The sequence below is a fragment of the Schistocerca gregaria genome, chromosome 11, assembly GCF_023897955.1.
Source record: "Schistocerca gregaria isolate iqSchGreg1 chromosome 11, iqSchGreg1.2, whole genome shotgun sequence".
Taxonomy (NCBI): domain Eukaryota; kingdom Metazoa; phylum Arthropoda; class Insecta; order Orthoptera; family Acrididae; genus Schistocerca; species Schistocerca gregaria.
In genome coordinates, this window is record NC_064930.1 from 45,582,732 (window position 1) to 45,654,820 (window position 72,089).

Consider the following 72,089-nt stretch of genomic DNA (forward strand, 5'->3'; position numbering starts at 1 on the left):
TTAAATGTGGACAGGAGAATATTGTGATGAACACTATTTAGTATATGAAGGTAAGGTCTGTACTTTATACAATAGCAATAAACATGTTGTTATTTTAATACATTATGACATAGAAGTACAGCTTAAATCCAGGAATCTGACTAAGAGCAAGGAGGGTAGCAGTAAATAGGTCTCATATAGCATATAAGAATAGATGTGTAAAGATTTGGAAACAAACTTTTATAATGTAATTCCTGGCAGCCAAGCAACTGCTTGTTGGTTGCAATTGCTGATCTCAGATAGAATTAGAATTAGGACACTGTGAAAGGAAGTTTGGGCAGGCGAACCTGACACCCAAAGGAGTGGTAGCTCCTGCAATGTTAAACACGCTACATTAGATGTTGAATGTGGTCAGTAGAATATTTCTGACGAACACTATTTAGTATAAAAGGCTAAGGTCTGTACTTTATACGATAGCAACAAACATGTTGATATTTTAATACATTATGGCATAGAAGTACAGCTTATGGCCAGGAAACTGACTAAAAGCAAGGAGGGTAGCAGTAAATAGGTCTCACATAGCATATAAGAATAGATGAGAAAAGTTTTAGAATCAAACTTTTATAATGTAATTCATGGCAGGCAAGCACCTGATGGCTGTTTGCAATTGTTGAGCTCAGATATAATTAGAATTAGGAACTCGTGAAAGGAAGTTTGGGCAGGCGAACGTGACACCCAGAAAGAGTGGTAGCACCTGCAGTGATAAACAGGCTACGTAAGATCTTAAATGTGGACAGGAGAATATTGTGATGAACACTATTTAGTATATGAAGTTAAAGTCTGTACTTTATACAATAGCAATATTCATGTTGATATTTTAATACATTATGGCATAGAAGTACAGCTTAAGGCCAGGAAAATGACTAAGAGCAACGAAGATAGCAGTAAATAGGTCTCACACAGTGTTTAAGAGTAGATGAGTAAAGTTTTAGAAACAAACTTTTATAATGTAATTCATGGCTGGCAAGCACCTGCTGGCTGGTTCCAATTGCTGAGCTCAGATAGAATTAGAATTAGGACCCCCTGAAATGAAGTTTGGGCAGGCGAACATGACACTCAGAAGGATAGGCAACACCTGCTATGATAAACAGGCTACGTAAGATCTAAAATGTGGACAGGAGAATATTGTGATGAACACTATTTAGTATATGAAGCTAAAGTCTATAATTTATATAATAGCAATTAACATGTTGATATTGTAATACATTATGGCATACAAGTACAGCTTAAGTCCAGAAAACTGACTAAGTGCAAGGTGAGTAGCAGTATATAGGTCTCACATAGCATATAGAAATAGATGAGTAAAGTTTTAGAAACAAACTTTTATTATGTAATTCATGGCACTCAAGCACCTGCTGGCTGGTTGCAATTGCTGAGCTCCGATATAATTAGAATTAGGTCCCTGTGAAAGGAAGTTTGGGCAGGTGAACCTGACACCCAGGAGGCCTGTTAGCACCTGCAATGATAAACAGGCTACGTAAGATCTTACATGTGGACAGGAGAGTATCGTGATGAATACTATTTAGTATATGAAGCTAAAGTCTGCACTTTATACAATAGCAATAAACATGTTTATATTTTAATACGTTATGGCAAAGAAGTACAGCTTAAGGCCAGGAAACTGACTAAGAACAAGGAGGGTAGCAGTAAATAGGTCTCACATAGCATATAAGAATAGATGAGTAATGTTTTAGAAATAACCTTTTATAATGTAATTCATGGCAGCAAGCAGCTGCTGGCTGGTTGCAATTGCTGAGCTCAGATGTAATTAGAATTAGGAGACTGTGGAAAGAAGTTGAGAGCAGGTGAACATGACACCCAGAACCCTGGCAACACCTGCAATTATAAACAGGCTATGTATTGTTGTAAATAAGGACAGGAGAATATTGTGATGAACCCTGTTTTGTATATAAAGAGAAAGTCTCTATTTTATACAATAACAATAAACATGGTAATTTTTTTATTACACTATGGCATAGAAGTACAGCTTAAGGCCAGGAAACTGTCTAAGAGCAAGGAGGGTAGCAGTAAATAGTTCTCACATAGCATATAAGAATAGATGAGTAAAGTTTTGGTAACAAACATTTATAATGTAATTCATGGCAGGCAAGCACCTGCTGGCTGGTTGCAGTTGCTGAGCTCAGATATAATTAGAATTAGGGCCCCGTGAAAGGAAGTTTGGGCAGGCGTACATGTCTCCCAGAAGGACTGGTAGCACCTGCAATGGTAAACAGGCTATGTAAGATTTTGTATGTGGAGGGGAGAATATTGTGATGAACACTATTTGGTATATGAAGTGAAAGTCTGTGTTTCATACAATAGCAATAAATATTGTGATATTTTTAATACATAATGGCATAGACGTAGAGCTTAAGGCAAGGAAACTGACTTAGAACAAGGAGTGTAAAAGTAAATAGGTCTCACATAAGATATATGAATAGAGGTGTTAAGTCTTAGAAACAAACTTTTATAATGGAATTCATGGCAGGCAAACACCTGTTGGCTGGTAGCAATTGCTGAGCTCAAACTAAATTAGAATTGGGACCCCATAAAACGTAGTTTGGGCAGGTTGAACATGGCACCCAGAAGGCCTGGCAGCACCTGCAATGATAAGCAGTCTCCCTAAGATCTTAAATGTGGACAGGAGAATATTATGATGAACATTATTTAGTATATGAAGCTAATGTCTGTATTTTACATAATAGCTTTAAATATGGTTATATTTTTAATATATTATGGCATAGAAGTACAGCTTAAGGCCAGGAAACTGACTAAGTGCATGGAGGGTAACACTAAATAGGTCTCACATAAAGTATAAGATTAGAGGTGTAAAGTTTTAGAAACAAATTTTTATAATGGAGTGCATGGTAGGCAATCAACTGATAGCTGGTAGCAATTGCAGAGCTCAGATGTAATTAGAATTATGACACTGTGAAAGGAAGTTAGGTGCATGTGAACATGACACCCAGAACCCAGGCCACACCTGCAATGATAAACAGGTTACGTAAGATCTTAAATGTGGACAGGAGGATAGTGTGATGAACACTATTTAGTATATGAAGTTAAATTTTGTATTTTATAGAATAGCATAAAAACATGGCGATTTTTTAATACTTTGTGGAGTAGAAGTACAGCGTATGGCCACGAAACTGAATAAGAGCGAGGAGGGTAACTGTAAATAGGTGTCACATAAAAAATAAGAGTAGAGGTGTAAGCTTTTAGAATCAAATTTTTATAATGGAATTCATGGCAGGCAAGCACCTGATGGCTGGTTGCAATTGCTGAGCTCAGATATAATGAGAATTAGGACCCCCTGAGAGGTAGTTTGGGTAGGTTTTTCTACATTGTCCCAGAGAACTACTGCTTACAGCCAGGAAACTGACCAAGAGTATTTATGGTAACAGTAATTAGTTATCACATGAAATGTAAGAATCAAGGTGTAACATTTTAGACAGAAATATTTATAATGTAATGCATGGCAGGAAAGCACCTGTTGGCAGGTCGTAATTGATCCTAATTCAAAATACAAAGATACACTTGTAAACCATTATTTAAGAAGCTAAATATTTTGTCCCTCCCATGCCAATTTATACTAGAATTATTATTCTTTACCAAAAATGTGTAGCAAAACTATGAATTGCCACGATTATGATTCAAGATCAAAATCCTCCTAAAGAATACTACCTCACTCAACAAACTGCCCATTGATGGTGCCAAGTGCATGCGAATAAAATTTTATAACCATCTTCCAACTTTTATACAAGAATTCCACGAAATAAAGAAATTCAAACAGTCAGTGTAATCTCTATTATTAGAAGATTGCTTTTATAACAACCAGGAATATTTAGAATCAAACTTGTCTTAGTGCATGATAATGTATCAAAGCTGAATTTCAATTTTGTCACATTATGTAACAATTCTCTGTAACACTGTAACTTTAAGTACCATAATTGGTAGGTATTGTAAAATAATCATTCTTCTGTGTTCTTGTTTACTGTTTTAGACTCCTGTAAACTGTATATTTGTATGGACTTATCCCATATCAGTTGTATAAGCCATTGTACTGATTTGATCTATGGGAAAAATAAATAATAAATAAATAGGAGAATATTTTGATGAACACTATTTAGTATATGAAGCAAAAGTCTGTAATTTCTACGATAGGAGCAAACATGGTGAGATCTTTTCAACATTATGGCATATAAGTATGTCTTAAAGCCATGAAATTGACTAAGAGTAAGGAGGGAAACAGTAATTAGGTGTCACATAAAGTATAAGAATTAAGGTTTAAAGTTTAGACACAAAGTTTTATAATGGAAGCATGGCAGGAAAGCACCTGTTAGCTGGTCGTAATTACTGAGGTACAGATTTCATCACAATTAGCACCTCGTGAAAGGAACTGTGTGCAAGTGAACCTGACACCCAGAAGGCCAGGCAGCACCTGCAATGACAATCTGGCTATTTAGCATCTTAAATGTAGACAGGAGAGTAATGTGATGAACACTATTTAGTATATGAAGCAAACGTCTGTAATTAAAGGATGGCAGCAAACATGGTGACATCTTTTCAACATTATGGCATAGAAGTATATCTTAAAGCCAGGAAACTGACTAAGAATAAGGAGGGTAACAGTAATTAGATCTCATATAAAATATGAGAATCAAGGTGTAAAGTTTTATACACAAAGTTTTATAATGGAATGCTTGGCACGAAAGCACCTGTTGGCTGGTCACAATTTTTTTATTTATTTCTTTATTTATTTATTCTTTGCCCATGGACTCCAGCTGAATATCCAGCTGAGAGTATTGTGTGTATACAATAGGCTATTAGCATCAAACTTGATTTCATTATATATAAATGAAACAAATAATTAAACAGGAATAGTCCATCATCATACAAAGGTGTTACATGTTTCACATTATATGTACACACATATCCAAACAACAAGCAGAAATGATAATTTTTAAAGGTACTTTTCAGTAATGATATAACATACTTAAACACCATCTTAGTTTTCACTTAAACTGTATATACATTTCTCAACGAGGTATAGCTTCAAAGGATTTTTAAATCATTTTAGGTCTGTTTCTTTTTTAATTATTTTGGGGAGGTTATTAAAAAACCTTTTGCCTGCTTCTTATGGGGCAGTCATAGACAGTTTTAGATGTCTGATTATCATGTAGTAATTTTCGTTTCCTCTTGTACCGTGTTTGTGTACATCTTTATTTGGGAGGTGTTTATCGCTTGACTTTACTGCCATTATGCTTTGGTATATGTACAGTGAATCTACTGTCATAATATTATAGTGTACAAAAGCTTGCCTACAGGTCTGTCTTGCTGATATTTTTGCAATGCATCTCACTGCCCTTTTCTGAATTATGAATATTCTTTTTATCATCCACAGTCTTAGCTGTTTTATGCATGATGAAGATCTGTTTGTTTATCTTTTTACACAGTGCATCTATGTGCTCCCCCCATGTCAAATGTTTGTCTATTATAGTTCCTAGAAAATTTGTGCTAGTTACTTCTTTAATAGTCTTTCCATTTATATTAATGTTTATATTATAATTTTCACTATGCTTGCTCTGAAATACTACATTCATTGCTTTAGACTGATTCATAAACAGGTTGTTTTGTGTTAAGTACTTATTTGCATTTTCGATAGTCAAGAGTGCTCCCTTCTCAAGCTCCTCCTTTGTGTTAGCTGTGCAAATGATTGTTGTGTCATCACCATACATTATAAGTTTCTGATTTATATAGCTAGGGAAGTCATTTATGTAGAGCATAAATAGTATTGGCCCAAGCACAGACCCTTGCAGCACACCGTGTTTAACTGTTTGTAATTCTGATCTGTAGTTCGTTATATTTCCCCCACTAGTATGTCTGATTTCTCTGCATTGTTTCCTATTTGTAATGTATGATTTAAGTATGTCATAGCATTTTCCTCTAATTCCATACTGATATAATTTCATCATTAATTTTGAGTGGTTCACACAATCAAATGGCTTAGATAGGTCCATAAAAATCCTAAAAGTCTTTTGTTGCCTGTCAAGTAAATTAACAATGTGTTGAATTATATCTGTTGATGCTGTTTTTGTTGACTTCCCTTCTCTGAAACCATGTTGTGGTGTATGCAGTATACTGTACTTTATTATAAAACTTACAATTCTATTCTTTATTATCATTTCATAAATTTTAGCAAATGTTGAGATCAATGATATTGGCCTGTAATCTCCTAATTCATCCCTGTTCCCTTTCTTAAATATTGGCTTAACTTTACTTACTTTCAGTGAATCTGGAAATATACCTTCTTCTATTGCAGCATTCAGCATGTGTGTCAATGGTTTTAACATACATTCACTGCATTCCTTTATGAGGTGTGATGTGACACCATCCAAGCCAGATGAATGTTTAATTTTAAGTTGTTTTATTATGTTTCACACTTCTGTATCTGTTGTAGGTATGAAAACCATAGTATGGTTTGTATGTGGGGGTTTAACAATTTACTTACTGGATTTGTTTTATTTTGTCTTATTAATTCATCTGCTACAGTAATATAATATATGTTAAAAGTATTGTCTATTTCTATAGGGTTTGCGTTGCTTTTCCAACTCATCAGTGGGCACATGTCCTCTGCCCAATTTGTTACTTTTCCTCTCTCTTCATTAATGAACGACCATAATCCTTTTGAGTAGTTCTTTCCCTTATCTATAGACATCTTTAATGATGCTTTAGTTTCTCTGATAAAACTACAGTACTCCTTCTTTTTTATTTTATACAGTGTGTTGTAGGCCTCAGTATTTTTTTGTTTGGTTAGGTTATAATACACTCTCAGATTATTTCTGGCATGGATTACTTCTCCTGACACCTAGCTTTTTTTTTTTGTTGCTGTCTGACAAGCCTTTTACTAACAGGACATGGAACATCATAATAATAATTGAATAAAGAAAAAAAACTGGTTCCATTTGGTGTTCAAATCTTTAGCTGCATATATTGTTTCCCAGCTTCCTGCCTCTAACATCTTTTTTAGCAGATTTATGTTATGTGGGTAGTTCTGTTTTCTCATCTCCCATATCTTCTGCACTGAGTCACTAGTCTTTATATTTATGTCTATCATGATTGAAAAATGGTCTGCTGATGTGGAGTTTATTACCTGTGTGTCACAATAGCATGTAGGAGTATTTGTTATTACATGATTAATTATAGTTCCACTATGCTTTGTTACTCTAGTTGGTTTATCTATTTTTATTTTTAGATTGTATATGCACAATAAGTCCAGGTAGGGTCTTAGTATTGTCTGTAGTTTTACTCGTGTCTATGTTCAGATCACCTATAATGATCAAATAAGCATATGTTTTTGAGAGGTGTTGGATTATATCTTCCAGCTGTTCGAAGAAGGTTTTAATTACACTATTTGGTGATTGATACAAACCTAATACACAACATAAATTCCCAGCAATTTTAGTTTCCAGTGCTGTAGCTTCAAACCTCAATTCTATAGCATACTTTATTATATTAATGGCTTTAGTTGATCTATACTTAGAAAAAATGGCAACCCCACCACCTTTATAGGACGTTCAGTAAAAACTGGCTACTTTCACATAATTCTTCAAGTTGTACATTCCTTTGTGATTTTCTTTTAGCCCATGTTCTGTAACTACTAGAAGGTTTGGCCTATACTCCTGTAATATTACCTCTAGTTCCTCTGTTTTATTGTTTATGTATTGAACATTTTGGTGAAGTATTCTAACAGTTGGCTTTAAATGTAATAGCTCCACTTCCTGTGATATACTAAGCACTACACTTGCTCCCTTTGCTTCAGGCACCATGCAGTGATTTTGTTCAGTTTGTGTCATTAAACCTGGATCGTATCTTTGTCCGGAGTTTATATTCCTCTCACTATTGTCACACTGGTATTTAAGATGGACAGTTTTACTTACACCTTTTCCATGTTCTCCTTCTGCTTACTCGGTACCATAAAAAATCCTCACTTAATGTAGCAGGTCTCCTCATTCTCAGGCATCTGTCTTGATTGGAAGCTGCTTCTGCTGTTGATTTCCCAGGCCTCGGGTACCTCTTCTGTGTGGCTGCTGATGCTGGTGGCTGCTGTGCTCCCCGACTTGGTGACTGCCCTTCTCTGTTGGCTGCTGCATCTAATGACCTTTGACGACAGCTCTGCTGATGATTGTGGTGATTCTACTGCTATTGGTTTATCTGACACTGCTGCTGAGAATATCTGAACCTTTGCTGCTGCTACTGCTGTTAGTTGCAGCTCTACTGCAGATAATGATTGTTCCACTGTTACAGACAACTCTTGTTTATTTGGCACTAATAATCCTTTCTCCTTTTACGTTCATGTGGAGACCATGTCTTGTGAATTGCTCTCTATGAACACAGTTTATCTCTATGAAAGATGTATTCTGGAAACCTCTACATATTTTCTCAAGTAGCCTCTTTGTTGTAACAATTTCCATGTTTATTCACAAGTTTTCCATCAGATCATCTCTCCTGGGGATACTAACAATGTAGAAATGTTGCTGAGCAACAGATATCATCAGAATCAAGACCCCATGAAAGGAAGTCATGGTAGGTGAAAAAGACACCCAGAAGGCCGGACAGCACCCGCAATTGTAAACAGGCTAGTTAACATCTTAAATGTAGACAGGAGTATATTGTGATAAACACTGTTTAGTATATGAAGCAAAACTCTGTAGTTTATATGATAGCACCAAATTTGGTGACATATTTTCAACATTATGGCATAGAAGTACATCTTAAGGCCAGGAAACTAAGAGTAAGGAGGGTAACAATAAATAGGTCTCACATAAAATATAAGAATCAAGGTGTTAAGTTTTAGACATAAAGTTTTATAATGGTATGCATGGCAGAAAAGCACATGTTAGGTGGTTACAATTGCTGAGCTACAGAAATCATCAGAATGAAGACCCCGTTAAAAGAAGTGTGGGCAGGCGAACATGACACCCAGAAATCCAGGCAATAACAGAAATGATAAACAGGCTAATTAACATCTTCAATATAGACAGGAGAATATTGTGATGAACACTATTTAGTATATGAAGCAAAAATCTGTAATTTATTCAATAGCAGCAGACATGGTGACATCTTTCCAACATTATGGCAAAGAAGTAAATCTTAAAGCAAACAGGCTACTTAACAACTTAAGTGTAGACAGCAGGATATTGTGATGAACATTATTTAGTATATGAAGCAAAAGTCTCTATTTTATACGATTGCATCAAACATAGTGACATCTTCCTACATTATGGCTTAGAGGTACATCTTTAAGCCAGAAAACTTAATAAGACTAAGGAGGGTAACATAAATTAGGTCTAATATTAAATGTAAGAATCAATGTATCAAGTTTTGGACCAAAGTTTTATAATGGAATGCATGGCATAGCAGCTCACAATTGCTTAGCTACAGATAGCAACATACAGAGAATCCCATGACAGGAACTGTGGGCAGGTGAACATGTCAGCAAGAATAACATCCAGCAACCACAATTAAAAAGAGGCCATGTAAAATTACAAATGTGGACAGGAGATTATTTGAATGAAGACTATTTAGTATATTAAGTAAAAGAATTATTTTGTCCATTAGCAGCAGAAAAGGTGACATTTTGTCTGCATAACTTCCCCACACGTTCTGGCACAAGGTCCTCATTAAACAAACATTATCCTTCCATGCATTCCAATATGTGACTTTGTATCTAAAACTTTTTCCATGGTACTTATATTTTATGTGTTGCTTAAGTATAGCTGCTTACTTTTGTCAGCACCCTGCATTTAACCAATACTTCTGTGTCCATATATAGACAAAATGTTGTCATGTTGACTGCTAATGGATAAAATAATGCCTTTTACTTCACGCACTAAATAGTGTTCATCACAATATTCTCTTATCTAATTTAAAATTTTAAGTAGCCTGTTTATCATTGCAGGTGCTGCCCGGCCTTCTGGGTGTCATGTTCACCTGCACAAACTTCCTTTCACAGGGTCCTAAGTCTAATTATATCTGTAGCTCAGCAATTGCGAATATCAGCAGGTGCTTTCCTACCAAGCATTGCATTATAATACTTTGTGTCTAAAACTTTATATATTATTTCTTATATTTTACGTGAGACCTAATTACCATTACCCTCCTTACTCTTAGTGAGATGTTCTTCTATGCCATAATGTTGGAAAGGTGTTACCATTTTTGCTGCTATCATATAAAATACAGCCTTCTGCTTCTTATATTAAAGGATGTTCATCACAATTTTCTCATGTCTACTTTTAAAATGTTATGTAGCCTGTTTATCATTGCAGGTGCTGCCTGGAATTCTGGATGTCTTGTTCACCTGCCCACACTTCCTTTCACAGGTCTTCATTCTGATGATATCTGTAGCTCACCAATTGTGACCAACCAGCAGGTGCTTTCCCACCATGCATTCCATTATAAAACTTTGTGTCTAAAACATTACACCTTGATTCTTGTACTTTATGTGAGAGCTAATTGCTGTTACCCTCCTTACCCTTAGTCAGTTTCCTGGCTATGAGATGTACTTCTATGCCATAGTGTTGAAAAGATGTTACCGTTTGTTGCTATCATATAAATTACAGACTTTTGCTTCATATACTAAATAGTGTTCATCACAATATTCTCCTGTCTACATATAAGATGTTATGTAGCCTGTTTATCATTGCAGGTACTGCCAGGCCTTCGGGGTGTCTTGTTCACCTGCCCACACTTCCTTTCACAGGGTCCTAATTCTGATAGTATCTGTAGCTTAGCATTTCTGACCAACCATCAGGTGCTTTCCTGAATGCATTCCATACAGTGAGAAGTCATAGTCATAGAAATATACAGACCACCTACTGATGATGCAGACATATTTTTTTTAACCAGTTAGAAATATTGCTTAACACTCTGTTCACCGATAGAGCCACTGTAGTAGTCCTTGGGGACTTCAATATTAATCTTATTTGTGAAAGTGGGCTAAAAGACCAGTTCCTAATTCTGTCATGTAGTTTCAACCTGCTTCCACACGTACACACACCCACAAGAATAACAAAAAATACAGTCAGTCTTATTGATAATATATTTTGAAATGTAGGATGCACAGAAGTTGAAGTAACAAATACTGATTTGGGATTATCAAACCACAATGCTCTTGTGCTCAAAATCCCTTCAAGGCTACAGAAAGAGAAAAAAATACACTTCCAGTATAAAAGAAATTTTTCTACAGAGAACTGTGTAGAATTCATAAATATGCTAAACAATGAGGCTTGGGCAGAAGTACTATCCCTAACAATTCCAAATGATGCATATAACACATTTTCTTCCATTTTCATGGGATATTTTGAAACGTGTTTTCCAAAAAAGCTGTCAAAAATCAGGTTACATGGCAACAGAAAGCCAAGTTCTTGGATCACAGCTGGCATCAAAACTTCCTGTGGAACTCTAAAGACACTAATTTCTAAAATGAAAACTTCCACACACAATTAATAGAATATGTCAGGAATTACAAGAGGGTATATAGAAAAGTAATTGCTAAAGCAAAATTCATGAGTAATGATAGTATTATAAGAGAGTCTGAAAACAAATCAAAAGCCATATTAGGTATTGTGAAGACTAAAATGGGGAAGAGTTGTGAAAACCAAGACATTAGCTTCAAAAATTTAAAAAGTTTCAATATTAATAAACAAGATTTCCCAAATTATGTTAACAATTATTTCATAAATGCAACAACTCCATTAAGCTTAAAATTTACAAATGAAGAAAAACCTGAAAGTCCAAAAACAGCTTGTAGGATGAGGGTAGTGCCAACAAATGAGAGTGAAGTGTTGAAAGTGATACAAAGCTTGAAACCCAAAATGTCGGCTGGCATAGATGAGGTGCCTGTGTCAATCATAACAAGGACAGCACCACAAATTGCAAAGCCCTTTGCACACATAACCAGTTTATCATTCAGTGAAGGAGCTTTTCCAGAAAGGCTGAAAATTTCAAAAGTGAACCCATTATTTAAAAATGGCGCCAGGTATAAGGTAGAAAACTATCACCCAATATCTCTCCTCCCAGCATATTAGAAAAACTGATGAAGCACCGAATCAACAAATATCTAAATGACCATAATTTAGTAAACAGAAATCAGCATGGCTTCCAAGCATGTAAAAATACCGAAACAGCAGTAATGTGCTACACTGAACAAATAATCAAACATCTAGAAAAAGATTATAGTGTTGTAGGAGTAAATTTAGACCTCTCCAAAGCTTTTGACGCTGTGAACGAGGACATTCTCTTAGAAAAATTGGAATCATTGGGTATACATGGGATAGGAGAAAAATGGTTTGAATCATACCTAAAAAACAGAACACAGGTTGTAGGACTGACATCAACTTACTCCAACCACAAAATAAATTCAGTATCAGAGGCAAAAAATGTAGAAATAGGAGTACCACAAGGCAGCATCCTAGGGTCCATATTGTTTCTTATCTATATAAATGATTTTCACACCTCAGATGATGCAGCCAAAGCAATAATATTTGCAGATGATATTAGTGTGATAATAAGTGCACCAAAGCAATTGCTACCAACAACTGCTGATAAAGTACTAAATTACATCCACTCTTGGTTCAATGCAAACAGGTTGATATTGAATGTAAATAAAAAAAATTATATGCAGTTTGGGAAAAGATGTCAAAATGTAAATCTCGATCTGGTGTGTGGTGACAAAGCCCTAGACAGAGTGACATCCACAAAATTGTTGGGGATTCATGTGGATGAAAACTAAAATTTTAATGACCATGTAATAAAACCTGCACAGAAACTTATTTCAGCCTGTTCTGCCCTCAGAATTATTGCAAGTGTTTGTACCTCAGAGGGTGCCAGAATGGCATATTTCAGCTATTTTCAATCTGTTGCCACATACGGAATAATATTTTGCGGTTTCACAACGGGGCGCCTAAAACAAATTTTTTTGTTGCAGAAGAGGGCCATCTGAATAATAACTCACCGTCATCCACAGACACACTGCAAACCCATATTCAAAAAGCTTAGAATACTTACTGTACCATCATTATACATATACAATAGTGTATTGTATGTCAGCACCCACATTGTAGATTTTCAGACAAATGCCGACTTTCATAACTACAATACCCGTAATAGCGCAGCACTCCATACTCAGCGAACAAAAAGACTGAATACACAAAGGCATGTGAGCCATATCATTATAGATTGTACTGCAAAATTATAAAGTAATACAGAAGTCAAAAGCCCTTTTCTATAAGGAGAAAATAGATAAATCTAATAATAAAATAAAAACAATTTGGAACATTATAAAAAGTGAGACAAAGACGAAAACAAGAAACACAGATGACCTAAAAATGAGGCATGGGGGTAACTTAATAGAAAATTAAAAAAAGTGTGGCTGAAATTTTTAACAAACATTTCCTGTCAGTAACCCAACAAATTGGCTGTAGGCCCTCTGTCGAGGAAGCTACGACTTTATGTCAGGATGCATACTCCAACAAATACCAGACATGTACATTAATCCTGTCACTGTAGAGGAAATTCAAACAGTCATCTGGTCTTTAAAGTGTAAGAACTCTGCAGGAGTAGATATTGTATCCAATAATTTATTGAATTTTCATGTATATGGATTAGTGATATTCTGTGCCAAATTTTTGATGCTTCATTTCAACAAAGCATTTTTCCTGAAAGACTCAAGTATGCCATTGTGAAGCCCCTACAAAAGAAGGGTGATAGAGCTGAGCTCATTAACTACTGCCCTATTTCACTGTTAACAACCTTCTCTAAAATTCTAGAAAAATTAATGCACAATAAAATTACTGAACATGTCATAATGAACAGACTTATCAAGTGCCAGTTTGGCTTTCAAAGGGGCTGTTCAACTGAGGATGCATTGTATGCACTTACAAATGAAGTACTTGACTGTCTAAATAAAAAAGATAGGATTTAGTATTTTCTATGACTTATCAAAGGCATTTGATTGCGAAGATAATCACATTCTCATGCAGAAAGCCAAACTACTTAGAATAAGGGATGTCACAGCTAACTAGCTGCAATCTTATCTTCAGGAAAGATAACAGAAAGTAATTTTAAACAGCTCAGAGAGTCAAGGGATACCTCCGCTCAGTCTGAATTGACTTCTGTTAGTGGTGGTGTGCCTCAAGGCTCAATTCTGGGGCCACTGTTGTTTCTGATGCTTATAAATGATTTATCATTGGGTGCAAGCCTGCCTTGCAAATGTACTCTTTTTGCTGACGATACCACCATCTTCATGAATGGAAAATCAGATGATAATTTCGAGGAGTCATTTAACAACATACTGTCTGAAGTGATTAACTGGTTTGGTGTTAATGGTCTCTCTCTAAACTCAAGTAAGACAAATTTTATCTAGTTCCATACGAAAACAAAAAAAGTGATCAAAATAAATGTAACATGTGGAAATAAACCAATAAAAAGAATGGATGTGTCTTAATTTCTTGGAGTACATATTGATATCAAAATGAACTGGTCCTTCCATATACAACAGAAACTAAAAAAATTGTGCTCGGCTATGTATGCTATCAGAATGATGTCTTCAATTGGAGATTTAACCACTATGAGGTCCGCATACTATGGGTATTTTCACTCCATTATGTGTTACGGAATTATCTTCTGGGGAAATTTAGCTTTGGCAAAGAAACTTATTGTGGCGCAGAAAAGGGCTATTTGAATTATGTGCAGAGTACTCCCTATGACATCATGCCGTAACCTTTTCAAAAAGCTGCAAATAATGACCACTGTATCCCAGTACATATATTCACTGATGTGTTTTGTAATTAAGAACCATGCACAATTTCCATCAAATAAGAACTATCAAAATATAATACAAGAGGGACATAAAGTCCTCATTGTGAACTTAAGAACCAGAGAGTTGTTCATAGAGGTGTCAAATGGTCAGGAACAAAAATGTTTAACCATCTCCCTGACCAGATAAAATGTTTAAGAGAAAATGAATCTCTTTTTAAACCAAAATTAAAGGAATATTTGTTAAATATGTTTGTTTATAGATTAGACAAGTTTTATGATGCAAAAAGGGAAACAGCATATAGATAGAATTATCCATCTTGGTAAGAAAGAAATGTGCTTGCAATTTTTCTCCAAATTAAAACATGAAATTTTGTAACAACACTCAAAGAAATCTGCTGTTATAGGTACAATATCTGTTTTTCCTTTAAACTTTGTACTAACTATATGCAGTTTTGTGGATAATTTTTTATATATTTAATGAAGACTGTTTCGTATCTCTTTGTATGTTTGTTGTTTTGTATGTTTGACTTGTTCCACATCTCATGTGATGTGCTCACAATACAAGATCTACAGAACATGAAATAAATAAATAAATAAAAAATAAATAAAACTGTACAATGCACTGCCAGTCAGCATCAGGCAGTTAGAAGATGATAACAAATTTAAAACAGATTTTAAAAAAATTCTAGTAGAACAATGTTTCTATTCTGTAAATGACTATGTAGGTCAATAAATTTTTCTGATGATATTTGTTGTTGTTGTTGTCTTCAGTCCTGAGACTGGTTTGATGCAGCTCTCCATGCTACTCTATCCTGTGCAAGCTGCTTCATCTCCCAGTACCTACTGCAACCTACATCCTTCTGAATCTGCTTAGTGTACTCATCTCTCGGTCTCCCTCTACGATTTTTACCCTCCACGCTGCCCTCCAATGCTAAATTTGTGATCCCTTGATGCCTCAAAACATGTCCTACCAACCGATCCCTTCTTCTAGTCAAGTTGTGCCACAAACTCCTCTTCTCCCCAATCCTATTCAATACCTCCTCATTAGTTACGTGATCTATCCACCTTATCTTCAGTATTCTTCTGTAGCACCACATTTCAAAAGCTTCTATTCTCTTCTTGTCCAAACTACTTATCGTCCATGTTTCACTTCCATACATGGCTACACTCCAAACAAATACTTTTATAAACGACTTCCTGATACATAAATCTATATTCGATGTTAACAAATTTCTCTTCTTCAGAAACGCTTTCCTTGCCATTGCCAGTCTACATTTTATATCCTCTCTACTTCGACCATCATCAGTTATTTTACTTCCTAAATAGCAAAACTCCTTTACTACTTTAAGTGTCTCATTTACTAATCTAATTCCCTCAGCATCACCCGATTTAATTTGACTACATTCCATTATCCTCGTTTTGCTTTTGTTAATGTTCATCTTATATCCTCCTTTCAAGACACTGTCCATTCCGTTCAACTGCTCTTCCAAGTCCTTTGCCGTCTCTGACAGAATTACAATGTCATCGGCGAACCTCAAAGTTTTTACTTCGTCTCCATGAATTTTAATACCTACTCCAAATTTTTCTTTTGTTTCCTTTACTGCTTGCTCAATATACAGATTGAATAACATCGGGGAGAGGCTACAACCCTGTCTCACTCCCTTCCCAACCACTGCTTCCCTTTATTTCCCTCGACTCTTATAACTGCCATCTGGTTTCTGTACAAATTGTAAATAGCCTTTCGCTCCCTGTATTTTACCCCTGCCACCTTCAGAATTTGAAAGAGAGTATTCCAGTCAACATTGTCAAAAGCTTTCTCTAAGTCTACAAATGCTAGAAACGTAGGTTTGCCTTTTCTTAATCTTTCTTCTAAGATAAGTCGTAAGGTCAGTATTGCCTCACGTGTTCCAACATTTCGACGGAATCCAAACTGATCCTCCCCGAGGTCTGCATCTACCAGTTTTTCCATTCGTCTGTAAAGAATTCGTGTTAGTATTTTGCAGCCGTGGCTTATTAAACTGATAGTTCGGTAATTTTCACATCTGTCAGCACCTGCTTTCTTTGGGATTGGAATTATTATATTATTCTTGAAGTCTGAGGGTATTTCGCCTGTCTCATACATCTTGCTCACCAGCTGGTAGAGTTTTGTCATGACTGGCTCTCCCAAGGCCGTCAGTAGTTCTAATGGAATGTTGTCTACTCCGGGGGCCTTGTTTCGACTCAGGTCTTTCAGTGCTCTGTCAAACTCTTCACGCAGTATCGTATCTCCCATTTCGTCTTCATCTACATCCTCTTCTATTTCCATAATATTGTCCTCAAGTACATCGCCCTTGTATAAACCTTCTATATACTCCTTCCACCTTTCTGCCTTCCCTTCTTTGCTTAGACCTGGGCTGCCATCTGAGCTCTTGATATTCATACACGTGGTTCTCTTCTCTCCAAAGGTCTCTTTAATTTTCCTGTAGGCAGTATCTATCTTACCCCTAGTGAGATAAGCTTCTACATCCTTACATTTGTCCTCTAGCCATCCCTGTTTAGCCATTTTGCACTTCCTGTTGATCTCTTTTTTGAGACGTTTGTATTCCTTTTTTCCTGCTTCATTTACTGCATTTTTATATTTTCTCCTTTCATCAATTAAATTCAATATTTCTTCTGTTACCCAAGGATTTCTAGCAGCCCTGGTCTTTGTACCTACTTTATCCTCTGCTGCCTTCACTACTACATCCCTCAGAGCTACCCATTCTTCTTCTACTGTATTTCTTTCCCCTATTCCTGTCAATTGTTCCCTTATGCTCTCTCTGAAACTCTGTACAACCTCTGGTTCTTTCAGTTTATCCAGGTCCCATCTCCTTAATTTCCCACATTTTTGAAGTTTCTTCAGTTTTAATCTACAGGTCATAACCAATAGATTGTGGTCAGAGTCCACATCTGCCCCTGGAAATGTCTTACAACTTAAAACCTGGTTCCTAAATCTCTGTCTTACTATTATATAATCTATCTGATACCTTTTAGTATCTCCAGGGTTCTTCCACGTATACAACCTTCTTTCATGATTCTTAAACCAAGTGTTAGCAATGATTAAGTTGTGCTCTGTGCAAAATTCTATTAGGCGACTTCCTCTTTCATTTCTTAGCCCCAAATCCATATTCACCTACTATGTTTCCTTCTCTCCCTTTTCCTACACTCGAATTCCAGTCACCCATTACTATTAAATTTTCGTCTCCCTTCACTATCTGAATAATTTCTTTTATTTCATCGTACATTTCTTCAATTTCTTCATCATCTGCAGAGCTAGTTGGCATATAAACTTGTACTACTGTAGTAGGTGTGGGCTTCGTATCTATCTTGGCCACAATAATGCGTTCACTATGCTGTTTGTAGTAGCTTACCCACATTCCTATTTTCCTATTCATTATTAAACCTACTCCTGCATTACCCCTATTTGATTTTGTGTTTATAACCCTGTAGTCACCTGACCAGAAGTCTTGTTCCTCCTGCCACCGAACTTCACTAATTCCCACTATATCTAACTTTAACCTATCCATTTCCCTTTTTAAATTTTCTAACCTACCTGCCCGATTAAGGGATCTGACATTCCACGCTCCGATCCATAGAACGTCCGTTTTCTTTCTCCTGATAACGACATCCTCCTGAGTAGTCCCCGCCCGGAGATCCGAATGGGGGACTATTTTACCTCCGGAATATTTTACCCAAGAGGATGCCATCATCATTTAATCATACAGTAAAGCTGCATGTCCTCGGGAAAAATTACGGCTGTAGTTTCCCCTTGCTTTCAGCCGTTCGCAGTACCAGCACAGCAAGGCCGTTTTGGTTAATGTTGCAAGGCCAGATCTGTCAATCATCCAGACTGTTGCCCCTGCAACTACTGAAAAGGCTGCTGCCCCTCTTCAGGAACCACACGTTTGTCTGGCCTCTCAACAGATACCCCTCCGTTGTGGTTGCACCTACGGTACGGCCATCTGTATCGCTGAGGCACGCAAGCCTCCCCACCAACGGCAAGGTCCATGGTTCATGGGGGGGTGATGATATTTATAAAGGCAAAATGGAAAATACTATATCTGTACTGAATCGTTAATTACCTAATCATTCGTTACATTTACATACTTAAAGGGCAGCTGTTGTGTGATGTCAATATATACTTAATCAGTCTTGTGTATATAAAAACTTCCCCTTTAGGGAGGACAAAACTAAAGCTTTATGAAAAACAGACTATGCATTTAAAATAACAAGCAGGGATGTATGTAGGCTATATTAATTTCATTGTATTATTATTAACTTCATTGTATAATTTTGTTTTGTACTTTTTTACGTAAATATTGTTTTTATTCCATTTCTTTGAAATGGCTAACGTGTACCCTTGACAACATCCATACAATATTTATTGTCAACGGATGGATACATAAAATAAATAAATAAATGCTTTATTTTATACAATAGCAGCAAACATGGTGAAATTTTTTTATACGTTATGGCACAGACGTACAGCTGAAAGCCAGGAAACTGACTAAGAGTAAGGGAGGCAACAGTAATTAGGTCTCACATAAAATATGAGTCCAGATATATAGCTTTACTCACAAAGTTTTATAATGGGATGCACTGAAGGAAAGCAAGACTCAGTGGCAATTACTGAGCCGACAGACATCAACAGACAAAGGACCCTGTAAAAAGAAGTGTGGGCAGGTGAACATGTCATCAAAAAGGTCTTAGAGCACCTACAATTAAAAACAGGCTACTTAACAATATAATTGTAGAGATTTGAATATTGTGATGAACAATATTTAGTAAATCAGTTAAAATGCGTGAATCTATCATGTTAGCAGCAAACATTGTGACATTGTGACTACATAATTGCATAGAAGTACAGCTTTAAAACAAGAAACTGACATACAGTAAGGAACTCAAGAGTACTTAAAGCATCACATAGTATATAAGAATGATTGGATAAAGCTTTAGACATGAAGCTTTATAATGGAATACAGGGAAGGAAAGCAAGTGTTTAGTGGTCAAAATGGCTTGGCTACAGATAGCATCAGACAGGGGACCCTGTGAAAGGAAATGTGGGCTGGTGAACATGTCTTCAAGAAGGCCATTCAGCAACCTCAATTTAAAAAAAGGTTACTTAATATTATAAATGTAGACATAAGAATATTGTGATGATCACCATTTTGTATATGGAGTAAAATGCATTATTTTATCTGTTAGTGGCAAACATTGTGACATTCTGTCTACATAAGGGCATAGAAGTACAGCTTAAAGCCAGGTATGTAACAAACAATAAGGAAAAATACATTAAAAACAAAGATTCGAATACTTGCCAAGTGGAAAAGCGCTGGTGGACAGGCACAATAAAAAAACACACAAACACACACACAAAATTTCGAGCTTTCACAGCTGGTGGTTGCTTCATCAGGAAAGAGGGAAGGAAAAGGAAAGATGAAAAGATATGGGTTTTAAGGGAGAGGGTAAGGAGACATTCCAATACCTGGAGCGGAAAGACTTACCTTAGGGGGAAAAAGGATAGGTATATACTCGCGCGCGTGCGCACACACACACACCCACACACACACACACACACACACACACACACACACACACACATATCCATCCATACATATACAGACACAAGCAGACATACGTAAAGGCAAAGAGTTTGGGCTCAAAGATACAATATATATGAGCCACACTAAAAATAAGAATTAAGAGATAAAGCTTTAGACACAATGTTCTATAATGGAGTGCATGGAAGGAAAGCAACTGTTGGCTGGTCACAATTGCTGAGCTAGAAATAGCATTAAACAGAGGGCCCTGTGAAGGGAAGTGTGGACAGGTGAACATGTCATTAGAAACGCCATTCAGCACCCATAATTAATAAAATGCTGCTTGAAATTATCAATGTAGACAGGAGAATATTGTGATGAACATGATATAGTATATGAAGTAAAAGGCATTACTTTATCCGTTACCAGTCACATGATGACATTTTGTGTACATATGGACACAGAAGTATTGGTTAAAGACAGGATGCTGACAAAAGTAAGGAAAGCAACAGTACTTATGTGGCACATAAAATATAAGTACCACGGAATAAAGCTTTAGATACAAAGTTTTATAATGGAATGCATGGAAGGATATCATTTGTTTAATGATGAACCCATGACAGGAAGTGCGGGGAACATATGTGGACAAAATGTCACCTTTTTTGCTGCTAATGGACAAAATAATTCTTTTACTTAATATACTAAATAGTCTTCATTCAAATAATCTCCAATCCACATTTGTAATTTTACATGGCCTCTTTTTAATTGTGGTTGCTGGACGTTATTCTTGCTGACATGTTCACCTGCCCACAGTTCCTTTCATTGGGTTCTCTGTCTGATGCTATCTGTAGCTCAGCAATAGTGAACAGCTAACAATTGCCTTCTTCCCATGCATTCCATTGTAAAACTTTCTGTCTAAAGCTTTATACCTTGATTCTTATCATCTATGTGACACTTAAGAACTGTTGCTTTAATTACTGATCAGCTATCTGCTTTTATGTTGTTCTTCTACATAATTTTGTTGACAATATATCACCATGTTTGATGCTAATGGGTAAAATAATGCATTTTACTTACTATACTAAATAGTGTTCATCAATATATTCTCCTGTCTACATTTATAATGTTAAGTTGCCTGTTTTTCATTGCGGGTGCTGCCTATCCTTCTGGGTGTCATGTTCACCTGTGCAATCTTCCTGTCACGGGGTCCTCTATCTGATGCCATATGTAGCTCAGAAATAGAGACCAGCAAACAGTTGCTTTCATTTCATGCATTACATTATAAAACTTTGTGTATAATGCTCTATCACTTGATTCTTATATTTTATGGAACTCATATGCTCTATAGCTTTCCTTACGCTTTATCAGATTCCTGCCTTTAAGCTGTACTTCTCTGCTCTTATGTTTACAATATGTCACCATATTTGTTGCTAATGGATAAAAGTATGACTATAACTAGATAGACAAAAATGTGCTCATCACAACATTCTCCTGGTTACATTTATAATATTAAGTATCTTCTTTTTAATTGTGCGTGATGGATGGCCTTCTCGTTGACATGTTCACCTGCCCACATTTCCTTTCACAATGTCCTGTGTCTTATGCTATCTGTAGCTCAGAAATTGTGACCAACCAAGTTTTACCTTCCTTCCATGCATTCCATTATAAAACTTTGTGTCTAAATCTTTATCCCTTGTTTCTTATATTTTATGTGACACATACATTCTATTGCTTTCCTTACTGTTTTTCATTTTATAACACTAACTTTCAGCTTGTTATACCATACCCTTAAGATAGAATGCAGATTGTATAATGAAACCATGTTGTTAATGCAATTATGGTATAAAGCAACAATGTTACACTTTGAAAGGATTTTAGCTGTGTTGATATTGGTATACCTAACAGAGTTGTGTTATCAAAAGCGGAAGTCAGAATATTTAAACAGTAACAAACAACAATTTACCTATCCACAATGTTCAAAGAATAAAGAAAACAGTTGCCAGCCTAATTAGGCATGAGAATGATTAAGATTCTAGTTTAAGAAAATAGATATGAGTCACTTTACTGGGCAGACATGTCCTATACTTTATCACATGAAAATGTAATGATCTCTGTCACTAGCAGATGTTATTATTAAAGAAAGTGCTAATAGTTATAGAAGGACAAGGCTATTAGCATAAGTTCAACAGATAATGACATCCACTTTTTCCTCTGAAGGCTTGGTCAAACTTAGTGGTTTCAATAATATTACTATTATAGTGCACTTTAGAATCATAAATTGGACACATATTTCATATCAATTTTCAAACACTTTCCTATATGACATGAGATATGGATAAAGTTTACTTCCAAATAATAAGTGGACATTGGTTTACCCTTACTTTTACCAATTACTTTTCTAAATGAAATGAAAAAAAAAAAATCACTAGCAACTATTTCTCACTGTCCTCTGAATAACAGAAGATGCTGTTTTCATAGAAAGTGGTCTTCCTATTAATCGTTATTTAGCTTAGCACAATTCACAAACTGTGGGTCCTGTAACATTATTAATAAGCACTTTCAATACACAAGAGGAACCCAGTTCTGTACAGAACTTGACAGGAGTTGCAGGAGCAAATGAAACTTACTACAATTAAGTAACTTTGTGCATTTGGACAACTTTCAATGGAGGGGGGGGGGGGGGGGAGCTCTTACTCTTGACCACTGTAGTACAACAAAATAAACCCACTTTCACTACATTGTTGAAACAAGCACTTTGAAAGCAGCTCTGAAGTTTTACTGCAGTAAAACACAAAATTGAGATATTTGTAAGATCCTTTCAACATACAATATTAATTTTAGCACACCTATTGCCATATTAAATTTATTACGCTTTCAATAAAGGACACTTGGTAAACACCTTCGTATGGGAGGGACCCTAAGTGGTATTAATTTTAGCACACTCTATTGCCATATTAACTTTAGTTGGCTTTCAATAAAGGACACTTGGTAAACACTTTAGCAAGGGAGGAATCCTAAGTGTTTATGTGACTGAGGATAAATCACAGTAGGTACAAGAGTTCAATTACAATTTACTTTATAATTGAATACACTATAATATCCTATGAGCTGATCCTTCACTGTACATTAATATAGCTCTTCTGTTCCATTAGTGTGATGTGGTTCAAGTGCATGTTGGTAGGTGGATTTGCAAGTAGAATAGCTGGACTCTATTATTTCTTGGTGGCAATGATAGATACCAATTCCAACATAGTTCCACCTATTTATCCATTCATCCGAGGCATTGACACATTGGAAAATGGCACGAAAAGACTCTCTCAGCACCAGCACAATTCACAAGTTTTAGATGTTTATTTATTTATTTATTATTTGTCCTGTAGATCTTAGTCAATTTCTTGGCTTTAAGACGTACGTCTATGCCATAATGTTGAAAAGATCTCACCATGTTTGCTCCTATCGTAGAAATTACAGACTTTTGCTTCTCATACTAAATAGTGTTCATCAAAATATTCTCCTATTTATTTATTTATTTATTATCTATTTTTTCCATAGATCAAATCAGTACAATGGCTTCTACAAGTGATATGGGATAAGTCAATACAAATATACAGTTTACAGGAGTCTAAAACAGTAAACAAGAACACAGAAGAATGATTATTTTACATTACCTACAAAATTATCTTACTTAAAGTTACAGCTTTACAGAGAATTGTTACATGATGTGACAAAATTGACTTAACAACATTCCACTTTGATACATTATCATGCACTAAGACAATTTAGATTCTAAATATTCCTGGATGGTATAAAAGCAGTCTTTTATTAAAAGAGATTTCACTATCTGTTTGAATTTATTTATTTCTTGGATTTCTTGTATAAAAGCTGGAAGATGATTATATAATTTTATTCCCATGCCCTTGACACCATTACTGTACAGTTTTGTTGAGTGGGTAAGTATTCTTAGAGAGGTTTTTGATCTTGTGTCATAATCGTGGTAATCCATATTTTTCTAATTTTGTTGATACTTTTTTTGGTAAAGAATAATAATTCTAGTATGTATTGGCATGGGAGGGGCAAAATATTTAGTTTCTTTAATAATGATTTACAAGTGTCTCTTTGTTTTATGAACATAATTGTTCTGAATATCTTCTTCTGCAGTTTGAATATCTTAATTGATTCAGGATTTTTGCCCCAGAAGATGATTCCGCAGTTAAGTACAGAGTGAAAGAGTGCATGGTACATTGTGGTTAGGGTACTTGTGTTAGTGACATTCCTTATTGGTCTAATCATGAAGCATAATTTATTAAGTTTTGTGCTGGTAACATCAATGTGCCTTTTCCATGTGCGCATCAGTAATAGTGACCCCCAAAAATTTAATTTCATTTTCAAGTTTAACATTACTTTTTTCCAGTGATATAGTTGGTAGTAATGGATTTCTGTTTTGGGCCATGTGGAAGGTTATTCCAATTGTCTTTTTTGCATTAAGCAGCAGCCTGTTACTTTGAAGCCATCGACTTATTTGATCTGTGGTCCTATCTATATTAGATTGGAGAATTTGTTCAGGCGCAGATATGAGTATAGAGGTGTCATCAGCAAACAAAAGGGTTTTTGCGTCTGGTAGGCTGTGAGGAAGGTCATTTATGCAAAGTAAGAACAGCAAGGGGCCCAGGACGGAGCCTTGGGGAACGCTTTGATTTATGGTATGTATGGAGGAATGTACAGTGCTAGCTGTATCTGAGAGCTTAGTTTCATTTAATTCTACATACTGCTGTCAATCTTCCAGATAGCTTTTAAACCAGTAATAGGCATTTCCTCTTATTCCATAGGATGCATCTTTTGCAAAAGTATACTATGATTAACCATGTCAAATGCCTTTGTTAGATCAAGGAAGATACCTATGTCTGGGAGTTTTTTGTCCAGAAGCTCCAGTGCATGATCTAGAAATTCTTGTATTACATCAGTTGTAGCTTTCTTACTTTGGAAGCTGAACTGAGCAGGTGACAGGATATTTCCTTTGTCTAGGAAGGACATGATCCTTGTGGCCATTATATATTCAAATACTTTACTAAAAGTTGAAAGCAGTGCAATGGGTCGATAATTACTGGGATCCTCTTTGCTTTCTTTTTTTGTGGACAGGTATAATTTTTTGCAATTTTGAGCATACCAGGAAATGCACCATTCAGGAATGAGAAGTTTATTATGTGGGCTAGGGGTTTACTGATAAAGTTACTGCAATTATGAAGGAAGAAGCATGGAATTTGATCTTGTCCAGCAGGTTTTAATTTGGCTGTGAAATGTCTTTTCTATTTCAATTTCAGATGCAGGCCTTAAAAATAGAGTCTCAGAGCATACGTTTGGTTTTAGTTGTAAGAGACAGCTATTCTTAAGATGGTTAGCCAGATTTTCTACTGTTTCTGTAAAGTAGTTATTGAATTCCTCTGCTGTTTCTTTCCCACTGGAGACTAATTTTCCGTTTATTTTTAAGCTAATATCACTTTGTAGTTGTTTTCCTCTATTAGTATTCATATTAATAAGTTGCCATATGCTTTTGCTCTTGTTTGATGACAATTTGAGATAGTTATCATTCTGTAACTTTTTGGCTGCATTTACTACATTCTTTAATATCTTTTTATATAGAGTAAAGTATGACTTAAATTCTTCACTACTGCCTTGTTTGGATTTGCTAATGTAAAAAAGTTCTCTTTTTCTTTGTGGTGATCTAATGATTCCTGGGGTGATCCAGCTGGAAAATTTCCTATCTTCGTTGATACATTATGTTTGCAAGGGAAAGTGGCAATTAAAATAATAACAGAAAATATCCAAGAATGCTTCATTTTTGCTGTCTACTGTTTGAGCCTCATATACATTTTGCGTTTTCATTTTGTATATCAAAGAGGAAAGTATGCATGTTGGTTTTATTGAAGTTTCTCCTCTGTACAGTGATTTTATTGTGTTCGCGACTGTTATTTTGCAACCAGGCCTGCATAATTAATGCATTGTGGTCTGAAATTCCTAGTTTGATGGAGGATACAGTACAATTTATATTGCTAGCTACTTGATCCAGACAAGTGGTACTGTGATTTGTTATCCTGGTTGGAGTGTTAACCATTAGGTCTAGGTTGTAGCTGTTCATAAAATTTGTAATGTTTAGATCGCTAGAGTTTTCTGAGAGAAAATCTATATTATAGTCACCACATATTGGATTTTCTTTTACTTAGATTTTCTATTACTGGTGCTAGATTTTTGTAGAAAGTCCCTATGTTACCAGAGGGTGACCTGTAAAGTGCTATTATATAAACATTTAGATCTGTAAGAGCAGTTGACAGCTTGGTAGCTCATCCTCAACTGATTCTTTATCCACCTCTTTTACCTATGCCAACCACACTTTGCGTGCATTATTAAGTTCTGTTCCAGAGGGGAACCACACCACCTTTTACATACAAAATAAAATAAGAACCGTAAGTTAAAGGTCAGCAGTTTACATAACAGTAAACAATCACTTTAAACAAAACATATTATTTGCACACATTGGTAGTTTTACATAAAATTATTCAATTATAAGATAACCAAAGTGATTTTATGAGAAAGACAAAACTTATAATTTGCTCATATTGCACATATTATGGAGATTACACTCCCTATACTCTAAAAGACATTAAAGTTTTTAATGGAGGAAAGAATAAACACTCACATGGTATCGATTTAGTACAACAACATTTCCAGAAACTCAAAGTTATCACATTAAACAAAACAAAAGCAAAATATATTAGTACAGCATTTTAGCTATGGTGCTACACATGCCCCTTGTTTCATTGAGGTTTCCCATAAGGCATACTTCAAGGACACATCTATAACACTTAAGTGATGTTGGCTACAAGTAAATTATACCATCCAACTTCAGTTGAGAGAAAAAACACATATTACAAACATACAGTATATACATCATACATTTCTTACAAAACATTTTAAAAATAAGATATTTACAGTAATCTCCATTTTCACTGGTTTAAAGAAACAAAATTTCATCATTACACAAGGAATACATTAAAATTTTGTGTCTCAACCACATATATACTATATCACTGACAGACAAGGAGTATACAAAATAATTTGAACATTAGTACAACAGCTATAGTATTAAAAAAAATATTAATATCCAAATTCATACATAAGGAAAAGCACAAATATTTTTCCAATATTATCAATTTTAAAGCTGCTCTTTGTTTATAGCAGTCCAAAATGTTTGTTGTGAATAAACACATTACCATATTCAGACTCTAGCTTTAATTGTCTCTGCTGTGTTTTACGAGACAATCCAAAATTTTAAGTTACACCAGAAAAACCTAGTCTCAAAACATCTACAACTATCTGAACAAGATTCCATATATATTTTATAGTAACTTTTCACTGACTTTTATATGAATAGTCAGTCCATGACACATTGATCAAAATCTAACTTACTTCACTGGCTGCCTCAGCACTAGCAGTTCATGTTATAAATAAATAAACACCTTTTTTGGGTTCAAATTAATGATAAATAAAACAGAAAGAAACTTCCACATGGGAAAAATATATTAAAAACAAAGATTCCAAGACTTACCAAGCGGGAAAGCGCCGGCAGAAACAGGCACATGAACAAAACACACAAACACACACAGAATTACAAGCTTTCGCAACTGGCAGTTGCTTCGTCAGGAAAGAGGGAAGGAGAGGGAAAAATGAAAGGATGTGGGTTTTAAGGGAGAGGGTAAGGAGTCATTCCAATCCCGGGAGCGGAAAGACTTCCCTTAGGGGAAAAAAAGGACAGGTGTACACACGCACACACACACACATATATCCATCGGCACATGGTCTGTGTATGTGCGGATGGATATATGTGTGTGTGTGTGTGTGTGCGAGTGTACACCTGTCCTTTTTTTCCCCTAAGGGAAGTCTTTCCGCTCCCGGGATTGGAATGACTCCTTACCCTCTCCCTTAAAACCCACATCCTTTCATTTTTCCCTCTCCATCCCTCTTTCCTGACGAAGCAACTGCCAGTTGTGAAAGCCTGTAATTCTGTGTGTGTGTTTGTGTGTTTTGTTCATGTGCCTGTCTGCCGGCGCTTTCCCGCTTGGTAAGTCTTGGAATCTTTGTTTTTAATATAAACACCTTTTTCTACATATACAAAAATATTTCAAAAGAATCATTACATATTCACATTTGCCCATTATTGTTTTGGCAGTCTTTGTGTGTAAGTATTTATATATCTAAAAACAAAGATGATGTAACTTACCAAACGAAAGCATTGGTATATTGATTTAGATACTAACAAACACAAACACACACACAAAATTCAAGCTTCTGCAACCCACGGTTGCTTCATCAGGAAAGAGGGAAGGAGAGGGAAAGACGAAAGGATGTGGGTTTCAAGGAAGAGGGTAAGGAGTCACTCCCATCCCAGGATTGTGTAAGTATTTAGGTATATAAACACAATTTTGCAGAAACACTTTAACAAGACACTTTTTCGGCAGATACACTTCCCAATACTTAGATTTGGCAGTAAGTGCGTACCCATCAATGACATTACTCCATAATGGCAAGTCTTTTACTGTCTCCTGCAGCTGGCAGTACTTCATTATCTATGTACCTTCCCTACATGAGCAAGTCCTTTGGCTGTTGCTCACATAGCATTTTAGGTATTTCTCTGCCTCAGAACAAATTGGTTTTATGTTGGTTTGATTTGTTACCCAATAACACATTTTTGAGCAATTTATTGCCACCATCTCCAGGTTTTTTCATTATTTCGTCACATCTTTGGTGCAAATTGCATTAACAGTGTAGAACACAAAACCTGCAACTTTGAAACAGTACTTAAAGACTGATAATAATAAACCTTTCTTTACACAATGACAACATCATGTAACATAAACATCATTAATAAGGAAAAATTTAAATGACATTTTCGGTATAATGACAATGTTAAGGAGTTATTTTGAGAGTCCCAGATTTGTAGTTCTTCTCCCCACTTTCTTACTCAGTAATATTTCTTCTAAAGTCAATATACAGTTTAATTATTTTCACACATATTTAGGTCATCACATACGTCAAGACCAGGAAAATAATTTTACATTGTATAGCAAGTGATTTCATTCTACTTTTTGTGGCACTAGACACATACATCTCATGTCTATTTTACACACATTAGTCAGGTTTATCCCCTCAGTTTTGAACACACATTCAGTTTTTCACCATCATATTTACCCATTTTTTTTCAAAAACATTTACATTTAGTCATATTATAGCATTCATTTACCTTGTTTTCAGTATCCTTAGCTTTTCTCATCCATATTTTTTAATTTACTTTTCTGTTGTATTTTCCCTTTACAATATCCACTATACTTTATTATTCTTGGTAATTTTCTAGTGTGCCCAATTTAATTATTCATTTACTTATCCACAAACAAAACACAGAGTCTTACATTATTTCCACACTATCGAGTTTACTCTGATAGAGAAGAAGGAAGCAAGATAGTAAACGCTCTGTGTGATGAAGAGGGAGGTTGACAACATGAAAGGAGTGTATGTCCCCTGAGGATAAACAACCCTCATCTGAAGACACAACATAGTGGAAACATCAACACTTTCTAATCTTTAAGTACATTGGAACTTAACTATTATCTTCTGGAGTTCTTTGCACTTTCATTAAGTTACCACAAGCATCATTATTCATAAATTTTTCAGGTTTGTCACACTACGTGCCACTATCTTCATAATTAGATTGGCATCAATAAGTATTCAATTGAAAACAAACAGTCCCTAAGCAAAGTCGTACAGTACACTACAGAAAATATACAGCACCAATCTGCTTCAGGTTTCAAGATCAATAAAACAATAATTCACTTTCAGGTAACACTCTGATACAATAATAATAAAAAAGTAATGCATTATATTTTTAATATATATACAACATCCTGCCCCCATTCTCTTTATTAACTAGGCAGTCTTTTGTGGTTCACTAAAAGAGTCACCTACGTCTAGTGGCTTTTTAGGCCTTCTACTTTCTACGTCTTTCACTAAGCTACTCAGATCTTGGCAACGTTTTGTTTCATCAGGTGGCTTTTTAGGTTTTGGAACTTCAAAATCTTTGTCAAGGTACAATATTTCCTGTTCTGCTATTATTTCATCAGTTAATTCTTTTTGTTCCTGTAATTTATACTCTTTCATAACATTTGTTACGGCTTGCCAGAGTATAGTATCATCTGGAGGTTCCTGCAAATTATGCCCCTGTGCTATGTTAGCTATTGATTCCTTCGGATTTGGCCCAGTTCAACTTTCTGTATCTTGCTTTGGAAAGATGTCACTAATTTTCTCATATCCTCTTTCAGTAAAAGTTTATTCATTCTGGAAAGTTTATTCACTTTCGTCTATTCCTGAGAATTCATTTTCGCTGGACTCATTACTACTCCCCTCCTCACCAACAGACTCACTTACAGACGCGACTTCTGAACAATAGGGAAAGTTAGTATATTCATTCTTGTCTTATCCATCTGAACTATCACTTATTTCATAATCTTCTTGATTCGAGTGGGAAAGTAATTTTCAGACAGTGGAGTAATTCATCATTAGATGTTTTATTCACTTCGTTTTTCGGATTATTTTCTACACATTGCACATAGTTTGGACATTCAGGCACTTTTGTAGCGTCACTTTGAACGGTTTCTGCGTTAACTTCATACTTAGTAAAATCGTCATATACTTCAATAACCTTCATTTCATTTTCTTCCTTTGCTATCATTTTCAAATTACCGTTCCGAAATTCCTACCTCAGCTTTCAGCATAAGAACCACATCTTTTCATTAACAATAATTTCATTTGGACTGCTTGTAACGTCATATTTACTAACACCATTCTTAACATTATTTTCGGTCTCATTATCTGTGCACACGATTTTTGCGTGGCTTAATCCACTTTCTTTTCATATATCTTTCTTCCCAGTCAAACTATCTTGCTCTCTTTTATTCTTTAATAATGCCTTTTCGCACGATTCTGATATTGAGTTATCTTTATCGTATGACATATTAACGTTATTTTCAGTATTACATTCGTCTATTACGGAAACCGGCCAACGGTAGTGTCCGATTCCGCCTTTCATGTTCCTTTCCACGACAGCCATCTTATTCTGCCTCGAGCATTTCTGTGTGCTGCTAAGTGCAATATACGGTGCTTTGGCAAGTGCTGCCTCGAGCACAAGCGGTCACGTGACTTCGCACTGGGCCCACCACTATGTATCACTCCGCCCCTTCCTAGGGGCGTACTTAAACTTCATGTCCCGTATTTTACATTCTTCCATCTCGAATTTATCATTTGACATCTTTTCTTTAGGGCCAAAACCGGTTTCCGCGTGAATCCGGCCCATAACACACGCTATTTTGTTATCCACTTCGTCTATATTTTGGAATCCACCATGTAACCACTACCGCGCGTGGTGTAGTTTCCCCTTCCTCTCGCGTCACCTCTTTGAATCGTGTTTACACGATATCTATCATTTCCGGGTCTTTCATTTTGGCCATTATATTCTCGCGAATAATTGTTATTATTATTGTGACGAACTTCGCGATTTCCTCGCCAGTGGTCTTTGTCTTCGACTCTTTCCAAAAACGCTGCAAAATTTCTATGATTACTACCCACGTATCTTTCCGAATCCCTTGGTAGTTTGTTCCAAAGTTCCCAAACAATTTTGGTTTTAGTGCATCTGGTTTTCAGGTGTTTTAATTTCCTATACCACTATTCACAAAATTATTTCATGGTCTGCCTCCCTCTAATATAATAGAATCACGACATAAGTGGTCTTGCTGTTGTTCTGACCACTAGTCGTCAATGCATTTTTGTTTAAAACTTTCAGAGGGCATCTGGTTACCATCAAGATTCAATGCCCACCTTTTTGCATCTCCTGCAAATGCAGTGATCATAACATTAAGTTTTTCCTAACCAGATAAATATTCAGGAAAGTTCCTTTCGAATTTTTTACAAAATGGAGTGGGTGCCATCCTTTATGTCACTTTGCAGGGTCGAATTTTTCCTCGCCCTCTAATATTTTACTTAAAGGTATGTGTAGGTCCTATTTGTAATTTTCTTTGCAAGACATACATTTTCCCTTGGATTTGTGAAGTGTTATGGTCACACCTCTTTTCGCAAGTAACAATGTGTTTGGTTAGTTCTCTACTTGTTTCTGTTACAGATTGTATAATCTGTGCAAATTCCACTACATATTCTGTTTGTATTTCAGATTTAATACCGAATACCTTTTCGTCCACTTTAGTACTGACTAAGGATTCTATTTGATCTTGAATTATAATTAGTACAGTGTCAAATCTTTCGTCATAAATCTGTCCTTGTACGTTGGAAATATTGCCATTGATGACATTGACCTCGCTTTTAAGACTTGTGATTTCATTACTCACTATTCCTACCCTTGAATTGACTTCAGTTTGTTTGCTCAGTCTGGTACTCTGCATTTCGATTTGTTTACTTTGTGCAATAATCTGTTGGTTTTGCTCAACAAGTTGATTATTAATGTTTCGTCCTTGTGCTGCAATTTGTTGCCCCTGTGCTGCGATTTGTGCAGAAAACATTTGTAACAATTCTGTCATATCTGGATTCTTTTCATTTTTAGTTTCTACTGCATTTTCGTGTTCAAATTCTACACCCCTTTCTGTTCCTGGTGATTCAAACATATCCCTAGATTCACTAGCATAGCCACTGTTTTTGACAACATCGCCTATTTTGTCATGCACGTGCAACATTCGTAGCTACAATCTGTTTATTTACGTCTATATGATTTCGTACATAGTTTAATTTCAGCATAGTGACATTTGCTGATATGTTGCCTGAGCTACTATTGGCCAGTTGGCAACATTCTGTACTGGCTTGTCTAGGTTTATTTCTAGTTTTCTGTCCATTTTAGTTACTGTTAAGTATTGATATCTTTTTACTTTCAATTTAAGCTGAACTTCCGTTCTGTCAAATAATTTACATGTTTGTGCCACTGGACATTTTATGCTCCCTTCACTCCTGTAAAACAATTAATACATATTCTTTTTCCAGTCAGTAGCTACTTATGCAAAAAACGTACCGTCACCCAACGCCACATATAACAGTTCCTTTTGTTACTGTTATACCGTATCCTTAAAGCTGGACGCAAATCGTTTAATCATAATGAATCTATCTTGTTAAAGCAATTATGGTATATAGCAACAGTGCAGTGTTACACTCTGAAAGGAATTTAGTTGTGTAGACCATGATATAAGTAACGGAGGTGGGTTATCGGAAGCGAAAGTCAGGATTACGTAAATAATTAAGCAATAACTTTAATTGTCAGACACATCCTATACTTTGTCACACGAAAATGCAATGAATCACAAATTTTTATTGCAGGTGACTTCAATATAGATATCAGGGAAAGTAGAAAAAAATGTAAATGACATGGTTAACAGCGTGAAGGCACTAAACTGCTACTGTATAAATGGAAAACCTACTAGACTAGATGCATGCCGTGACAATGTAATTAGTAATGTAAATCAGGATCAACTAAACCATGATATGATTAAGTTAGAGTTATCTGATCATGATGGGATGTGGGTCAGAATAGGCAGTATGAACCCAGAGAGAACTAAACAGTTAGTCAGTTTCAGAATACTAAAAGAGAGCAATATTGTACAATTGAAACATGATGATTGTTTCTCTACGTTTTTATGCATCATTAAAAATGCAGTAGATAGTCACTGTCCACTTATCACAAACAAATGCACCCCTGGCAACAGGAAAAAAACCTCGGCACTCTAACAATAACAAGTGGTACATTCCAGATCTCAAGCTAATGAGGACACTGCTACTTATACTGAAAAATAATAGTGATAAAAATGAGGAATCCAGGAAACACTATGTGACCCTTAACAAGTTGTACAAATATGAAATAAAATTAGCTAAATGTAAAGTAGATGATGAATATACTAAAGGCTCAAAAAATGCCTGTCAAGCAGCTTGGAATATAACAAAAAGTGAAATCAATATGAGCAAACAGGAAGCCACAGTGCCTATAGATTGCAACATCCTTAACGAATATTTTATAAATTGTGCCAGCTCTCATTCTTAGTCTTCTTCTTCTTCTTTTGGTAAAAAAATTCTGATAATATTTCAGCTGCTGTAACCCTTCTTAATCAACAAGCACCAGCAACCAAGAAATTCTCTTAGTCAAAGATCACCTCCAGCCACATTATCAAATCTATAAAGAAACTTAAAAACTCAAAAAGAGAGCACTATATTGGGCTTAGTAACATATAGCCACTGCAGTGTTAATGCCACTAACATATCTGACAAATCGCATACTTGAAGAAGTAGTCCCTGAAATTCTGAAAATGACAGTTACACTCCCAATCTATAAGAAAGTTGACAGAAAAATGCCAAACTATTGTTGACCTATATCAATAGTTCCCATTATATCAAAAGTAATAGAAAACTGCATACATATCCAAATTTACAATTATTTTGAAAGTAATAAAATATTGGGTAAGAACCAGTTTTGGCTTTCGATCTGAACTATCGACAACTAAAGCAGTTGAATACCTCCTTAGTAATATATATGAAGGATATGAAAACAAGAAACTCACTTGTGCTACACTGTTAGATTTAACAAAAGCATTCAACTCAGTCACACATGAAATAATGATAAAAACTAGAACATTATGGTATTGTAGATAAACCATAACAATTTTTTCATGCCTAAGCAATAGGGTACAATTAGTAAAAACGAACTATCAAATGTCAACACCCATGTAAGTAAAGAGAGGAATTCCTCAAGACTCAGTATTTTGTCCTATCTTGTTCATTGTTTACATCAATGACTTCTCAAATTATATGCCATGCAACAATGTACTGTGTGCTGATGATATGACACTAATAACAGATGGAGAAAATCTGCAAGATGTCATAGAATACAACAAAGTAGTAACTGGAATGAGCAGTGACTGGTGCAGAGACAAACTTTTAGCAATATACAAATTGAAAACTGAAGAAACTTACTTCACTCTGGAACCAATTGAACAGAATACAAAAAATTTCAAGTTACTAGGTTTAGATATGGATCAAAAACAAACATGGGTCAGACACACGAATTATCTATGTGGCAAACTTGCTCGAACTCTCTTTGTATTACACAAGCTGAGGCATGTTATCAGTAAAAATCTGATAATCTCCACATACTTTGCCTTTTTCCATTCACAACAGCAATATGGGGTACTTCTTTGGGGTAACTCAGTGGGTTCAAATACCACCTTAAAGTGGCAGAAGAAAGCAGTTAGGTGCCTTTTAGGACTAAAACCAAGACAAAGTTGCAAAAATAATTTTAAAGAACTGAAGATAATGACACTATCTAGTATATACATTTATATTAGTTTAATATATGCTACAGACAACGTAAAGAACGTTAATTTAAGATCTGAAGCGCATGTTCATAATACTTGAAATAATAGTAACATAGACCTACCATACATGAGGCTGACATTAACACAAAAGATCCATAAACACCTTAGCTTGAAATTTTATGACAAACTCTCAAAGGCTGTGAGCGAACAACTGATGAATAACTTTAAGCAAAGAATAGAAGTGTGGCTAAAATGTACGCCATATTACTCACTTGATGAGTTTCTATACAGTGACACAAAAGAGATGTGCTACATGAATCAAAAAACTGCTGTATGAATTATACCAATATGCTTGTGACAGTAATGTACCAACAAAGACTTTTTACGTGGATATGTAAGATGTACCAAAAATATATTTTGATATTATTGTATTTTTAATTGTTATGATGTATTATTATCACTATTGTGAATGAATAATTGTTGTATTATCAATATTACTTTGGCATGTGTGTCTGCATGCCCTGCACAGGCACAATTACGTACAACAATAATTACTGTAATTTAAAAAAAAAAAATGCATTGAACACACTGACAATGCCAATTGTATGGAAAACATACTGAAAGGCAAATAAAGATTCTATTCTATTCTAACTCTATGACTAGCAGATGTTACTATTAAGGAAAGTGCTAACCATTCTAGAAGGACATGGCACTTAGCATAACTACTACACACAATGACATGCACGTTTTGCTTTCAAGGCTTGGTCAAACTGAGTGGTTTCAATAATATCACTATTATAGTGCATGTTAGAACCATAAATTGAACATAAATTTACTATCACTTTTCAAACACTTTCCTATCTGAAATGAGATGTGAATAAAGTTAACTGCAAAATAATAAATGGGCATAGGTTTAGCCTTCCTTTACCAATTACTTTTCTAACTGACATGAAACAAATTCACTAGCAAACTATTTCTCACTGTCCTCTGAATAATAGAAGATACTATTTTCATAGAAAGTGGACTTTCTATTAATCGTTATTTAGCTTAGCACAATAGACAAACTGTGGATCCTGGTACACTATTAATAAGCACTTTCAATACACAAAAAGAACATAGTTCGGTACAGAACTTGACAGGAATAGCAGGAGTAAAGGAAACTTACTATAATTAATTAACTTTGAGCATTTGGACTACTTTCAATTGGGTGGAGGGCGAGAGGGGGGGGATCATAGTCTTGACCACTGAAGTAGAGCAAAATAAACGCACTTGCATCACATTCGTGAAACAAAGCGTGAACATGTGGCTCTCAACAGCTGCAGTTCTGAAGTTTTGCTGCAGTAAAACACAAAATAGAGATATTTCTAAGACCCTTAAAATATATTAATATTAGCACACTCTATCGCCATATTAATTTTAATATACTTTCATTAAAGGGCACTCGCCAAACACTTTAGCGTGGGAGGGACCCTAAGTGGAGATGTGACTGAGAATAAATAACGGTAGGTACAAGAGTTCAGTTATTATTTACCTTATATTTAAGTACACTATAACATCCTATGAGCTGATCCTTCACTGACAATTAATATAGTTCTTCTGTTACATTACAGTGATTGCACAATGTGGTGGCGAATGCATGTAGGCAGGTGGATTTGCAAGTAGAATAGCTGGACTCTATCATTTCTTGGTGGCGATGATAGACATCAATTCCAACATAATACCAGTTCTTTATCCATCCATTTGATACATTGGCACTGGAAAACGACATGAAAAGCCTCTGCCCGCACCAGCACAAATCACAACTTTAACATGAGTAGTTGACAGCTCGGTAGCTCGTCCTCGACTGACTTTATCCACCTCTTCTATCTATGCCGACCACACTTTGTGTGCGTTACTAAGTTCTGTTCTGGAAGGAAACAGCACCACCTTTTACAAACAAAATAACTAAGAAAACTAAGTGAATGTCAGCAGTTTACATAACAATAAACAATCACTTTAAACACGACATATAATTTGCACACATTAGTAGTTGTACACAAAGTTATTTAAATAAAATTATACAGTTATGAAGATAACCAAAGAGATTATATGAGAAAGACAAAACATATAATTTGATAATATTGCAAATATTACAGAGATTACACTACCTATACTCTAAAAGACATCAAAGATTTGGACAGACAAAAGAGTAAACACTCTCATGGTACCAATTAAATCCAACAACACTTACAAAAACTCAAAGTTATAACATAAAACAAAACAAACGACGAAATAAATCAGAACAGCAATTAATCTATGATGTTACATGTTTCCTGCCTTTAAGTTCCAATTCTATACACTTATACAGACAAAATGTAATCATGTTTGCTGTTAATGGATAAAAAAAATTTCTTTTACTTCATATACTTTCAGTGTCCATCAAAATATTCTCGTGCCTGCATTTAGAATGGTAAGTAGCCTGTTTTTAATTGCGGGTGCTGGATGGAATACTTGATGATAACCTGTCCACACTTTCTTCCATGGGGTCCTCTCTCTGATGCTATCATTAGCTCAGCAATTGGGACCAGCCAACAGCTGCTTTCCTTCCAAGCATGTCACTAGAAAAATTGTATCTCTATCTTTATCTATTGGTTTTTATATCTTATATGATATATAAGTACTGTTTCTTTCCTTACTGCTTGTCAGGTTTCTTGCATTTAAGCTGTTTTTTATGCCTTTATGTAGAGAAAATTTCACCATGTTTACTGCTAATGGATAAAATAATGCCTTTCACTTCATATATTAAATAGTGTTTAACAAAATATTCTCCTGTCTACATTTATAAAGTTGTGTAGCCCATTTTTAATTGTGGGTGCCGGATGGTCTGCTTGTGACATGTTCACTTGCCCACACTTCTTTTCACAGGGTTCTCTGTTTGTATCTAAAGATGTCACTAAGAAGGGCATCCAGCACCTTCAATTAAAAACAGGCTATTTAAAATTTAAACGTACAGGAGAATACTGTGATGAACACCTTTTATATGAAATAAAAAGCATTATTTCATCTGTTAGCTGCAAACATGGTGACATTTTGTCTACATAAGGCCATAGAAGTACTGCTTAAAAGCAGGGAGCTGACAAGCAGTAAGGGAAGCAACAATATTCATGTGTCACACAAAATATAATAATTAAGGGATAAAACTTTATACACAATGTTTTATAATGAAATGCATGGAAGGAAAGTCACTATTGGCTGACCACAATTGCTGGGCTATAGATAGCGTCAGACACAGGACCCCGTCAAACGAAGTGTGCTGAGTTGAACATGTCATCAAGATGGCTACGTGACATTATAAATGTAGACAGGAGAATATTGTGATGAACACTATTTAGTAAATACAGTTATAGGTACCACTTTATCTGTTAGCAGCAAACATGGTGACATATTGTCTGCATAAGGGCATAGAAGTACAGCTTAAAGGCAGAAAAATGACAAACAGTGAGGAAAGCCACAGTAATTATGTGTTGCTTTCAATATGTGAATCAAGGGATAAAGCTTTCGACACAATGTTTTGTTATGGAATGCATGGTAGGAAAGCAACTGTGAGCTGGTCACAATTTCTGAGATACAGATGGTATCAGACAGAGGACCCCACGAAAGGAAGTGCGGGCAGATGAATATGACACTCTGAAGGCCACGATGCAGTCACAATTAAAAACAGGCTACTTAACATTACAAATGTAGACAGGAGAATATTACGATGCACACTATATAGTATATAAAGTTGAAGCTGTTATTTTATGTGTTAACAGCAATAATGGTGACATTTGTCTACATAAAGCCACAGAGGTACTGCTTAAATGCAGGAAACTGACAAACAGTAAGGAAAGCAACAGTACTTAAGTATGAAATAGAATATCAGAATCAAGAGCTGAGGCTGTAGACACAAAGTTTTATAATTTAATTCCCCCATGAACCATGGACCTTGCCGTTGGTGGGGAGGCTTGCGTGCCTCAGCGATACAGATGGCCGTACCGTAGGTGCAACCACAACGGAGGGGTATCTGTTGAGAGGCCAGACAAACGTGTGGTTCCTGAAGAGGGGCAGCAGCCTTTTCAGTAGTTGCAGGGGCAACAGTCTGGATGATTGACTGATCTGGCCTTGCAACATTAACCAAAACGGCTTTGCTGTGCTGGTACTGCGAACGGCTGAAAGCAAGGGGAAACTACAGCCGTAATTTTTCCCGAGGACATGCAGCTTTACTGTATGATTAAATGATGATGGCATCCTCTTGGGTAAAATATTCCGGAGGTAAAATAGTCCCCCATTCGGATCTCCGGGCGGGGACTACTCAGGAGGATGTCGTTATCAGGAGAAAGAAAACTGGCGTTCTACAGATCGGAGCGTGGAATGTCAGATCCCTTAATCGGGCAGGTAGGTTAGAAAATTTAAAAAGGGAAATGGATAGGTTAAAGTTAGATATAGTGGGAATTAGTGAAGTTCGGTGGCAGGAGGAACAAGACTTCTGGTCAGGTGACTACAGGGTTATAAACACAAAATCAAATAGGGGTAATGCAGGAGTAGGTTTAATAATGAATAGGAAAATAGGAATGCGGGTAAGCTACTACAAACAGCATAGTGAACGCATTATTGTGGCCAAGATAGATACGAAGCCCACACCTACTACAGTAGTACAAGTTTATATGCCAACTAGCTCTGCAGATGATGAAGAAATTGAAGAAATGTACGATGAAATAAAAGAAATTATTCAGATAGTGAAGGGAGACGAAAATTTAATAGTAATGGGTGACTGGAATTCGAGTGTAGGAAAAGGGAGAGAAGGAAACAGAGTAGGTGAATATGGATTGGGGCTAAGAAATGAAAGAGGAAGCCGCCTAGTAGAATTTTGCACAGAGCACAACTTAATCATAGCTAACACTTGGTTTAAGAATCACGAAAGAAGGTTGTATACGTGGAAGAACCCTGGAGATACTAAAAGGTATCAGATAGATTATATAATGGTAAGACAGAGATTTAGGAACCAGGTTTTAAGTTGTAAGACATTTCCAGGGGCAGATGTGGACTCTGACCACAATCTATTGGTTATGACCTGTAGATTAAAACTGAAGAAACTGCAAAAATGTGGGAAATTAAGGAGATGGGACCTGGATAAACTGAAAGAACCAGAGGTTGTACAGAGTTTCAGAGAGAGCATAAGGGAACAATTGACAGGAATAGGGGAAAGAAATACAGTAGAAGAAGAATGGGTAGCTCTGAGGGATGTAGTAGTGAAGGCAGCAGAGGATAAAGTAGGTACAAAGACGAGGGCTGCTAGAAATCCTTGGGTAACAGAAGAAATATTGAATTTAATTGATGAAAGGAGAAAATATAAAAATGCAGTAAATGAAGCAGGCAAAAAGGAATACAAACGTCTCAAAAATGAGATCGACAGGAAGTGCAAAATGGCTAAACAGGGATGGCTAGAGGACAAATGTAAGGATGTAGAAGCTTATCTCACTAGGGGTAAGATAGATATTGCCTACAGGAAAATTAAAGAGACCTTTGGAGAGAAGAGAACCACGTGTATGAATATCAAGAGCTCAGATGGCAGCCCAGTTCTAAGCAAAGAAGGGAAGGCAAAAAGGTGGAAGGAGTATATAGAAGGTTTATACAAGAGCGATGTACTTGAGGACAATATTATGGAAATAGAAGAGGATGTAGATGAAGACGAAATGGGAGATACGATACTGCGTGAAGAGTTTGACAGAGCACTGAAAGACCTGAGTCGAAACAAGGCCCCCGGAGTAGACAACATTCCATTAGAACTACTGACGGCCTTGGGAGAGCCAGTAATGACAAAACTCTACCAGCTGGTGAGCAAGATGTATGAGACAGGCGAAATACCCTCAGACTTCAAGAAGAATATAATAATTCCAATCCCAAAGAAAGCAGGTGCTGACAGATGTGAAAATTACCGAACTATCAGTTTAATAAGCCACGGCTGCAAAATACTAACGCGAATTCTTTACAGACGAATGGAAAAACTGATAGATGCAGACCTCGGGGAAGATCAGTTTGGATTCCGTAGAAATGTTGGAACACGTGAGGCAATACAGACCTTACGACTTATCTTAGAAGAAAGATTAAGAAAAGGCAAACCTACGTTTCTAGCATTTGTAGACTTAGAGAAAGCTTTTGACAATGTTGACTGGAATACTCTTTTTCAAATTCTAAAGGTGGCAGGGGTAAAATACAGGGAGCGAAAGGCTATTTATAATTTGTACAGAAACCAGATGGCAGTAATAAGAGTCGAGGGGCATGAAAGGGAAGCAGTGGTTGGGAAAGGAGTGAGACAGGGTTGTAGCCTCTCCCCGATGTTATTCAATCTGTATATTGAGCAAGCAGTAAAGGAAACAAAAGAAAAATTTGGAGTAGGTATTAAAATTCATGGAGACGAAGTAAAAACTTTGAGGTTCGCCGATGACATTGTAATTCTGTCAGAGACGGCAAAGGACTTGGAAGAGCAGTTGAACGGAATGGACAGTGTCTTGAAAGGAGGATATAAGATGAACATTAACAAAAGCAAAACGAGGATAATGGAATGTAGTCAAATTAAATCGGGTGATGCTGAGGGAATTAGATTAGGAAATGAGGCACTTAAAGTAGTAAAGGAGTTTTGCTATTTAGGAAGTAAAATAACTGATGATGGTCGAAGTAGAGAGGATATAAAATGTAGACTGGCAATGGCAAGGAAAGCGTTTCTGAAGAAGAGAAATTTGTTAACATCGAATATAGATTTATGTATCAGGAAGTCCTTTCTGAAAGTATTTGTTTGGAGTGTAGCCATGTATGGAAGTGAAACATGGACGATAACTAGTTTGGACAAGAAGAGAATAGAAGCTTTCGAAATGTGGTGCTACAGAAGAATACTGAAGATAAGGTGGATAGATCACGTAACTAATGAGGAGGTATTGAATAGGATTGGGGAGAAGAGAAGTTTGTGGCACAACTTGACTAGAAGAAGGGATCGGTTGGTAGGACATGTTTTGAGGCATCAAGGGATCACAAATTTAGCATTGGAGGGCAGCGTGGAGGGTAAAAATCGTAGAGGGAGACCGAGAGATGAGTACACCAAGCAGATTCAGAAGGATGTAGGTTGCAGTAGGTACTGGGAGATGAAGCAGCTTGCACAGGATAGAGTAGCATGGAGAGCTGCATCAAACCAGTCTCAGGACTGAAGACAACAACAACAACAACAGGAAAGTAACAGTTGGCTGGTCACAATTCTGGGTCTATGAATGGCGTCAAACAGAGGACCCTGTGAAAGGAAATGTGCTCAGTTCAACATGTCATCAAGATGGTCATGCATCACCCACAATTAAAAACAGGCTACTTTGCAGTATAAATGTAGACAGGAGAAAATTGTGATGAACACTATTTAGTATATGAAGTAAAAGGCATTACTTTATCAGTTAGCAACTAACATGTTGACATTTTGTCTGCATAAGTGCATAGAAGTATAACTTAGAGGCAGGGGACTGACAAACAGTAAGGAAAGGAACAGTACTTATGTGCCATATAAAATATAAGAATCAAGGTATAAAGCTTTAGACACATAGTACTATAATGGAATGCATGGAAGGAAAGCAAGTGTTGGCTGGTCACAATTGCTGAGCTACAGATGGCATCAGAATTTGAGCGCTGTGAGAGGAAGTGTGGGCAGTAGAACATGTCATCAAAAAGGCCATCCAGCACCCATAACTAAAAACGGGTTATTTGACATCATAAATGTAGACAGGAGAATATTGTGGTGAATATTATTTAGTATATGAAGTAAAACGCCTTATTTTATTCGTTAGCAGCAAACATGGCGACATTTTGTCCGCATAAGAACATATGTAAAAAAGAAGCAAGTGGTCAGGCAAGACACAATATAGTCACTGCTTCATGCTTTAAATTGTTTGATCTGAATTTTAAGTCACTTTCGAATAAACTGAATGAAATACAAATCTTGTTACATGCCATGTATGATATTTCTGTTTTATGCTTTACAGAGCACTGACTATATAAATACATGGTAGAACTAGCACACCTACCTCAGATTAAATTAGCTGCCACATTTTGTAGAGAATTGCTCTGGCATGGTGGTAGCTGCATACACGTTTGAGAAGATATAGAATTCACTAACATAACCAAATTTGACAGCATATCTAAAGAAATAGACATAGAACTCTCAATAGTAGAACTGCCAACTAGAAATTCTGTAATCATCTGTGTATATAGGTCACCAGATGGCGATAAAAAATGGTGGAATGACACAGTCAAGGCAGCCTGTAAAAGGAAAAAGAATGCGTATCAAAAATGGCTACATACTAGAACTCAGGTAGACAGAGAAAGTTATGTTGAAGAAAGAAACAATGCCAAACAGATAATTTCAGCATCCAAGAAGAAATCTTGGGAAGACTTTGGAAACAGGTTGGAGACTATGGGTCAAGCTGCTGGAAAACCATTCTGGAGTGTAATTAGCAATCCTCGAAAGGGAGGTAAGAAGGAAATGACAAGTATTTTGGACAGGTCAGGAAAACTGCTGGTGAATCCTGTGGATGCCTTGGGCAGATGGAGGGAATATTTTGAGGAGTTGCTCAATGTAGGTGAAAATACTACGAATCACGATGACTGATAACGTCACCTGGTGCCCATAGTTAGAACTGGACGGCGGCATTGTGACCCATGGTAATCATACACCCCATATTGTGGACATTAATGTTACCAAGTTTGGTACTCATACAGTAAGTAGTTTCTGTCTTATAACTTGTTAAATATGGGAAGTTTAATTATAACCATGCAGTAAAATTTTGTTCTTTTGTACATAGTATTTTTTTAATGCAAAGACACTACTTTTATTTACACACTATAACTGCTACTAATAAATGTGACTAAAAAAATCCTCCACAGACTACCCAACAATAGCACTGTTTGAACAGTTACTTTGGTGTTAATGTTCACAGTTTTTTCGACAGGTAGCGCTGTGAAAATATTCAGTTTTTTTCTTGATACAGTGGGGGTTAAATATATCTACACTAAAACTAATCACACTTGGATAACTAGTGACAGGTGAAACTTAAAAACTATTCTACTTCCAAGTGTACACATCTGAAAGGCCTATTTACAAGTATGCACTTTGTCAGCACACATGGTATGCAAATATATTTAAAATATTTACACTATTGCATGATAGACAGATCATACCATTATGCATATAACCACTACCCACATGCACTCTCACTCTCTTTTATCCACACCAGTGGAGAGAGTGGTGAATAGTGTAAGTACAGCCGAGACTCAATAATGTCCCCAAAAATGACCATGTTGTCCTCATGAGGTGGCAAACTGATTTCAGACAGTAGCATACTATACACACTATGCCCTTGCGACTGAATACTAGTTTACTGCACCGTATGCTGCAGCTGTGGTGGAGTACTGCGAACACCACTGTACAGCCACTCCTAGTAATATTCAATCATGAGGGGCCTTGATCCCACAAAACGCACACCCCTTGAGCGCCTCTGAATGGCACCTCCCAATGTGCCATATGGGCACATTTTGGATCTAAGATCCACAAACTCCACAATTGGCAACCCATTCGCCTCCCCTTTCATTATTCTGATGATCTACAACAATACTATAAGGAATATCTATCACACAGGAAGGTGTGTCGAATGCAATGGCATGGCACCTCCTTACTTCATATGTATTGCAGCCCTTCACCTAGGGGTTGGAGTTAATTGTATCCACATAAAGTAGCTTTGGCTCAGTGAACTGAATTTTTGTAATCTCATAATGGGATTGGTACATGTAGAGTCAGTCTGGACAGTTCCAATATTCACAGCGTAAGACAGACAAGTTTCATGAACTCTACTGCAGTCTTCACCAACTCCAAAGCACAGACTTCTTATAGTAGGTAGTGACCCACACAAAATTTGGTCCGGTACTACATTTTTCTTATGCCATAACTCCTATCCCATTGTGTTACAATAAGAATTTTCCATTGTGTTGCCCAAAATTGCATTATTCACTAATTTAAAAAATCTTTCTTGAAATCATTCTCCACAGAAGCCCTCTTCTCGGTATTTGAATCAATATACTCCTTCAATTAGAGTGAATGCTTGAGGGAGATAGCTGGTTGATTTGACAGCTGACACACTGTTTGAGGATTTTGGGTAATGCATTATGTATTCTGTTTGCTCTGCAGCTTGTCATCAAATTGGGGATGAAGCCTCCTCGTGGAACTAGTTGCTCTGGACACGACAGCAAATTGTTGTGCACATCATGAAGCTCGTACGGAAAAATATAGGTGCTCATTCTTTATGCATGCTTTACGAAATTTGAATAACAAAGAACTGTGAAGGTGGTTTGATGAACCCTCTGCCAGACACTTAAATGTGATTTGCAGAGTATCCATGTAGATGTAGATGTAGAAAACTAATAGGACATTTGAGGCGTACCTCCAAAACATACCCTACACCAGAATCGGCCGCCACACTGAGGATATTTCCATCTTATCCCTTGCAGTCGTTTTCAGACAGCCATCGAAGCCCTCCAGTCAGCACAGACTGTTACAAGACATGCTCATATAAGTTATTTACATCCAAGTACATGAAGTAGCAGGAATCGAGGGATGTGTTGAACGTCTCCACCATCTGTGGCTTAATTGTCTTGGCATGCCTATGGATACACTGGCAAAGTCCTCTATGGTTCCCTCACTCAAGAGAAGGAAGCATGAGAACATTGGTCAAGAGTTCAATGTTGACTTTAGTTTTCTTGAGCATAGCATCCCAAGACAACCCAGGTGCTGTGTAATAAAAGGCAGGATCCAGAGTATATGTGGTTATGCACACACACCAGTTTCTCAAAAATATCTACATACAAATGCTTGTGTGTGTGTACATATAAAGTTTTGCATACTCCCATAACGTGGAGACGTGAAACCCATGCCAAACTTTCATACCATGCTCATACTCTACATTCGATATGATATTGCCTGTAAGGTTAGTGGTGGTGGCAGTTATATCAGGTAGTCTAGCTTTGTTGAGTTTTCATGTGCAATCCAGATACTCATATGGGAAAATCCCCTACCTCGTCACAAGTTAGGGAGAGTTTCAACATGTTTCTGGAGTGGTGCCTGCATATAAATTAATGAGTCCAGGAAACGTAGCGTGATTCTTGGCGTCATACATTTGGAGAATGAAATTTATCTCTCTGCACTCTCAGGCAGGAAACTGACCTGATCCTTCTACATGCTGAAATGAAACAAGTGCTCATCAAGGAAGTCAGCATTGTACCAGCACAAATTGTGGAAACAGACGGGGATCTGTCGTGGTAATTTTTACTTAAGGTTGCATGCATTATAGGCGGCACTATAGAACTTTCCCAATAGATGACAATGGTCCCTACATGGAGTTTCCACTTTCTAATCTAATGGATGCTCACAGATATCACAGTCAACTGCCTTCTTGTACAAATCATCATTCTCTTTGACTCAGTCATGGAAATGTTGGTGCTGCAAAGCTCATCAGTCTCTCATGAAAGTTCTTCCAGCTTAGTGAGCAGCCACATCACAGGATTATCCTGCACATATGATTTGTGGCGGCTAAGACTCGAATCATATAAATGTACAGCTTAGTACACTACCGCATATGGTGCGTGATTTCTCTGCAGATGGTATCTAAGTCTGTAGGGTCAGCTCTACAGCGTGCCACAGAAGCAAAGAGCCATTCAAAGTCAGCATACACTACAAAAGGGCAACGCCCCTGAGGTTAAGTGGGGATTACAACATGTACTGGTTTCCTGTTAGAGCAATCCAAAATATGTTTTGCTAATAAGTCGTCTGTGGAGAAGGTATTGAAAACCTTAAGCATATACGTTTTGTTTATGCCTGTGTTTAATCAGTTGGGATGAAATGAGACATGATATACACTATGTGATAAAAAGTATCCAGACATCCCCAGAACATATGTTTTTTGTATTAGATGCATTGTACGGCCACCTACTGAATGGTACTCCATATCAGTGACCTCAGTAGTCAATAGACATTGTGAGAGAGCAGAATGGGGCACTCTGTGGAAATCACAGACCTCGAACGTGGTCAGGTGATTGGGTGTCACTTGTATCATAGCCCTGTTCCACACCCCTAAACATCTCAAGGTCCACTGTTTCCGGTGTGATAGTGAAGTGGGAACGTGAAGGGACACATACAGCACCAAAGTGTACAGGCTGACCTCGTCTGTTGACTAACAGACTGCTGACAGTTGAAGAGGGTCGAAAAGTGTAATAGGAAGACATCTATCCAGACCATCACACAGAAACTCCAAACTGCGTGAGGTTCCATTGTAAGTCCTATGACAGTTAGGCGGGAGGTGAGAAAACTTGGATTTCATGGTAGAGCAGCTGCTGATAAGCCACACATCACACCAGTAAATGCCAAACGACGCCTCACTTTGTGTAAGGAGCGTAAACATTGGACGAATGCGGAAAAACGTCATGTGGAGTGACTAATCACAGTACACAATGTGGCGATCTGAGGGCAGGGTGTGGGTACGTCGAATGTCCAGTGAACGTCATCTGCCAGGTGGTCGTGTTTTGTATTGAGGGTGCTTGCTCTCCTTGATGTTTTGCGTGGCACTATCACAGCACAGGCCGAAATTGACGTTTTAAGCACCTTCTTGCTTCCCACTGTTGAAGAGCAATTCTGCGAAGGCGATTGCATCTTTCAACGTGATCTAGCACCTGTTGATAATCCACGATCTTTGGCGGATTGATTGCACGACAGTAAGATTCCTGTAATGGACTGGTCTGCACAGAGCCCTTACCTCAATCCTTTAGAACACCTTTGGGATATTTTAGAACGCCGACTTCGTGTCAGGTCTCACCGGCCGACATCGATACCTCTTCTCAGTGCAGCAGTACGTGAAGAACGGGCTGCCATTCCCCAACAAACCTTGCAACACCTGACTGAACGTATGCCTGCGAGAGTGGAAGCTTCATCAAGGCTAAGGGTGGTCCAACGCCATATTGAATTCCAGCATTAGATGGAGGGCCCCACGAACTTGTAAGTCATTTTCAGCCAGGTGTCGGGAAACTTTTGATCACACAGTGTATCTCTGATCCATACGTAGTGATAATCGTATCCTTTGGAGAATAGCACCATGTTATTATGCAGCCTACGGTAATCGGCAAAGAAAGGAAGGGGCCTCACGACTTTGTTTGTAACTTTATAATCTTTTCCAGGATTTTTCTTCTTTAGGTTATAAACATGAACCCATTACTTGTGTTCTGTGCTTCAAATTTAGGAACGTCTTGTACCTTAAAGGAGAACTTGATACCGTCAAACTTATAAGACCCACGAAGTTTTATCGATACGGATGAATGAGATACCTGAGGTAATGCTTTTAGCATCGTCTTGTTCAGCGCTTTTACATTTTCGGTTTTTGTATGTAGCCTTCACTGAATGTTTGGTGACGTGCCTATATTGTTATCTGATTTGTCTGACATTTTTTGCTAGATAAAAAGAGAAAAGCGAGGAAACAACAGCGTCCTGCCATAACTTTATTTTTAATTCAGGTCTTCGTCAAATTCTCGGAAATGAAGTTTGCATACTACACAAGATCCAGAGTTCAAATTGGGTGTTAAATCTGTCTTGATATTGCTTTAAGCAATTGTTCTCCGAGATCAGTTTGGCTGGAAAATTGCTGAGAGACACTCCTATCACTTTATGTCTCTGTCTCGTGCAAAAGGCACACAGCAACACAATGAGGTGACAGGTTATGGAATTCCTCCTAACGTCGTGCCGATCCTCATTCTACTCGGTGTAGGGCAGCAGTCGCGTGGTGCGGACTCAACAAGTCGTTGGAAGTCCGTTCCAGAATATTAAGGTATGTTACCTTTAGAGTCATACATAATTGCGAAAGTTTTGCCGATGCAGGAATTTATGCACGAACTGGCCTCTCGATTATGTCCCATACATGTCCGATGACTTTCATGTTGGGCGATCTGGTTGGTCAAACCGTTCACTCGATACGTGCAGAATGTTCCTCAAACCAATCATGAATAACTGTTGCCTGGTAACATGCCAAATTGTAATCCGTAAAAATTCCATCGTTGTTTGGCAACATGAAGTTCCTGAATGGCTGATAATGTCTTGAAACAGCCGAAGGCAACCGTAGTACACTACCTGTTCCCGGTAAACACGGCCGACGCCAGCGTGGAGCTACGACCAGCTTGCACAGTGCATTGTTGAAGGCCTGGGCACCCCACACTCGAACCCTGCCACCACCTCCAAACAACAGAAGGTAATCGTCTGACCATCCAATGTTTTCCAGTCGTCTGGTGTTCACCTTATATGGTCACGAGCCCAGGAGAGGAGCTACAGACGACGTCGTGCGTGCTGTTACCAAAGGCAATCGTCTGCGGCCAAAGCCCACTAACGCCAAATGCCGTCTCTCTGTCCTAACGGGTACGTATTTCGGACGTCCCACATTGATTTCTGCGCTCATTTCACTCAGTGTTGCTTGCCTGTTAGCACTGACAACTCTATGCAAACGACGATACTCTTGGTAGTGAAGGCCATCTGCCACTGCATTGTCCATGATGTGAGGTAATTTCTGAAATTTCGTATTCTCAGCACACTAGTGACTTCTGAATATAAAAATGCAGTATAGGAAGTAGGCAAAGAAGAATACAAAAGTCTCCAAACTGAGATCGACAGGAAATGTAAAATGGTTAAGCAGGGAGGCTAGGGGACAGATGTATCACTAGTGTTAAGATAGATACTGCCTGCAGGAATATTAAAGACACCTTTGGAGAAAATAGAACCATCTGTATGAATATCAAGAGTTCAGATGGAAAACCAGTCCTAAGAAAAGAAGGGAACGCAGAAAGGCGGAAGGAGTACATAGAAGATCTATACAAGAGCGATGTACTTGAGGACAATATTGTGGAAATGGAAGAGGACCTAGATGAAGATGAAATGGGAGATATGATACTGCATGAAGAAATTGACAGAGCACTGAAAGACCTAAGTCGAAACAAGGCCCTGGGAGTAGACAACATTCCATTGGAACTACTGATAACTCTCGGAGAGCCAGCCATGACAAAACTCTACCATCTGGTAAGCAAGATGTATGCAACAGGCAAAATACCCGCATACCTCGAAAAGAATATAATAATTCCTATCCCAAAGAAAGCAGGTGTCAACAGATGAAAATTGCCGAACCATCAATTTAATAGAGTAACGCATGCAAAATACTAACACAAATTTTTAACAGACGAATGGAAAAGCTGGTAAAAGCCGACCTTGGGGAAGAGCAGTTTGAATTCCGCAGAAATGTTGGACACTGACCCTACCACTTACCTTTGAAGACAGATTAATGAAAGGCAACCTACGTTTCTAACATTTGTAGACTTACATAAAGTTTTGGCAATGTTGACTGTAATACTCTCTTTCAAATTCTGAAGGTGACAGGGCTAAAATATAGAGAGCGAAAGTCTAGCTGCAGTTTGTACAGAAACCAGATGACAGTTATGAGTCGAAGGGCATGAAAGGGAAGCAGTGGTTGAGAAAGGAGTGACAGGGTTGTATCCTACCCCTGATGTCATTCAATCTGTATATTGAGCAAACAGTAAAGGAAACAAAAGAAAAGTTTGGATTAGAAATCCAGGGAGAAGAAATAAAATCTTTAAGGTTTGCTGAAGACATTGTAGTTCTGTCAGAGACAGCAAACGACTTGGAAGAGCAATTAAACAGAATGGACAGTGTCTTGAAAGGAGGATAGAAGAAGAACATCAACAAAAGCAAAACAAGAATAACGCTATGTAGTCGAATTAAATGTGCTGATGCAGAGGGAATTTGGTTTGGAAACGAGAGACTTAAAGCAGTAAATGAGTTTTGCTGATTGGGGAGTAAAATAACAAATTTTGGTCAAAGTAGGGGGGGGGGGATATAAAATGTAGACTGGCCATGGTAAGGTAAGTGTTTCTGCAGAAGAGAAATTTTTTAACATTCGAGTTTAGATTAAAGTGCCAGGAAGCCTTTTTTGAGATTATTTGTATGAAGTGTAGCCATGTAAGGAAGTGCAACATGAACAATAAACAGTTTAGACAAGAAGAGAATAGAAGCTTTCGGAATGAGGTGATACAGAAGAGTGCTGAAGACTAGATGGATAAATCACGTAACTAATGAGGAGGTACAGAAGAAGGCAGCGGTTAATAGGATACGTTCTGAGACATCAAGGGATCACCAATTTACTATTGTAGGGAACCGTAAGCGGTAAAAATCGTAGAGGGAGGCCAAGAGATGAACACACTAAGTAGATTCAGAAGGACATGGTTGCAGTAGTTATTTGGAGATGCAGAGGCAGCACAGGATAAAGTAGCATGGAAAACTGCATGACACCAGTCTCTGAACTAAAGACCACAACAAAAGCACAACGATTTCCTAAACGGAATGTCTCTTGCGTTCAGACTCTGTTAATTCCCACTGTGTGGACAAAATTACGTCGGAGAGAATTTCATGTGGATCACCTGAATACATTTGGCAGTTCCACCAATGTACTGGCTTTTATACCTTAAGTAAGCGATACTGCTGCCATCTGTATATGTTCATATGACTATCCCATGACTTTTTGTCACCTCAGTGTGCACCATTGGCCGGCTGCGGTGGTCTCGCGGTTCTAGGCCACGCAGTCCGGAACTGTGCAGGTTCGAATCCTGCCTCGGGCATGGATGTCTGTGATGTCCGTAGGTTAGTTAGGTTTAAGTAGTTCTAAGTTCTAGGGGACTGATGACCACAGCAGTTGAGTCCCATAGTGTTCAGAGCCATTTTTTGTGCACCATTGCTGTTCGTAAACTGGAACCTGTAACGAGATTTTGCGGCGTCAGTGTAATGTATAGCAAGATGAAAAGAAATAACTGATTTGAGCAGATGTGCGGATGGGGTGGGAAATTAGAGAGAGAATGTGAAACACTGCGGTGGTTTCTTATGATAAATTACTACGATTATATGCCTCCTTCTAATGAAATAACTCCTCCGTAATTCCTTTATTACGCCTCAATACTGTGTACTCTAGTAAATATAGACAGAGAAACGACAAAGTACTATGTCTACTCAGTTTACATTGTTGATTCTAGCGACTCTTCACACATGCCAAGCAAAGTGTGGTGGCCACGCAGGATTAGCGGAGCGGGCTAAGGCGCTGCAGTCATGGACTGTGCGGCTGGTCCAGGCGGAGGTTCGAGTCCTCCCTCGGGCATGGATGTGTGTGTTTGTCCTTAGGATAATTTAGGATAAAAAGTAGTGTGTAAGCTTAGGGACTGATGACGTTAGCAGTTAAGTCCCATAAGATTTCACACACACAGTTTTTTGAAGTGTGGTGGGTGGGAGAACATTAGCAGCGTGTTGCTCTGACCTCACGCATCCAATTTTGAACTGATACAGCAGGCTTTCGCTAGATTCGGCACCACAATCAGGCCACCTCGCCTTGCTGCAAAATACTGTCTTTCACAAAACATTTATTTTGCACCACGACCTCTTCCAAATGTAGTTCTGTTCACTAAAATTCTCCCTCCTCTGGAGGTTGGGGGAGGACTGGGTTGTCAGAGTAACGGCTATTCTGTAACAACTCCTACGAAAAAAAAAGAAAGAACAACTAAATACGTTTAAGTAACTCGGATGTACCTGACTAGGAGCACAGCTTTCTCTGGCTGGAAATAAACCTTCCCCCACCCTCTCCCAATGGGCGCCTGTCAGGTCTGTCAGCTCAATGAACGGCCTGAGATGACAGTTTCCTTGCAAACTGTTGTTACCTCGTTACCTGACTACAATGTAGTCATCATCAGTCATTGTGATCACCAAATTTATTTTTACTGTAACTCTGGTTATGGTAGCGCCTTGTCGCACTGGTAGCACTGGAGCCCATCACATCACTCAAGTTGAGCACTGCCACGCTCACCCAGCACTTCGATGGATGACCGTTCAGGTCTGCTGAGTGCAGCTGGCCAGTGGGGTGCACTCTGCACTTCTGAGGCTAGTTGAGGAGTTACTCGACTAACAACTGAAAGTGGCGGCAAGAGCCCTGGGCTGCCTGGCAGCCCCTCCAAATCCAATGACGACCAACGGCTTAGGATGACACGGCAGTCGGTCGGTACCAGTGGGCCTTCCGAGATCTCTTCGGATGGAGTTGTGAGGCTAATAATTAAATGGTTATTACTTACTTATGTCGTTATGGAAAATCACTTAAATTCTCTATGACTGCTTTACACCTACCTTCGCAACTGACAAGAGCCTGAAAACTATCTATTGCAGTCAACTGGAAAGTGAAGGAGAACACACTGACCTCAATTTCCAGTCTGCAAGCTCACATTACTCTTTGTGCTCATGAAAGAAAATGTTGTTACTTACTATTTACTCGGCGTGGGTACAGGATGTAATTGTTGCTGGGCAAGCAGTTCAGATGTATTTTGGCTGGGTAGTTAACTCCTGTGTAATTTCAAAACATACTTCCGCTGAACCTGTGTACTGGAGTGGATTTCTTACCCTTGGTTGAAATTCCCTCCCCACTTTGCTTCATCTAGTCGTACCCAACCCAACAAGCCACCTTCCTAGGCATTGACCTCCTGCTGAAAGATGGCTGTATCAGTACCTCCGTAAATATCAAAACTACTAACCACCAGCAATACCTCCACTTCGACAGCTGCCACACGTTCCATACAAAGAAGTCTCTTCCATACAGTCCAGCCACTAGTGGTCATCGAATCTGGAGTGGCGAGCGGTACCTCTTGAAATATACCGAGGGTATCACTGAAGGCTTCACAGACCATAATTATTCATCCAGCCTCGTACAGTAGCAAATACCTGTGCCTCATCTTTCCAGTCTTTAAGTATTTGCCGTTCAGTTGAGATGAGAAGTTACTATTCAAATATTTTTGAGAGTTTTTGATTAATCTCAAGTGATGTACAGCTTGCATAATGTGTTCCTCAACGATTGGGTCTACCATTCCTTCATGGCATTTCCTTCCATTTCGTTTCCGTGTCACGATCAATACCTTTCCTTTCATCATTCCTACAAGCATCGTTCCTATGCATTCCGATGAAAGTAGGTTCCTACTCCTTGCTCCACACACCTGAGCGCCCTGTGTAACCTCCTGTGCTTCCATATCGCGTCTGCAAGGTTTCCGAAATCATTCGCGCACTAAATCCTCGTACCTTGATGGAAATGTGTTTTTATTGCAAGAGCAGGCCTTGCAAGAAAAGCGCCAAATCATTGGACTCTGACGGTCCTTGTACTGCCCATAGTTTATAATTGGTACTGCGCGACTTGAGACCCCAAGCGCGTACGCAGTCATAATTACACGGTTAGCACTTTTGCTGCCAAAACTGATAGGACGCCGTGTGGCATGCCGGATTGCGGAACGAAAGAAATGAACTTTTCCTACCTTCTCTACTTTCTCGTCTCTCTACATTCTCTTTCCCGAGCTTTCATTCTTTTTCTATCCATGCCTTCAGAATTTCGCCCCCCCCCCCCCCCTCCCGTTGGAAGTTCGAGTCCTCCATCGGACTTGGGTGTGTGTGTATTGTCCTTAGCAAGTTAGTTGAAGTTAGATTAAGTAGTTTGTAAGCCTAGAGACCGATCACCTCAGCAGTTTGGTCCCATAGGAATTTACCACAATTTTTTCCAGAATTTCGTAAGTGGTAGTTGCTTGTCTGGTTAACTCAATGCACGAAGCTAAGATGTATTAGGTGATGTACCGTAATATGAGCTATAATGATGAAAGAGGATTGATATGCTGCACCTTTATAATTTGATAAGAGAGGATATGATGACATCCAGCTGTTAACCCCCGGAGGGGACTGAAGTTTAGTTAATATGAAGATACGTAAGAGGCCGTTTTATTGAGGTTATTTGTGAGCAAGCAAGAGGTCATGTCGTTCATATGGTTGAGGGTAATTATGTGCAGGAAAGAGTTCGTGTGTCAATTTCTTTAAGTGATGTTACTTCTGTTGCACAGATAATGTTACGTTGTGGAAGCTGAGGAGAATGCAATGAACGCTAATTATCCTTAAATTGTCCGTTTCATGCTGTCGCCCCAGAGCTAAGAGCAGAACCGTTAACCGCAATCCATTTTACTATGCAACAAGTTTTCAGTTGAGACAATGTTCCTGGAGTCGCTAAATTGCAGGCTATGTTGCTAGTGAACGCTTACTGTAAGCAGAGGCTGCATGGTGGGAACACGTCGACTGGCACAGATGTCGCCTTGCGATAAGCCACACACGCCCCCACACACTACACTTGTTTCCCTATTCGTCGTCTTGTCTGTGGTAATTAAGTCTAGTGTTCATATTTTATATGAGTTATAAGCCATTTATTCCATAGCTTTTGAGCGAATACACACACACACACACACACACACACACACACACACACACACACACACACACACACATATATATATATATATATATATATATATATATATATATGGCCTAGGTGCTTGCCTATTTGTATTACGTGGAGAGTTAACGTATTTCTAAAGATTTTAAGCTCTTTAGACGCACTCTCCCCCAACTCCTGTATAGGTCTTTGTCATGTAATGAATTAAGCTATTTCCAATATTCAGATTTTTCGTAGAATTTTAATGTTGTACGGTATTTCACACGTAGATTTCTTTTATTGACAAGGATTTTATTTTGCCTGTCAAAAGATTGCATTAAGTTTACCTTGCTAACTTTTTCTATTGTGCTACTTTTTACAAGTCTGCTTCGCTGAATTTTTCACTTTGTTGACAAACGTAGAATGTGCAGCCCATCTTTGCGGTGTTTATTCTGTTTGTCTTTTACTGTTCAATGGACAGTGATATTTCGAATTTTCATCTAATTTTTCTGGCTAACGTACGTTTGTCAGCTGTTGTTGTTGTTGTCTTCAGTCCTGAGACTGGTTTGATGCAGCTCTCCATGCTACTCTATCCTGCGCAAGCTTCTTCATCTCCCAGTACCTACTGCAACCTACATCCTTCTGAATCTGCTTAGTGTATTCATCTCTTGGTCTCCCTCTACGATTTTTACCCTCCACGCTGCCCTCCAATGCTAAATTTGTGATCCCTTGATGCCTCAAAACATGTCCTACCAACCGATCCCTTCTTCTAGTCAAGTTGTGCTACAAACTTCTCTTCTCCCCAAACCTATTCAATACTTCCTCATTAGTTACGTGATCCACCCACCTTATCTTCAGCATTCTTCTGTAGCACCACATTTCGAAAGCTTCTATTTCTTCTTGTCCAAACAAGTTATCGTCCAAGTTTCACTTCCATACATGGCTACACTCCAAACAAATACTTTCAGAAACGACTTCCTGATACATAAATCTATATTCGATGTTAACAAATTTCTCTTCTTCAGAAACGCTTTCCTTGCCATTGCCAGTCAACATTTTATATCCTCTCTACTTCGACCATCATCAGTTATTTTACTTCCTAAATAGCAAAGCTCCTTTACTACTTGTCTCATTTCCTAATCTAATTCCCTCAGCATCACCCGATTTAATTTAACTACATTCCATTATCCTCGTTTTGCTTTTGTTGATGTTTATCTTTATCCTCCTTTCAAGACACTGTCCATTCCGTTCAACTGATCTTCTAAGTCCTTTGCCGTCTCTGACAGAATTACAATGTCATCGGCGAACCTCAAAGTTTTTACTTCTTCTCCATGAATTTTAATACCTACTCCAAATTTTTCTTTTGTTTCCTTTACTGCTTGCTCAATATACAGATTGAATAACATCGGGGAGAGGCTACAACCCTGTCTCACTCCTTTCCCAACCACTGCTTCCCTTTCATGCACCTCGACTCTCATGACTGCCATCTGGTTTCTGTACAAATTGTAAATAGCCTTTCGCTCCCTGTATGTTACCCCTAACACCGTCAGAATTTGAAAGAGAGTATTCCAGTCAACATTGTCAAAAGCTTTCTCTAAGACTAAAAATGCTAGAAACGTAGGTTTGCCTTTCCTTAATCTTTCTTCTAAGATAAGTCGTAGCGTCAGTATTGCCTCACGTGTCCCAACATTTCGACGGAATCCAAACTGATCCTCCCCAAGGTCCGCATCTACCAGTTTTTCCATTCGTCTGTAAAGAATTGGCGTTAGTATTTTGCAGCTGTGACCTATTAAACTGATAGTTCGGTAATTTTCACATCTATCAGCACCTGCTTTCTTTGGGATTGGAATTATTATACTCTTCTTGAAGTCTGGGGGTATTTCGCCTGTCTCATACATCTTGCTCACCAGCTGGTAGAGTTTTGTCATGACTATCTCTCCCAAGGCCGTCAGTAGTTCTAATGGAACGTTGTCTAGCAGGCAATCTAATTCCACTGTCTGTTTACAAGCATTTATTCCCGTACATGCTCTTTCAAGGCACCACTCATAAGGGTTCACAACAATTCCGCCTTTTTAATTCCGATGTCCGTTGAACTACCGTTTCCCTCCAGTCTCTCTTTGCAAAACTTTCCTGACCTGTGTCCACTGAAATTAACATTCACTTTTCTTACCTAAGTGTTTTACATAGTATGTTAAGTCCTGTAGTACTCCATCACACTCCGGAATTTACGTTTCGTGGCGACTCTATTGTACACTACTGGCCGTTAAAATTGCTACACCACGAAGATGATGTGCTACAGACGCGAAATTTAACCGACAGGAAGAAGATGCTGTGAAATGCAAATGATTAGCTTTGTAGAGCATTCACACAAAGTTGGCGCCGGTGGCGACACCTACAACGTGCTGACATGAGGAAAGTTTCCAACCGATTTCTCATACACAAATAGCAGCTGACCGGCTTCGCCTGGTGTAACGTTGTTGTGATGCCTCGTCTAAGGAGGAGAAATGCGCACCATCACGTTTCCGACTTTGATAAAGGTCGGATGTAGCCTATCGCGATTGCGGTTTATAGTATCGCGACATTGGTGCTCGCATTGGTCGAGATCCAATGACTGTTAGCAGAATATGGAATCGGTGGGTTCTGGAGGATAATACGGAACGCATGATGGATCCCGACAGCATCGCATCACTGGCAGTCGAGATGACAGGCATCTAATCCGCACGGCTGTAACGGATCGTGCAGCCACGTCTCGATCCCTGTGTCAACAGATGGGAACGTTTGCAAGACAGCAACCATCTGCACGAACAGTTCGACGACGTTTGAAGCAGCACGGACTATCAGCTCGGCGACCGTGGCTGCGGTTACCCTTGACGCTGCATCACAGACAGGAGCGCCTGCAATGGTGTACTCAACGACGAACCTGGGTGCACGAAAGGCGAAACGTCATTTTTTCGGATGAATCCAGGTTGTGTTTACAGCATCATGATGGCCGCATCCGTATTTGGCAACATCGCGGTGAACGCACGTTGGAAGCGTGTATTCGTCATCGCTATACTGGCGTATCACCCGGCGTGATGGTATGGGGTGCCATTGGTTACACGTCTCGGTCACCTCTTGTGCGCATTGACGGCACTTTGAACAGTGGACGTTACATTTCAGATGTGTTACAACCCTAACTTTCTGCAGGATAATGCACGACCGTATGTTGCAGGTCCTGTACGGGCCTTTCTGGATACAGAAAATATTGGGCAGCTGCCCTGGCCAGCACATTCTCCAGATCTCTCACCAACTGAAAAAGTCTGGTCAATGGTGGCCGAGCAACTGGCTCGTCATAATACGCCAGTCACTACTCTTGATGAACTGTCGTGTCGTGTTGAAGCTGCAAGGGCAGCTGTACGTGTACACGCCATCCAAGCTCTGTTTGACTCAATACCCAGGAGTATCAAGGCCGTATGAAGGCCGTTATAGCGGCCAGAGGTGGTTGTTCTGGGTACTTATTTCTCAGGATCTATGCACCCAAATCGGGTGAAAATGTAATCACATGTCAGTTCTAGTATAATAAAATTGTCTAATACATTTCTTCTTGGTGTAGCAATTTTAATGGCCAATAGTGTATCTTTTGCGCAGACAACAAGTCTCTAAAGCGACTGGCCAGCGAATTCTGAATTTTGTGTTTGCTGGAATTCAACACAAGGATGCACTGTGTCCCCCTATTTCTGGATTAAATTTAAAACAAGTGCTGCACTAACTATCCGATCTGTGCCTTCGTAAATGTTGTTGTCTATGTTACCAGGCATCTGGTTTTCTCCTGCGAAAGATGAGATCCCTTCATGTACAAATTTGGTGTCGCTCTGAACTTAGTGTTCAATTGTCTGTATTTCTAAGCGTAATTAGCTTCTGTGTTCAAAAACAGTTTCCTTCAAAATCGCTTTAGCAAGCAAACGTGTACTGTGCCCTATGCGCAAAGTACTACCTTCACCTCTCCCTCTCAGTTCTCTCCCCTCAGGCAAGACGCTGAAAATCCCTCCTCCAACACCCTTCGTAAATTTCGTAAGTAGATCTCGCCACGACGGAAAACGTCTTTGCTTTAATGACTTCCACCCCAACTCGCGTATCATATCTGCCACACTCTCCCCCCTATTACGTGATAATTAAACGAACTGCTCTTTTTTGCACCCTTTCGACGTCCTCCGTCAATCCCACCTGGTAAGGATCCCACACCGCGCAGCAATATTCTAACAGAGGAAGGACGAGTGTAGTGTAAGCTGTCTCTTTAGTGGACTTGTTGCGTTTTCTAAGTGTCCTGCCAATGAAACGCAACCTTTGGCTCGCCTACCCCACGATATTATCTATGTGGTCTTTCCAACAGAAGTTGTTCGTGATTTTAACACCCAGGTACTTAGTTGAATTGACAGCCTTGAGAATTGTACTATTTACCTAGTAATCGAATTCCAACGGATTTATTTTGGAACTCGTGTGGATAACCTCACACTTTTCGTTATTTAGCGTCAACTGCCACCTGCCACACCATAGAGCAATCTTTTCTAAAACGCTTTGCAACTGATACTGGTCTTTGGATGACCTTACTAGATGGTAAATGACAGCATCATCTGCGAGCAACCTAAGAGAACTGCTCAGATTGTCACCCAGGTTGTTTATATAGATCAGGAACAGCAGAGGTCCCAGGACGCTTCCCTGGGGAACACCTGATATCACTTCAGTTTTGCTCGATGGTTTGCCGTCTATTACTACGTACTGCGACCTTCCTGTCAGGAAATCACGAATCCAGTCGCACAACTGAGACGATACCACATAGGCCCGCAGCTTCATTAGAAGTTGCTTGTGAGGAACGGTGTCAAAAGCTTTCCGGAAATCTAGAAAAACGGAATCAACTTGAGTTCCCCTGTCGATAGCGGCCATTACTTCGTCTTGCAAGCATATGTTGCGGCAACGGAGGTCTCCTGATGATCTGAAAACTGTAAACTCTACGATTAGTTGACAAGACCGATATATTCCTTGAAGTTCGTTATTTTTGAGGGAAAAAATAAGGCTTTGACCAATACTCATTGTCAATTAATGACCAAACAAGTGCTGTCCTGGTCTTGTCTTTCAATATCTATAGTTTTAGTTATGGAGACTAGTTTGTTAATAATTATTGTAACAGATTTGTAGAACATTGTGGTTGAGTGACACTATTGGGAAAACGTTAAATCTTTTTTATCGTGAACACTAGATCTTGTACTTTCTTGGAGTATTTTCATATTTTATCTTCTTAGATAATGGGAATCAGTAAATTTTCATGTGTTTCTTCTAAAAGAGACTTAAAGTGGAACCATGGTTACTTACGTAAGATACAGCATATTAACGATTTACCACAGATCTTTTCCGAACTCCTTTTCTTTATGTTCTTTTTATAACTGTGAAGCAAGGACACGCTATATGTTGATGATTTTATTCTGTGGTTCTGGGAATTACATAAGATTTAAAGGAGTGTATGTTTTGTACAATAATCATTATAAGTCGGAACTGTTTTTGACTGGGAAGTTCTTACAGTAGGTGCATTTTCCTCGACAATATAAGGTCATACCAGATTCTCTTTTTGAAATCGGACAGTATTATGTCAAAGCTTAAGCAGTAACTATATGGGACATATTGATTACACTTATCTATTTATGAACCCTATATTAATTATCGGACAAATCAGTAGCCATTCAGACCACATTTTGGTCATATTTCAACCTTGTTAATTTTCTTTTGCCTCTGTTGTGACGAATTAATTTACATGAAAAATTAAGTGATGCACATAAGGACTATTACCCCAAGCGGTATTTTAAAATGGTTTTTAAATCAATAGGTTTATCTTTTCTTTCACTTTTCTGAGATCTTTCAATATTATTTGCCTGCATTTGCCATTTCCCACTACGCATTCGAGGTGGGACAGTGATGGCTTACCAGCTGCTATGGCTACTTTATACCATTGTTTTTCCAGTTGAAACTACTGTGTAACTTTGATCTACGTGTAATATTTCACTGTCTCTTGCTGTGTGGCCCTCAGTATTTCAATATGCCGTGTTTTGAAGGACTGTGAGTAGTTAGAATTTTAATGTTAGAAATTAATAGGTTGTGGTGTGTAGTCATTGCTATCCCACTGATCTCATCCATAAATACAGTAACCTAGAAGCTAAATATTGCAACGATTGCTTTTATTTCATTTTACTTTCTTTTTCAAGTGCTTTAAGCAGCTAAACATACATTTCGAATATATTTATCTTGGAAATTAATTTTTGCACCCTCTTTATAATCTTAAATTCAGGACTGAAGTGGAAAAATCTACTCATATTCATGAGCTGTTATTTTATCATTACTGTATCACTATGCGGCACAGTATACATTCCTGGTACTCTAAGGAAGAGAACCACAAGCCTGTATCAAGTAATTAGAAAATTTTCCCTTATTCTGAGTGGGGATGTGCTGTGTAATATAAGAAAAGATTATGTACTTGTGTATTGTAACATGGGTTAATATAGATAATGTTTGTGTTATATGTTTTATGGCACCCCATACCTTGGAATTAGTTACTGAATCCGACATTTTACTGACACGTATTAATATTTTGTAGGCTGTGGAACTCTGTGCAACTACTTCCTAGAAAAACAGTCAGATGACGCAGCAAGATTTTACCTAAATTATTACTCTTTTTCAAACGCACTTAATCCAGTTCTAACCCACGCCAGATGTTCTGCAGTAGTCTGAGGTATAATGTTTGTTACTCAAATACTTTGATATTACAGAATTAACTACTCTTTTATGTTCTCAATGCTTTTTATATTTTGATATTAGTTCCACTATGTAGCAACGAGGTTAATATTCGCCGTACCACACAGCGCCGGCCACTGTGTTCGAGTGGTTCCAGGCGCTTCAGTCCAGAACCATGCAGCTGCTACTGTCGCAGGTTAGAATCCTGCTTCGGGCATGGATGTGTGTGATGTCATTAGGTTAGTTAGGTTTAAGCAGTTCTAAGTCTAGGGAACTGATGACCTCAGATGTTAAGTCCCATAGTGGTCAGAGCCATTTGAACCATTTGAACCTCAGATGTTAAGTCCCATAGTGCTTAGAGCCATTTGAACCTTTTAGCCAGACAACACAAACAATTACACATTTCTGTGGGCGCCTGTAAATTATTAAAAGATTAGTGTTGATTCGATACAGCCAGCATCCACTTTCCATGACCCTGAGTTTAGTACTGTATCACTAAATTAATAATAGACTGTTTTCCTCAACTGAGCAGGAACCATAATAGTTCACTTCCCTCTTGTGAAGCTTTCTGGAATGATTTTAACTTCGTTTATTTTAAGATCTGATTACGTAAACAATGGTGATTGCAATTATTACAGAACTACTGTATTTCTGCACAAAATTAGAGCAGTTAATATTTTACTCTTTTCTTAACACATGAAATCTGATAAACTTGATTACGTGTAAGTCCCTCCCACTTCGCTAAATGAAATGTCGTGACAGATCCCTCCCATAAATTTTAAGGCCCTACTAGGGCATACAGCCTTTCGAAGGAGTGACTGACACCCTATTGTAAACAGTGTGTGTCATCACTCTTTTGCAGGGGGGGGGGGGGGGGGGGGAGGGATCTGCAGGGTAGGAGCCAGTTAATGAGCATTTATAGAATTGGCTTATTATATTTATTTCAAAGGCCTCAGTCAATTCCTTACAAGTTTTCTCCCAGAACAACTTGGCTGTGCTTAAGTGACACAAGTTGCCTTTCAGAACCCAGGCAGTTCTATCCAGCTAAAGTTGCTGTCAAGAGACGTTTCGAGCCCTCTGCTGAAACTGGTAGCGAATTCAGGCCGTCGGTTTCAGCCAATAGCGAGCGTGGGGCACAGGTCATGTGGATGAACGTTGGAGGATTCTGCGGTGCAGAACACAGCTGCTTCGGTCTCTTGTGATCCAGACCTTGTGCGAAAGAGACGTCTTTCTCGGAAATCCTCTGCCTCTGCGTTCCATGACCAGCCGCCAACGTATCTTAACATGAACCTTCTTTTGCTCACTTATTAGTTGTTCGTCCTCCTAGATAGGTCTACACCTGGTAGTTTCCTCCTTAGGAGCGCACCTTGCACACCGTACACTGAAATTATTTATTGTACCTGATCTTCTGTTCTGTCGATTAACGGCGGTCCTGGATGCCCACTCACAAGTCCTGACCACTCGACCTACTGCACAGTGTCGTTATAAGCTGGATGCAACAACCTTCCGCCATTTCCCTGCCCACTTACACGGTATTAGGAACTATGACTATAAATAATAGTTTGTAGTTTTAACTGATTCAATTCGTCTCTGAAGGTTCACCTACACAAAATGTAGTATCCATAATAATAATAACAATGTCCATCGGAGACAGCACTGTTAACTGTTCAGAGGTGACTTCTACAGGAAGTTCCAAGTAAAACGGTGTATCGTTCTGACCCCCAACCACCAAAGTTAACTGCTCGCCTTACTCTCACCACCTGCCACGTGAGGTTGGCAACATTGTGGGCGACAAACAAACTGTCACTTCCGTGAAATGTAAGTGATCCAAGATGGTTACAGCTTTCGCGAGTTACGTTCCTACTTGTACCGGAAACACATTTAAGTCTGTCCAGCTGTGACCTCATCCGAGGCACAACGCTCGCACGCGTTTGATTGAAATGAAGAGATTTGTACCACTGTGCGAAAAATTTCTTCCCCATCGGTTCTTACGAAGCACTAACAGAATACCCACCGTACCTCCGACACATATAATAAATACCTGTGTCTTTTAACAGCGTAAGTGTATGTAGATAGCACCTCTCTCCGACATGCACAACTAATACCTGTGTTTTTTTTATCTATTTTCAGTGCTCTTAAGCTTTATGTACTTGGATATGAAATTGTTTTAGTTCCGAAGTATTTCTTTCCTGTCCGCCCTTACGAAGCTCTTGCTACCAACACCCCCAGGCACAGGAAGCAATAACAGGATACCAACCGTAACTCCGACACACATGATCAATACCTGTGTCATTCAACAGCATAACTGTATTTAGATAGCACCCCTCTCCGACATACACAACCAATACCTGTGTTATTTTATCAATTTTCAATGCTCTTAAGCCTTATGTACATAGAGATGAGTTTGATTTAGTTTCTGAAAATGTTTTTAGCTCGACAGCATTTAGGCTGGCTACAGTTTTCAGAAGGAAACCAACAGTACAGCCTGAGCTCTGCAGTACCACCTTAAGATTCCTTGTAGTCATTGTTACTAGTGCTGTAATTAGAAATTTCTATCACATGTACATCTACCATATGCTCTGTAAATCTCACTCAAGTGCCTGGCAGAGCGTTCATCGAACCACCTTCATAATAAGTCTCTATTATTCCAATCTCGTACAACGCGCGGTAAAAACGAACACCTATATCCTTCCGTGTGATTTCCCCTATTTTATGATGATGATCGCTTCTATGTAGGTCGGCGTCAACAAAATATTTTGCCACTCGGAGGAGAAAACTGGCGATTGAAATAACGTGAGAAGATTCGGCCGCAACGAATATCGCCTTTGTTTTAATGATGTCCACGTCAAATCCTGTATCGTTTCAGCGACCCTCATTCCCCTATTTCGCGATAATGCGAAACGTGCTGCCTTTCTTCGAACTTTCTCGATGGATTCCGTCAGTCATATCTGGCAAGCATTCCACAACGCGCAGCAGTATTGTGAAAGAGGACATTTCCATTTCAAATTTGGTGTTTGTAAACAACGTGAAAACTGATAGAGGTAGCTTATTGGTATCACATATTTAATATTCTTAGACCAAAAAAGAAAAAAAAAGAAATGATCGTATGGCATCGTTGGCGGGGGAAGCTCGGCCGCCACGTGCTCGTCTTATTACGTGACGCCACATTGGGCGACTTGCGCGTCGGTGATGATGAGATGATGACGAGGACAGGACAACACCCAGTCCACGGGCGGAGAAAATCTCCAACTTCGCTGGGAATCGAAGCCAGACTCGCTGCGTGGTAGGCAAGCACGTTGCCAACCAGCCAAGCAGGCGGACTCTTACATGAAACTGACGCTACATAAGAATTTTCAGGTTTCTCAGCCTAACATTTTGAGTCCTCAATTTAGGCAAAAACGCCGATTTTAAGCAAAATATAGCTCCGATCACGTTGAGACTCATAACTTTTAATTGTGATTAACATTTTGAAAATTTTTAGTTTTATTTTTCACCGTCACTTCTTTTTTTTTTAAGATCGTAGATTTTTGCCTACCACATTCATTTCATTATTGTCAGACTTTACAGTGTTAACGTTAATATACTTAAGCGTACATTGAAGAAATTTGTAAATGCTATTTTAACTTTCGACGTTGATGGAACTGACCAAAAATGTCAACTTTCGATTTATATTTTATTTGTTAGTACAACTCATGGACAATAAGGTCCCAAAGTTGCAATGTTGAAATCGCATCCCAAGTGCCTGAAACTTATTTAAAACTGTGAGGAAGCCACATTAGGTGGTGTAAATATCTACAAGCTCATAGGGATAACAGCCCCTACATTCACAAGGAGAGGCTTCCAAATTGTATCGTGGATCTTGTCAAGCCCACTTACAGGTTTCTGGCTGATCCTGCACTTCTCAACAAGTGTGTTCATGGCAAAACCCAAAATCCACATGAGTCTCTAAATTCACTCATATGGAAACGACGCCCTAAAAACACATTTGCATTTGCTACAGTTGTGAGAATTGCAACTTATGATGCAGTTATTTAGTTATGGGGAGGATGAAGGTGTTAGAAAGAATGGGCTTCAAGATAGGAAATTTTACTCAAGACATCCTCAGAAAAAATGGATTTACAGCCCGTCTCTGCAGCTGAAAAGTCACTTGAAGACCTGGTACAGGGAAGAAGACAGACAACAAAAAAACAGAAGAGAAGCCTTGAAGGGAAAGACGACCCAGAGTACACATGTGGTGCCTCCTGAAGAAGTGACATAAGGAAAAAGTTAGGTTGAACTTTAAATTGCGTTTCCTGAAAAGTTGTTTTTTAAAGTTTATGTACCTTTTCCTCAGATTCTATGAATGCTAGAATTATTAAATTTTGTACACATATTTCTGCAAATCTAATAAATATCGTCTCAAGAGCAAACTTTGAAATTCTGATTGCAAGCTGAGATATGGGGCAAAGTGCTTGGAATTTTGCATGCAATGCTCTGGCGAGAAATTTCTAATAGTGCCTGCCATTTAATGGCCTAGGCAGCAGATACGGTCCAATTAAACAGTCCTCAACAACACCGACCCGCACATTAACGAAGAACCGCATTTGATGAGCGCTAGTAACTGTGGCATGTGGGTTATCCTCACTCCAAACACGCTAATTGAGCATGTTGAAGACTTCATCACGCCCGAACATTGCTTCATCGGTAAATAACACAGAGGAAGGAAATGTAGGATACATTTCACACCGTTCCAGGTACCACCGCGAGAACTGTGCTCTGGGTGGATAATTAGCTGGTTCCAGGTTGTGGACACGCTGTAAGTGAAATGGACGTAAAAATTGCTCTGTTCTTACATTCGTCTGATTGGACCCCATGTTAAGTGCAATTGCACGAGTGCTGATTGAAGGATCCCGCTCCACATACTGCAAGACAGCTTCCTCAAATTGCAGCGTTCTTACCGTGCGACGGCGTCCCTGTGCAGGTATAGTGCTAAATTACCCGGTCTCACGCAGACGTTGGTACTCAGCAGCAAAGGTCGTATGATGCGGGATACGGGGTTTAGGATATAGTTGTTGGTAAACCCGCTGTGCAGCAAGTTCGTTGTGATGCGCTACGCAGTACGCACCAACCATATCAGTGAACTCACTCCAGGTGTATCGCTCCAGTAGTAAAAACAGACAATGCACTACTACACTGGTGGACAGCAGTTTCCTACAACTGAAGAGCGTAATACGCCCTCTAACAACTGAAGATCGTAATACGGCCTCCACCGGTTTAAATAACGCTCATAGGAAAAAACGACATTAGGGAAAAATATTTGTTTTGATGCCATCTAAAACATCCCAGAGTTTGTCGGTTTAAATACTTTTCACCCTGTATATACGCTACTGGCCATTAAAATTGCTACACCAAGAAGAAATGCAGATGATAAACGGGTATTCATTGGACAAATATATTATACTAGAACTGACATGTGATTACATTTTCACGCGATTTGGGTGCATAGATCCTTTAGAAATCAGGACCCAGAACAACCACCTTGATACGTCTGAGCATTGAGTCAAACAGAGCTTAGATGGCGTGTACAGGTACAGCTGCCCATGCAGCTTCAACACGATACCACAGTTCATCAAGAGAAGTGACTGGCGCATTTTGACGAGCCAGTTGCTCGGCCACCATTAACCAGACGTTTTCAATTGGTGAGAGATTTGGAGAATGTGCTTTGGGCAGCAGTCGAACACTTTCTGCATCCAGAAAGGCCCGTACAGGACCTGCGACATGCGCTCGTGCGTTATCCTGCTGAAATGTAGGGTTTGTCACGGATCGAGTGAAGGGTAGAGCCAGGGGTCGTAACACATCTGAAATATAACGTCCACTGTTCAAAGTGCCGTCAATGCGAACAGGAGGTGACCGAGACGTGTAATCAATGGCACCCCATACCATCACGTTTGCAATGTGCCTTCACCGCGATGCCGCCAAACACAGATGCGGCCATCATGATGCTGTAAACACAACCTGGATTCATCCGAAAAAATGACGTTTCGCCTTTCGTGCACCCAGGTTCGTCGTCGAGTACACCATCGCAGGCGCTCCTACTGTGATGCAGCGTCAAGGGTAACCGCAGCCACGGTCTCAGAGCTGATAGTCCATGCTGCTGCGAACGTCGTCGAACTGTTCGTGCACATGGTTGTTGTCTTGCAAACGTCCCCACCTGCTGACTCAGGGATCGAGACGTGGCTGCACGACCCGTTACAGCCGTGCGGATAAGATGCCTGTCATCTCGACTGCTAGTGATACGAGGCCGTTGGGATCCAGCACGGCGTTCCGTATTACCCTCCTGAACCCACCGATCCCATATTCTGCTAGCAGTCATTGGATCTCGACCAACGCGAGCAGCAATGTCGCGATACGATAAACGGCATTCGCGATAGGCTACAATCCGACCTTTATCAAAGTCGGAAACGTGATGGTACGCATTTCTCTTCCTTAGAGGAGGCATGACAACAACTTTTCACCAGGTAACGCTGGTCAACTACTGGTGGTGTATGAGAAATCGGTTGGAAACTTTCCTCATGTCAGCACGCTTGTAAGTAGGCTGTTTAGGTTTTCTTATTGGTAACGCCACGTAGCGCTCTGTATGAAAATCACTGGCTGTGCTGTGTGTAGTCTGTGGCTGGTTTTCATTGTTGTTTGCCAGCTGGATGTGAACAGCGCGTAGCGTTGCACAGTTGGAGGTGAGCCGCCAGCAGTGGTGGATTTGGGGAGAGAGGGGGCGGAGTTTTGAGAGCGGATGATCTGAACGTGTGTCCATCAGAAAGAGTAAAGTTGTAATATTGTATATGATGGACAGATATATTTATTATGACTTTTGAACACAATTAAGGTAAATACATTGCTTGTTCTCTGTCAAAATGTTTCATTTGCTAACTATGCCTATCAGTAGTTAGTGCCTTCAGTAGTTTGAATCTTTTATTTAGCTGGCAGTAGTGGAGCTCGCTGTATTGCAGTAGTTCGAGTAACGAAGATTTTTGTGAGGTAAGTGATTTGTGAAAGGTATAGTTTAATGTTAGTCAGGGCCATTCCTTTGTAGGGATTATTGAAAGTCAGATTGCGTTGCGCTAAAAATATTGTGTGTCATTTAGTGATGATCAGAATAAGTAAAGTGAGAAATGTCTGAGTACGTTCAGCTCTGCTCAGCTGTTTGAAAATCAAATAACGTGGAGGCTTACCAGCACAGTAATTCATTAGTTTTGCTAAGGGGACGTTTCGTACGCTGGCAGTAGTGAAGTGGGATGGGCCCCGGAGCGCTCGGACGCCTCTGCACCTTTTACAGTGATGCAGCGATTGCTCCGCCTCATTGTGTACGGTCGGTGTCAGTGGGTGACACAGTACTAAAGGAAGGCAGGCGTCGGGTGTGCTTGTAGTGGACCAGCGCTTCGGCGCCTGTTAGGGACAGTCGCCCTCGTGCTAACAGCACGTGGCAGGCTGCTGGTCACTCCCACGGGAAAGACAGAAATGCCCTGTGGTCGCGACGAAGGCGCCAAACTTCCTGCGGTTTTGCCGTCCTGCGGAAAGACCTCCGCCGCGCCTGTTGTTGCATTGGGCCTGCGCTGCCCGCCCTTGGCTACTGCTACTGCCACTACGAATCTCAGCGGACGGAGATGGCTCTGCCTGGGTCAGCCACTTGGCTGCTGGCGTTGCTCGCGGCGAACGGCACTTCGGTGTTCGACTGCTTCTGCAACCACGTCATCAACAGCGGCGGCGTAGCGGGACTCAGCGACGGCGAAGAGGCGATCTGGTTCAACTACTGCTCTTTTGACAGTAAGTACTGTTCCGTACCACATGGATTCGCATGACGCCTCCGGCTGGGCACTTGTGAATCCCTGACAACTGGCTCTGACGACACGCTGTCCAACGTTAAGCCGTCGGCACACGGGCCGTGCTGTCGAACGTTAACGCTGAGCGTGCCAAGTTCAACGACGTGCTGAACGCTCAGGAAGGATGCGAGTTGTGCATACGGTGCGTGGGGCCCAACGAGGTACACACGAGCGCACCGCACTCCAGCGGCAGTTGCGGGATGTTTCTAGTTCGTAAATCACACTGTCTACTCAACAGGGTACGTAATATTCCCACGTTAGCTCTATCAATACACGTATTCCCTCCACTGTTCATATCCTAGTCACGTTCTTCTGTATGTACACTACTGGCCATTACAATTGGTACACCACGAAGCCGACGTTCTACAGACGCAAATTTTAACCGACAGCAAGAAGATGCTGTGATATGCAAATCATTAGCTTTTCAGAACCGTCACACAAGGTAGGCGCCGGGGGTGACACCTACAACGTGCTGACATGAAGGAAGTTTCCAACCGATATCTCATACACAAACAGCAGTTGACCGGTGTTGCCTGGTATAACGTTGTTGTGATGCCTCGTGTAAGGAGTATAAATGCGTACCATCACGTTTCCGACTTTGATGAAGGTCGGATTGTAGCCTATCGCGATTGCGGTTTATAGTATCGTGACATTGCTGCTCGCGTTGGTCGACATCCACCGACTGTTAGCAGAATATGGAATCGGTGGGTTCAGGAGGGTAATACAGAACGCCGTGCTGGATCCCAACGGCCTCGTATCACTGGCAGTCGAGATGACAGGCATCTTATCCGCACGGCTGTAACGGATCGTGAAGCTACGTGTCGATCCCTGAGTCAAGAGATGGGGACGTTTGCAAGACAACAACCATCTGCACGAACAGTTCGACGACGTTTGCAGCAGCACGGACTATCAGCTCGGCGACCGTGGCTGCACTTACCCTTGACGCTGCATCACAGACAGGAGCGCCTGCGATGGTATACTCGATGACGAACCTGGGTGCACGAAAGGCAAAACGTCATTTTTTCGGATGAATCCAGGTTCTGTTTACAGCATCATGATGGTCGCATCCGTGTTTGGCAACATCGCGGTGAACGCACATTGGAAGCGTGTATTCGTCATCGCCATACTGGCGTATCACCCGGCGTGATGGTACGGGGTGCCATTGGTTACACGTCTCGGTCACCTCTCGTTCGCATTGACGGCACTTTGAACAGTGGACGTTACATTTCAGATGTATTACGACCCTTCATTCGATACCTG